The sequence below is a fragment of the Mobula birostris genome, chromosome 4 (assembly GCF_030028105.1).
Source record: "Mobula birostris isolate sMobBir1 chromosome 4, sMobBir1.hap1, whole genome shotgun sequence".
Taxonomy (NCBI): Eukaryota; Metazoa; Chordata; class Chondrichthyes; order Myliobatiformes; family Myliobatidae; genus Mobula; species Mobula birostris.
In genome coordinates this window covers 139,441,875-139,513,963 of record NC_092373.1, presented here as the reverse complement: position 1 = coordinate 139,513,963, position 72,089 = coordinate 139,441,875, and positions in this window count along the sequence as shown.

Below are 72,089 nucleotides of genomic sequence, written 5' to 3'. Positions count from 1 at the left end.
ATGTCACAGCTAATGTTGTAAAGTGTTGTGCTAAATGCTACAATACCATACTTCCAATATATTCTGCTGATTAAAGGGCTTCTATGTCATAATTACAATTCATGCACAAGCAAACTAAATGAAAGTGTTGTTGAGTGAATGATATCACTGGAGAATGAGTTACTGGTAGATACAAAGCAGCTTCTTTATTCGACAAAACAAGGTACAGCAGGCATATGGAGACCCTATCAGTAGTCCAATATGAGCTCAATATTTATTTGCTACCCACACAAAGGACAAATCCATATTTACAAAGTATAGACAATGCTTTCTTTTGAAGCTATATACAAACTTCACACCTCCCGATTACATTCATCCCACTGGCACCAGCAGCATCAGGACTGGTATTCAAGAATCCTTTGTTCCAATCTGAATCCACAATACGTTTATTTGGTATTTTACATGCTTAACATGAAGGACAATCCTTATTTACAAAGTATAGATAATGCTGCCTTTAAAACTGCATGCAAACTTCACACCTTCTCACCAGCAGCATCTGGACTGGTATTCCGGTATTCACAGCTTTTAGGAAATGCATTGTTACGAATGGACTGGGATTCTGATATTTACAGCTTTTAGGTAATACACTGTCAAGAAACAGAAGACTTGTGGCTGAAGCCATTTACTAAGTGTTAATGACCTAAACCCAAAAATTACTCCAACGAGTGTTACACCAAGAGCAGAAAAAGATACACATTGCTGTTGTTTTTTTTCCCCTTTGAGCTCAATAACACACAATCAAATACACAGTTGCAACACACAGAATACTGGAGTTTGATATTTCAGGTTGAGACCCTTCATCTGGACTGCTTGCATAGTTGAGCTGATTTTGGTATTCATCTTGAACTATCTGCTCTCTGAAACAGACCTAATTATTTGCAAACCCTTTGTAATGAAACTAGTAAACTTTGAAACTGAAGAAAGTATTTTTTTCAACTACATAGCAGATTGGTCTATTTAATGTCATGTCCAATGTCTCTTAAAGGAAAAAGATGAAATTAATTAACTAATCTAATAATCCGCTTCCCTTCTGCTTTGTACTATTCCCATATTTCCTTATTGCATAGAAGGAAACCATTTTGGCTCATTTAATCATTGCCAGATCACAGATCAATTCCATTCCTTCACGTATTTTCCCAGTCACCTAAAGTATTGCCATTAACTCCCTCCGAGCTTCAACTACTCACTCTACACCAGGATTCCACAAGAGATAGTGATTAAAAAAACTAAACATTCACTTTTGAATGTCGCACAACGCACGATGCTGGCACTCACAGTGGTGGGCAGTGACCAAGCAGTCCTGTTAACAATCTGGGTCTCTCAGCCCAGCATGGCAGTGTGCAGTAGGACTGTGTTTATTTGGTTGAGTCCATTCTCAGTTTTTGATGTGAGATGAGGGAGGCCATTGATAATTGGTGTGTGCTTCATTGCACAGAGGGGAAGACGGTAGGATGATGAGGAGCTGAAGTCATTCTCCAAGCACTAAATGGACTTGCTGAACTTGGGTTGTGACGTCAGCCTCTCCTTCCTGACTTACCTCACCCAACTTCCCTTTACGTGCTGCCGACTGACTTATGGGAATGAACAAACTCTACCAGTGTAGTAGAAAATTGGAGGGAAATTTTCATTCTAAAGAAGGAATTTTTGAATGTAGCAACTCAGCTGCTGGCCCACTGCCTTGCTGTTGTAAAAAAGGAAAATCCTGACATTGTCACAACACACTGCCTTCTTCACAGACAGGTTCTGACGTCAAAAACGCCAGGAGATTAAATGATAAATTTCTGGATGATGCTACGAAAATGGTTAACTTTATTAAACAAACACCAGTTCGCTTAAAAAAGTGTGAAAACCTGGACAAAGAGCACACCCATCTCCTGCTACATACAGAAATCCGGTGGCTTAGCAGAGGAGAAACTTTCAACAGGGCGTTTGAGCTGAATGGTGAATTGCAGGTGTACTTTCAAGAAAATAGTAGGCCAGATTTTGCTGAATGCTTTGAAGATGAAGAATGGCTGCAGAAACTAGCTTACTGAGCAGACGTTTTTCATCATATGAACCAGTTGAACCAGTCTCTGCAAGACCCTGGAGAAAATGCATTGATTTCAAGTGAAAAGATCCTTGGATTTAAAAGGAAACTGAATCTTTGGAAAAAATCATGTTGCAAGGATGCAAACAATATCATTCTTTATTTTGAAGTGGGACAGGGAGCTTGGATCATGTTGCCCTGGAGACACTTCCCATAGGACAGCAAAGAACGGGGAGAAATGCAGGTAAATAACAATTAATAACATTGACAAAACTGTATCCCTCAAGCTCCCAACTGTTGTTTCACTCTTAGAGCTGACAAAATGCTAACAGTTGAGTTGTATCCATTGAACCAACATCAGCATAAATTTAGTAACTTACTTGAATTTCTCCAAAGAAGTAATGGTTTCCAGCACTGGTAGGGTTTATAGTGTCAGTGGTATCTTTTACCTTGGCGCCTGAATTACTGGCTACCCCTTTGGTATCCCAGTGATCATGGGACAAACATGACTTTGTGTAGACTTCTCTTCTCTTAGGAAGTGATAGTAATGGGCAAAGCCAGCATTTGTTGCCCAAACCTCAATACCTTTGCACTAGATGACTGGCAGGATACTAAAAGGCATTTAAGAGTCAGTCAAATTAATGGGTCCGAAATCACTTATAGGCCAGACCAAGTAAGAATGAGAAGTTTTCTATCCTGAAGATCTTAGCGAATCAGAAAGAATTGGATGCAAGTACAGTGGTCCCACTCAATCAATGGAATAAATTGTCTACTGAGAAAATGCTAGGAGATTTTTATTCAATTGAATTAGTTTAAATAATTTTCATTGCTTTTAGTTTTGTGTATGCTCAAATGCTTTAATTTTTAAAGTTGCAATAATTCAATTTTTATTATGATCATTATTATGTTTTGATAGAACCCAAACTTACTTCAATATTTCAGAATATCAAAGACATTTGGCACCAAGTAACAGCTTTGACAATTGGGAGCCTGGAGTGGGATATCACAGTCCTTTTAAGCCATTCTTTAAGTGCAGCCTGTGCTTTGCCATGTCAATCAGATGACAGTTGGATATCTCCGCACCAGGAGTAACCATGGAAGCAACACGAAGTTAAGCGACAGGCAGCCACTGTTTTTTGGTAAACAGAGCAAATGTGTGATGACTAATCAAAAGCCTGGACTGAGTTCAAATCCTGTAACAGCAGCTGGGAAACTTGAATCTTTAGCTGGCCAGTGAAATAACAACGTCCCTGCATCTCACAAGGTGCCCGTCGTCCTGTCTGAACTTTTGAGAGAGAACAAACATCCCTGTTAAATTATTTTCAACAGAACATGTATGTATTGAAGCTAAACAATAATTGTTACAACTCTACATTGTGATCTTTTAAAAGTCTTTGACTCAAAATACAATTCATGGTCAAATAATCCACATACAGCAAGACGTGACTCATTGATTCATTTGGGTGAGCTATCTTCTGCCCTCAGTAAGTCAAAATTCTGTGATTTTCCAATTTCACCTTTCCCAATTATTTCACCTATGTAAGTGATTTACTGAGTGCTTGGTGGTTGATGACCGGTTTGGTTTAATGGATTGCACCCATATACAATGCCTTTGTCTTTGAGACTCATTTCTATGGACCTTTTGATGGAGCTGGAGATGATTAATTTATCTCAATGGGTTGATGTTGTTATGAGCAGTTTTTGTTCAGACACATCTCAAAGACCCTAATATGTAATCAGAGATGATCAGTCCATCCAAAGGTGTTATCACTTTCACAGTGTGGTTGCTCTTGTGACACATCTCTGTGACCTTTGTGATGTGTTTGGACATTATTGAGTTTGTCTGCCCAAAGATCAATCTACACCTCTGCTTCCTTCAATCATTTAAAGTAACAGTTTTCAGTTAATGAAATTAAATTTGGGATTTAAAATAAAAAACAAGTAATATCAATAATGACTATGAAGATACTGGACAGTTATTAAAAATATATACCCGGTTTCTTTGTATCTTTTATGGAGGATAATCTGCTGCCTTTTCTCTATTAAGCCTTTATGTAACTCTAGATATAGTATAATTGATGCTTAAGTGCCCACTGAAATTACTTAGCAAGGCATCAGTTCAAATAACAGCCAGTGATAAAATCCTTGTTGCGCAGAGATGCCTGCAGCTTTCATATGATTAAAAAATAACTTACTTTTCCGGGGATGCTGCATGGCTATCACATTCTGCTTTATCTTTCAGCTAACTCTGTTGGTAGAATGAAAAACTTTGTACAGGTTTAGACTGCTTCAATGCTGAATGACAAGAGGAAAGGCAATTCTGGACTGGATGTTGTGTAATGAAACAGATTTGATTAAGGAGCTTAAGGAAAAGGAAGCCTTGATAGGCCATGAACATAAAATGATACAATTCATCCGGCAGTCTGAGATGGAAAAGCTAAATTCAAATGTATCAATATTACAGTGGAGTGAAGGGAATTAAAAACACATGAGAGAGGAGCTGGCCAAGGTTGATTAGAAGGGAATCTAGCAGGGATGATGGCAAAACAGCAGTGGCTGGAGTTTATGAGAGTAATCAGAAGGTGCAGGATAGATACATCTCAAAAATGAAGTAGTTTTCTAAAGACAGGATAATGTAACCATGGCTGACAAGAGAAGTCAAAGACAGCATAAAAAAGTAAAATCAAGGGCACGTAATACTGCAACAATTAATGTAAAGTTAGAGGATTGGGAATCTTTTGAAAACCAACAGAAGGCAACTACAAAGCCATGAGAAGAGAAAAGATGAAATATAAAGGTAAGCTAGCCAGTAATATAAAAAAAATTCCAAAAGTTTCTTCAAATACATAAAGAGTAAAAGAGAGGTGAGAGTGGATACTAGACCATTAGAAAGTGATGCCAGTAATGAGGGACAAAGAAATTGCGGACAACTTAATAAGTATTTTGTGTCAGTCTTCACTGTGTCAGCCTCTAGCAGTATGCCAGATATTTGAAGGAGTCAGGGGTAGAAGTGAGTGGAATTGCTATTACTAAGGAGGAAATGATTGGGAAGCTGAAGGGTCTGAATAAGTCACCTGGACCAGATGGATAGGTCAGTTGGACCAGATGGATTACATTCCAGGTTGCTGAACGAGGTAGTTGAAAAGATTGTGGAGGTATTAGTAACGATCTTTCAAATATCACTAGATCCTGAAATTATTCCAGACTACTGGAAATTTTCAAATGTCACTCTATTCTTTAAGAAGGAAGGAAGGCAGAAGAAAGGAAGTTATAGGCCAGTTAGCTTGATTTCAGTAGTTGAGAAGGTGTTGGAGTCCATTATTAAGGATGAGGTTTCAGGGTACTTGGAAGCATATGATAAACTAGGCCAAAGTCAGCATGGTTTCCTTAAGGGGAAACAAATCTGTTGGAATTCACTGAGGAAATAACAAGCAGGATGGACAAAGGACAGTTAGTGGATGTTGTTTACATCGACTTTCTGAAGGCCTTTGACAAGGTGCTGCGTGTGAGGCTGCCTAACAAGATAAGAGCCCATACTATTGCAGGAAAGACACGAGCATGGATAGAAGATTGACCAACTGGCAGGAGGCAAAGAATAAAGGAGGCTTTTTCTCATTGGCTGCCGGTGACCAGTGGCGTTCCTCAGGGGTTAGTGTTGTGCCTGCTTCCTTTCACGCTATATGCCAATGATTTGGATAACAGACTTGATGATTTTGTGGTCAAGTTTGCAGACGACACAAAGATAGATGAAAGAGGTGTTAGTGTTGCTAATGCTGGGAATTTGCAGAAAAACTTAGAGGGATTGGAAGAATGGGCAGTGAAATAGCAGATGGAATATAATGTAATAAAGTGTATGGTCATGCACTTTGGTAGAAAAATAAAAGCGCAGACATTTTAAGCCCCATATCTAATAAAAGATGTGCTGGTATTTGAGATGATCCAGAGGAGGTGAATGAGAATAATTCCAGGAATGAAGGGGCTAATGTGTGCGGAGTGTTTGATGGCTATGGGCCTGTAATTGCTGGAGTTCAGAAAAATGAGCGGGAGGATCTCACTGAAACCTATTAGATTTTGGAAGACCTAAAGATTCCCTGAATATGTGGAGCACATCTGCCAAGTTGAAGGGCTCCTTGGCACGGAGCTGTTTAAAGTGGAGTTGGAGAACTGGGGAAAGTGCTGGGAATGTTAAGTCTATGCATTGGGTGTACACAAAGCTCTATTCAAAAGACAGAAGGAATGCATCACTTCACAGACTGCCCACCTGTTCATCCCATTAGACTCTTACATTTTTATCTGAGGAAGAGTCTGTAGTTCCCAAATCAGCCACTTCAGAACCCACAGAACTGAATGGGAAAGAAGCCATCACTAGTTCTGAAGTTGGGGGAGAGGAGAGGTGAAGGAGCGAGAAGAAGAAGGAGATTGCTGCTATATCTCTGTTACACAAAGTGCTGTATTAGTAAGGTAATTTGTTTTCTTCTACTTTTACTGAAATTGTTTTGCAACAATTATTGTAACAAGAAACTGGGGAGAAAGAATGATGGTATTATTCAACATGTGTCAAAACAAGATTTTCATGACCAATCTTTTTAAGCTTTCATAAACATCCTTTACAAACCTTCTTCACAATCCTTCTCACCTGAATTACAGCAAATTAGTGTTATGAAATTCTTAAAAGTTCCTTGAATAATGGCTGCTTTTAATTTTCAGTAAAGCATCTTTCAAATATCTTCTCAACAGAATATGTGAGCAAAATTATTGGTGACCAGTTTTTATTGGGATCTTTTAAATGTAAGAACAACAGGATGCCCTCAGAGCAACTGCAAAATGGTCTCATGTCCTGATGAAGAGCTCTGGCCCGAAACGTCAACTCATCATTTCTACGGATGCTGTCTGACCTGCTGAGTTTCTCCAGTGCGTTGTGGGTGTTGTTTTGATCCCAGCATCCGCAGGTTATTTTGTATTTAAAATGGTCTCATTTAACTGCGGTGTTCATTGAGAACGCAGATTCAAGTGGAATGATAGATATATGAGGCACCTGTACCATTTCAACCTACTTGGATGGGATGGGAACACTTAACTGCTTTTGAACATCTGTATATTCAGACGTGATATAGAAGTGATTTCTACAAAAAGAATAATTAATCAGTGATCACATTGTTGCACAGTAAGCCTTCAGATCACAAGAGCCGTAATCCCCCACCCCAGTTCTCTTTCCAACTGTTTTCAGAAGTTTCTATCAGTAGTACTTTTGTAGACCTGCTGTTCCTACAGCAGATTGCTTGTTGCCCTGTTGTATCTGTTGTCCATGTTTGCCACCAGCTGCAAACATTGCTTAGTATGCATCTTATAGATGCTGAGAGTGAAAGATCAGCAGCAAGGTTCTGAACTTAAAGAGGGGTAACTTTGAATGTACGAGACGTGAATTAGCTAAGATAGACTGGCAAATGACACTTAAAGGATTGACGGTGGATATGCAATGGCAAGCATTTAAAGGTTGCATGGATGAACTACAACAATTGTTCATCCCAGTTTGGCAAAAGAATAAATCAAGGAAGGTAGTGCACCCGTGGCTGACAAGAGAAATTAGGGATAGTATCAATTCCAAAGAAGAAGCATACAAATTAGCCAGAGAAAGTGGCTCACCTGAGGACTGGGAGAAATTCAGAGTTCAGCAGAGGAGGACAAAGGGCTTAATTAGGAAGGGGAAAAAAGATTATGAGAGAAAACTGGCAGGAAACATAAAATCAGACTGTAAAAGCTTTTATAGATATGTAAAAAGGAAAAGACTGGTAAAGGCAAATATAGGTCCCCTGCAGACAGAAACAATTGAATAATTACTTTGGTTCTGTCTTCACTAAGGAGGACATAAATAATCTTCCAGAAATAGTAGGGGACAGAGGGTCCAGTGAGATGGAGGAACTGAGCGAAATACATGTTAGTAGGGAAGTGGTGTTAGGTAAATTGAAGGGATTGAAGGCAGATAAATCCCCAGGGCCAGATGGTCTGCATCCCAGGGTGCTTAAGGAAGTAGCCCAAGAAATAGTGGATGCATTAGTGATAATTTTTCAAAACTCGTTAGATTCTGGACTAGTTCCTGAGGATTGGAGGGTGGCTAATGTAACTCCACTTTTTAAAAAAGGAGGGAGAGAGAAACCGGGGAATTATAGACCGGTTAGCCTAACGTCGGTGGTGGGGAAACTGCTGGAGTTAGTTATCAAGGATGTGATAACAGCACATTTGGAAAGTGGTGAAATGATCGGACAAAGTCAGCATGGATTTGTGAAAGGAAAATCATGTCTGACGAATCTCATAGAATTTTTTGAGGATGTAACTAGTAGAGTGGATAGGGGAGAACCAGTGGATGTGGTATATTTGGATTTTCAAAAGGCTTTTGACAAGGTCCCACACAGGAGATTAGTGTGCAAACTTAAAGCACACGGTATTGGGGGTAAGGTATTGGTGTGGGTGGAGAGTTGGTTAGCAGACCGGAAGCAAAGAGTGGGAATAAACGGGACCTTTTCAGAATGGCAGGCAGTGACTAGTGGGGTACCGCAAGGCTCAGTGCTGGGACCCCAGTTGTTTACAATATATATTAATGACTTGGATGAGGGAATTAAATGCAGCATCTCCAAGTTTGCAGATGACACGAAGCTGGGTGGCAGTGTTAGCTGTGAGGAGGATGCTAAGAGGATGCAGGGTGACTTGGATAGGTTGGGTGAGTGGGCAAATCCATGGCAGATGCAATTTAATGTGGATAAATGTGAAGTTATCCACTTTGGTGGCAAAAATAGGAAAACAGATTATTATCTGAATGGTGACCGATTAGGAAAAGGGGAGGTGCAATGAGACCTGGGTGTCATTATACACCAGTCATTGAAAGTGGGCATGCAGGTACAGCAGGCGGTGAAAAAGGCGAATGGTATGCTGGCATTTATAGCGAGAGGATTCGAGTACAGGAGCAGGGAGGTACTACTGCAGTTGTACAAGGCCTTGGTGAGACCACACCTGGAGTATTGTGTGCAGTTTTGGTCCCCTAATCTGAGGAAAGACATCCTTGCCATAGAGGGAGTACAAAGAAGGTTCACCAGATTGATTCCTGGGATGGCAGGACTTTCATATGAAGAAAGACTGGATGAACTGGGCTTGTACTCATTGGAATTTAGAAGATTGAGGGGGGATCTGATTGAAACGTATAAGATCCTAAAGGGATTGGACGGGCTAGATGCAGGAAGATTGTTCCCGATGTTGGGGAAGTCCAGAACGAGGGGCCACAGTTTGAGGATAGAGGGGAGGCCTTTTAGGACCGAGATTAGGAAAAACTTCTTCACACAGAGAGTGGTGAATCTGTGGAATTCTCTGCCACAGGAAACAGTTGAGACCAGTTCATTGGCTATATTTAAGAGGGAGTTAGATATGGCCCTTGTGGCTACGGGGGTCAGGGGGTATGGAGGGAATGCTGGGGCGGGGTTCTGAGTTGGATGATCAGCCATGATCATAATAAATGGCAGTGCAGGCTTGAAGGGCCGAATGGCCTACTCCTGCACCTATTTTCTATGTTTCTATGTTTCTATATAAGCTCCTGAGGGTTTTGCGATACCACTCCAGTCATCTCTTTCCAACTTCTGGAATTCTTTAAGAGTTTCCTCATTGCTTAAACATGTAATCCATGTAAGTGCACAAGCTTCCCTAAAATTACCTGTATGCTCGTTTGTGCTAACATATTGTCAAACACCATTCATTTTTGTGGCTTTTACTCTCCCTGTTCATTCATACTAACAATGAATGAATTATTACTGCTCAAAGTTCCCAAAGCCCAAAGTAAATTTTATTATTACAATACCTTACAATATTTAATATTATTGTACTTTAATTTGTTATTTATGTGTGATTCATCTGTAGATTTTATCCGTACCTTCATAAATTATCGCGTGTTATGTGTATTTATATGTACTACTGTGCTTTAACCCTAGTTCGGAGAAACATTGTCTCATTTCTATCCACATTATATTCGTTATATACATGTATGTGTTAAATAACAATGAACTTCACTTGACTTGACGAACAAAATACGTACATGTCACCATATACAACTCGAAGATCCATTTTCTTGCAGGCATATACAAGAAATCTATAGAATAATAACTATAACAGGATCAATGAATATACTATACAAATTCAAATATATATATAATAGCAATAAATGAGAACATGAGATAGAAAGATAAAGAGTCCTTAAAGTAAGATCATTTGTGTGGGAATATCTCAAACGATGGGTAAGTGAATGTAGTTATCCCTTTTTGTTCAAGGGCCTGATGGTTGAGGGGTAGTAACTTTTCTTGAACCTAGTGGTGTGAGTCCTGAGGCTCCTGTACCTTCTAGCAGTGTGAAAAGTGCCCGGATGGTGGAGATCTCTGATGGTGGAAGCTGTCTTCCTATGGCGTTTCATGTAGATGTGCTCAATGGTTGGAATGGCTTGACTCATGATGTACTGGGCTGAATCCATTACCTTTTGTAGGATTTTCCATTCAACAGCATTGGTGTTTCCATACCAGGGTATGATGCAGCCAGTCAATACGTTCTCAACTACACACCTCTAGAAGTTTGTCAAAGTTTTCGATGTCATGCCAAATCTCTGTGGACTCCTAAGGAAGTAGAGTCCTTTTAAAGTGCAGTTTAATATAACACTGGCAAAGAAAAGATGCTCTCATCATATCTATCTGCTCTCAGATTTGAGTTTGTGCCAAGCAAGGGATAATTGTGTTCTGGGTCTTAGGGCTCATCAACCACTCCGAACATAAAGCGTATCATAGAAAATTGCAATACATATTCTGAAGTGAAACTTGGAATGAGGACTAGGTACTTGAGATCAAGTTTGTCATGACTGGACTCCAATTGTTACATTTTATGAGTTCACACTGACTTTCAGTAAAATTATACTATTCAGCTATTCAAAGTTTGTTTGAGAAAAAAAAATATACTTAAATACAAGATTACGAGCGGTGATTGATAAGTTTGTGGCCTAAGCTAGAAGGAGTCAATTTTAGAAAACCTAGGCACATTTATTTTTCCTACATTTACGTAATTAGTCCAGCAGTTGTGGAGCATACGGATCCTTTCTTTGTTAAAGTTGGTGTCTTGGACCTCCAGAAGTGGTCCACAGCAGGGGTGATTGATATGTTCGAGGCCTAAGGTAGAAGGAGATGAGTTATTAACTTCAAACTTTCTGCATTTTCACTCAAAGAGTTGAACTGCACGTGCATGTAACGGGAGCTGTATAACTCATCTCCTTCTACCTTAGGCCACGAACTTATCAATCACCCCTGCTGTGGACCACTTCTACATAGAAGGGATCCGTATGCTCCACGGCCACTGGACTAAGTGTGTACATATAGGAGGAGACTATATTGAAAAATAAATGTGCTAGGTTTCGTAAAACTGACTCCTTCTAACTTAGGCCACGAACTTATCAATCACCCCTTGTACTGTTGAGATAAGTGCTGAAGACAGCAATTAGAAATTCTATCTGGAATCTCTATCTCTAGCAACACTCACAACACGCTGGAGGAACTCAGCAGGTTGGGCATCATCCGTGGAAAAGATCGGTCGACGTTTCCACGGATGCTGCCCGACCTGTTGAGTTCCTCCAGCATGTCGTGAGTTTTGCTTTGACCCCAGCATCTGCAGAATATTTTGTGTTTACGATTTCTACCTCTATTCTCTATCAGGGGTTCTGACCAATGACGGACATTACTCAGCTGCAGCTGCTCATCCTCCAGTCACTTGAAAGAATCAGATCTCCATAGGTGACATTAGACATAATCCAAAGCAAACACTGTGGATGAACCAGGAGATTCATAGTCTGCTAAGGGCTATATCTGTGACATTCAAGACCAATGATCTAGAACTATACAACAAGTCCAGCTACAACCCATGGAAAGCTATTTTAGGAGCATATGAACAATTCCGGTTGAGACTAGAGATGGATTGACCATTACTTCCTACAAAGCGAAACCAGATATCATGAATGTAGTGAAGCTTCACTCCCATTGGAGCTCAATTCCTCTTACACATGCTTTGAAAGGGAGAATAAAACTACAGCTGGGTGAATCCCTGCAGCATCTGGTGACCCTGTGATCTCTTCCTTAGAGGCTGAAGTCAGAACATCTTTCAAGAGGGTGTACCTGGTGAGTTGCAAAAAACCTGTGTCAACCAACTGGTGGAGTGTACAAGGACATCTCCAAACTCCCATTGCTCCAGTTGTAAGCTCCCACCTGCTTCAAAAGGATGAAAATCAGACCAGCGCCCAAGAAGAACATGATGACCTGTCTCAATGACTAATATCCAGTGGCATTCCCATCTCCAGTGATGAAGTGCTATGTGAGGTTGGTCATGGCTAGAATAAAAACTCCTAGATGACGATCAAAAGTGGTGCACCTCAAGGATGTGTGCTTTGCTCACTACTCTACTCTCTCTACACCCATGATTGTGTGGCTCGGCATAGATCAAATGCCATCTATAAATTTGCTGACAACATAACTATTATTGGCAGAATTTCAGATGATGATCAGGAAGCGTACAGGACTGAGCTAGATCAGCTGGTTGAGTGGTGATCCAGCAGCAACCTTACACTTAAAGACAGTAAGATGAAGGAATTGACTGTGAACTTCAGGAAGAGGAAGTCAAGGGAACACACACCAGTCCTCATCAAGGGATCCGAAGTGTTAAGGGTGGGCAGTTTTCAAATTCCCGGGTGTCAATACTTTATACTTTATTGTCGCCAAACAATTGGTACTAGAACATACAATCATCACAGCGATATTTGATTCTGCACTTCACACTCCCTGGATTACAAATATTAAATATCAAAAATAATTAAAATTAGTAAATATTAAAAATTTATATTATAAATCATAAATAGAAATAGAAAAATGGGAAGTAAGGTAGTGCAAAAAAAACCAAGAGGCAGGTCCGGATATTTGGAGGGTACGGCCCAGATCCAGGTCAGGATCCGTTCAGCAGTCTTATCACAGTTGGAAAGAAGCTGTTCCCAAATCTGGCCGTACAAGTCTTCAAGCTCCTGAACCTTCTCCCGGATGGAAGAGGGATGAAAAGTGTGTTGGCTGGATGGGTCGTGTCCTTGATTATCCTGGCAGCACTGCTCCGACAGCGTGCAGTGTAAAGTGAGTCCAAGGACGGAAGATTGGTTTGTGTGATGTGCTGGGCCGTGTTCACGATCTTCTGCAGCTTCTTCCGGTCTTGGACAGGACAACTTCCATACCAGTTTGTGATGCACCCTAGAAGAATGCTTTCTATGGTGCATCTATAAAAATTAATGAGTGTTTTAGGGGACAGGCCAAATTTCTTTAGTTTTCTCAGGAAGTAAAGGCGCTGGTGGGCCTTCTTGGCAATGAACTCTGTTTGGTTGGATCAAGTCAGGTCATTTGTGATATTGACCCCGAGAAACTTAAAGCTTTTGACCTGTTCCACTTGCGCACCACCGATGGAAATTGGGTTGCGCGGTCCGCTACTTCTTCTGAAGTCAACAACCAATTCCTTCGTCTTGCTGACGTTGAGGGGTAGGTTATTGTCTTCGCACCATGCCACCAGGTTCTTAACTTCCTCTCTGTACTCAAAGTCATCATTACCCGAGATACGGCCTATAATTATTGTGTCGTCAGCAAAAATATATTGAGCTTGATGGAAACTTGGCTACACAATCATGGGTGTACAGTGAGTACAGCAGGGGGCTGAGTACACAGCCTTGTGGGGCACCACTGCTCAGAGTGATTGTAGAGGAGAGTTTGTCCCCTACTTTTACAGCCTGGGTCCTGTCTGTGAGGAAGTTGAAGATCCAGCTGCAGATCTGAGTGCTAAGGCCCAGGTTCCAGAGCTTAGGAATCAGTTTATTTGGAATGATGGTATTAAAGGCAGAGCTGTAGTCAATGAAAAGGAGCCTTACACGTGTCTTCATTCTCCGGGTGTTCTAAGGAGGAACGTAGGGCCAGAGAGAGGGCATCTGCCGTTGACACGTTGCTCAGGTAGGCGAATTGCAAAACATCGAGGTTGACCGGTAGGCTGTGGCTGATGTGTGCCATAACCAATCTCTCGAAGCACTTCATAGCAATTGATGTCAGAGCCACAGATCGATAGTCATATCACTGAAGATCTATCCTTAGGCCCAACATGTTGATGCAATTACAAAGAAGGCATGACAGCAGCTATATTTCATTAGGAGTTTGAGGAGAATTGGTATTCACCAAAGACTTTCACAAATTTGCACAGATATACCAAGGAGAGCATTCTAACTGGTTATATATCTGTCTGGTACGGAGGAACAACTGCTCAGGATTATAAAAATCTGCAAAAATAAGTAAACTCAGCCAGCTCCATCAGGGGCAATAATCTCCCCAGCATCCAGGACACCTTCAAAAGGCAATGCCTCAAAAAGGCAATAACCATCATTAAAGACCCCTTTCATGCAGGACATGCCCTCTTCTTGATGCTACCAACAAGGAGGAGGTACAGGAGCCTGAAGGTACTTCTCTACTCAAGCTGTTAAAACCTGAGGTACAGGCCTAACCAAGCAGACTCATTTGTCAATTGCTAGGAACTTTCAACTATTCTAGTAGTTTTTAGTATTGTGGCTTTCTGAAGATTTACATAGATATTGCTGCATAGCCCTAATTGTTTAATGCTATTGTGTAGTGCCTTTGGGACAATTTATACCCATTCTTTCAATTTCCTCTTTTAAGTCAGAATATTTCTGGTGTTTTTCACTTATTGATTTTTGTAAGTTTTGTGTGTTTGTATTGGCTATATCTATTTAGTAAGCTGTTCTTGCTTGCTTATCCTGTATCATTATATCTGGACAGTTATTATGGATTGCCTTATCCATAATAACTGTTTAGTCATAATATAATTTGTGGTATTCTGACTCTAATACTGGATCAGGCTTGTATGTATAGCAAGGCATGATTTCATTTATGAGTTTGTATTTTAAAGCAAGATTTTGAAGAATAATATTTGTACATGATTTTGCCTGTATAAGTAATCTGATTGTGTTAAACTGCTATAGGATCTGTAATATGTTGGATTGCTATTATTATTGTTGTTGTTATTTATATTATATTCCATTGTACTGCTGACTCAAAACAACAAATTTCACAACATATGTCAATGATATTAAACCTAATTCTGAATCTGATTCTGAACACATTGAAGGCTATTCATCCTGGCCTCATTTAATGACATTAGCTCTTCTGTGGTTGGAAGTTTTTGGACAGTCAAATTAAATGAATTGATTGGCTAGCATTTTACATTACAGGCTATTGAAGTTACTGTGGAATCTTCCTTCTTTGATCAGTGAACTAAATGAAGAATGCATAAATGACTTAAATTTTGTGCTTTATGCTGTTTATTTCATTTGTTACTCCTTGTGCTGATTTAGTCCCTTTCTTTCCTCCAGAATATCCAATTGGCATATAGTTCAGATTCCAGACTTCTTTTGCAAAATTTTTGAGACCACTTTCTAGAAAATACTGATACAAAGTAATGTGCTGATTAACTCAGAGAAGGGCTAGAGGAAAACTGAGCCTCTGATAGACACTGCGTGTTCTCTGTGAGCCAATAATGGTGTAAGAGATCATTTCTGCTTTCAGTAAATGGAAACCAATTGGCAGTAATGAATAGGATGCCAAATTAAGATGCTTCAGTGTTGCCAGTTTTCCAATTTCTGCAGCTTCAAGAGCTCTCCAATGCAATAATTTCAGATGAAAGAGCTCTGAAAATACAAATATTAATTACTAATTCTTCACTAGATGCAAGTTAATTTACTGCAACTTTACACAGTTAACACCATAATTGTAAATTTATATTCTCAAAACTATAATGATGACATTTGACTGCTTAAACAACAAAGTACCGACATACTGTATGTAAAGTATACACAGTATCCACATTCTATGTAGCTGATACATTAGCTGTGCTCCATTTAAGGAAGTGCTATAGTCGTGTTCAGACCTTGTGCCTCATATTTCATTTCAGACCATCAAATACAAAACTACTTCAATGTGCCATTACTGTGTTTTTAACTTGCCAATTTATTGGAAGTATTGCTGTCGTAAATATTGAACCAATAAACCATTTTAATCATAATCTGGATTTAAATATTTAAAATAATAACATAATAATTGCACAAAGAATCCATACATGGAAAATTTAGATATATGCTGGCTGTGAGTTAACCATGTTACTGTACTGTTCTTATGGTCTCTTGATATTTTGGATGTAGATTGAATTTCCTCATTTCAGACATCTTGATATTATATCTCAACAATTGCAGGCAGCTAATATAATTTTATTTATGCAATTGGCATTGGCTGTAAATGCTGACTGTTCCTTTAAGGCTGCTGCCTCATTAAATACAGTATCATATGATTGACTGTTCCTTGGGCTGTAATAATTATCTGTGGAGCTTTGTTGAAACAGTCTGGAGAGGTATGTGGAATACAACTGTCATGCTGTGTTTGCAGCTCTCACATCTGTTCAGTTCTCCACCCCTGAGCTTAGTCACAAAGGAGCCAGTCATTGCAATTCATTTAGAGATAGATATAAATAATGAATGAGGTAAAAGAAAGAGCCAGTGTGATTAGAGAATCTTAACTATGGATAAAGATATAATTAAAAAAATAGAATCATAGAAATATATAACAGAAACGGGCCCTTACAGACTATCTCATCCAAGCCAACCGTAATGCCTATCTACACTAATCCCATTGGCCTGCATTATGCCCATATCTCCTGTTCTTGCTTTTGTATCTAAGTACCTGTCCAAATGTACACCTTGTTTGCATTATTGTCCATCAACAGTCTTCTCCATTTGTGCATTAGGTTCAAGGAGTCATGTCTGATAGAACAGCCCTTGTGTGTTTGCAGGCATAAAAGCTGCCACTTCCTCTGCCAGTTTCAGCCTCAGCAGGGGAAGTCAGGTAAATGACGCAGACAAAGTTAGGCCGCTAATCAGACAGCTGTGGGGTGGTTGAGAAATAGGGAGCTTCAAATTTAGCACATTAGAAGCAATGACCTTGAAGCATAGAGCAACAAAGATGGATAGGATAGAGAATGAAGTAGGCGATTGACACAAGTTTAGGTCATTGTAAAGGTGGAGGGGATCTGGTGAAACATTTACCATAGGTTTTAATTACTCAAGTGGGGAATGATAGAAGTGAACACCAAGACAGCAAGAGGTTAGTTTCTGCTGTACCACCACAAAAGGCTAGGGCAACAATAACTAAAGCAAGCCTCAAATCTCCTCTTGAAGCTGCTTTGATTGAGTGGCCACACCATTTGCTAGTCTTATAAACAAAAAAAAAGCAGAAATATGATCAAAACTCTTGTTGCATGAACACAAGAGATTCTGCAGTTGCTTGAAAACCAGATAAATAAATAGCTGGAGAAACTCTGCATGTCAGGCAGCATCTATAGAGGTGAATCAAGAGTCAATGTTTCAGGCTTAATCAATAAGCCTTGGCCTTAATACCTACTTGTGCAATTGGATCCTCGACCTCCTCATTTGCAGACCCCAGTCAGTTCAAATTGGCAACAATATCTTCTCCACAATCTCCATCAACGGAGACTGTGTGCTTCGTCCCTTGTTCTAATCAAATTACACTCATGACTGTGTGGCTAAGCTCAGCTCTGATGCCATATTGTAATTTGCTGATGGCACCATATTGTTGGCCAAATCAAACATGGTGATGAATGACAATACAGGAGGGAGGTGGTTGAGTGCTGCCATAACAACAACCTCTTACTCAATGCCAGCGAGACCAAGGAGCTGATTATTGACGTCATGAGGAGGAAACCTGAGTCCTCATCAGAAGATCAGAAGTTGAGAGAGTCAACAACTTTAAGTTCTGCAGTGTTAACATTTCAGAGGACCTGTCCTGGTCCCAGCACGTAAATGCAATTACTAAGAAAGCATGGAAGCCCCTCTACTTCCTTAGAAGTTTGCGAAGATTCAACATGACATCTAAAACTTTGACAAATTTCCATAGATGAGCGGTATATAGACAGGTTGCATCACAGCCTGGTAGAGAAACATCAATGCCCTCGAAGGGAAAAAAATTAGTGAATACAGTCCAGTCCATCATGGATAAAGCCCTCGCCACCACTGAGCACCTCTACACGGACTGCTGTTGCAGGAAAGCAGCATCCATCACCAGGGATCCCCACTTTGTATTTGTAGTGGTTTTGTCTGTGGCACACTGGTTGCCCTGTTGGTGCAGCCTTCCATTGATTCTATTATGGTTGTTTGATTTATTGAGTCTGCCTGCAAGAAAATGAATCTCAAAGTTGTATATGTTGAGATGTATGTACTTTGATAATAAATTTACTTTGAATTTTGAAATGAGACCCTTCATCAGGACTGGAAAGTAAAAGACAGAAGCCAGAATAAGAAGGTTGGTGGGGGTGTGGAGGGGAAAAAGTACAAGCTGGAAGGTGACAGATGAGACCAGTTGAGGGGGAAAGTGGGTGGGTGTGGGAGGAGTGGATGAAGTGAGAAGCTGGTTTGTGAAAGGTGGGAAATGTAAAGGGCTGACAAAGAAGGAATCTTATAGGAGAGGAGAGTGGACCATGGAAGAAAGGGAAGGAGGAGGGGCACCAGAGGAAGCTGATGGCAAATGAGGTGAAGAGAAGGGGTAAGAGAGGTCTCAGAATGAGGGATTGAAAAAGGGAGAAGGGCGAGGGGAAAGAAATCACTGTAAGTGTCATGTTGCATAGCATTTGATGTCACCACACAAACCCATGGACCATTGTGCACATCCAAGCTATTTGAAGAGAAAACTTTATGTTGAATTCAAAATTTGTATTTAAAGGAATCAGTCTCTAGATTATATTTATTAACATAATGTGTAAAAGTATTGTGCAATATGAGGGACTTGCTATCTTTGTGTGTGATTTGTACATCTTGGCTTGTCTACAAGTATTTTTTGCATTTTGGCATTTAAGTACTGAAGGTGTTTTTGAAAATCTTTGGTACTATAGATTTTTTTATGTAAACAAATAACTAGGTTTGCATACTTAAATGCACATGTCTGGTTTGATGCCATTAATTAGTTCTTTTATAACTGTTGGTTCCCTGTAATCCTTAAAATAATTAGTTCATGATTTTGTTTATTCAAACCTCCATGAATATGAAGAGTCTTCATTCCACCTGTTGATTTGTATTTAAGTCAAATAGCCTTTTTTTTTTCCCTTTGAACTCTAAAATAAATATAGATCTGCTTCCTTGATCGCACTGGAGCCATACTACGTGACAGTCAACAGACAACAATGAACACAAGTGCTGTACTAGGTTAACAAGACATCAGTTAACAGATAACAAAAAAAAATCAAAACAACTTCAGAAGTGTACTAACAAACATTTGGCAGATCAATTGTTGATGTTATGAATTGCCATTTTGCCAGTTAGAACATGAAAAACCATTGTGAGATGTGAAAAAAGGTGCTCAATAAATATTTTCAATTTCTTTTAGGGACCGTTCAATCAATTTTACCACAAAATCCATTTTCTTTATTCTCCTTTGAAATAAAAGCTTCAATGTTGTTTCTCCCAAACTTTGTTCAGAAAATCAAACTGGAAAACACCATAATTTCAAAGATGAAAGTAAATTTATTATATAAGTCCACTGATGTCACTATATACTATCCTGAGATTCATTTTCTTGCCAGTATCCACAGTAGCTACAAAGAAATACAATAGAATCTATGTAAAATGGCACACTTCATAGACAGACGAAACAACTAATGTGCAAAAGACAACAAACTGTGCAAATACAAAATATATAACAATAATAATAAGTGAATAATATTGAGAACATGAGTTGTAGTGTCCATGCATTGTGGGATCAGTTCAGTGTTGGGGTGAGTGAAGTTATGTCCTGGAGTTCAAAAGCCTTATGATTGAAGAGTTATAACTGTTCCTGAGCCTAGTGGAGTGGGACTTGAGGCTCCTACACCTCCTTCCTGATGGCAGCAGTGAGATGAAAGAAGGCCCGGATGCCGGCGATGCTTGATGATGGATTTTGCTTTCCTGCGACAGAGCTCCTTACGAACATGCTCAATGGTGGAAGGGCTTTTCTTGTGATGGACTGGGATGTTTGCACTGTTTTCTGTAGTTTTTTGCATTCAAGGGATTTGATGTTCCCATATCAGGCCATGATACAACCAGTCAGTATACTCTCCACCATGCATCTATAGAAGCCTATGAACGTTTTCGATGACGTGTCAGATCTGTGCAAACTTCTAAGAAAGACACTGCCCTGCCTTCTTGGTAATGCCAGTTAAACACCATATTTAATGGAAAGACATACATTGAATATTGTATGTACTGAAATAAAAACAGACCAGGCAGCTTAAATGTAAACACCAACTAAATATGATGTTCCAAGCTGTCAGCTGTTCACCAGAACAGTTTTGGTAACAGCTCATTAACCTGAAACATGGACAAGAGAATATCTCCAGTTGCTGGAAATCTGAGCAACACACACAAAATGCTGGAGGAACTCAGCAGGCCAAGCAGCATTTACGGAGAAAAGTATAGTTGATGTTTTGGGCTGAAACCAATCCTGCCAAAGGGTTTCGGCCGGAAACGTCGACTGTACTTTTTTCCATAGATGCTGCCTGGCCTTCTGAGTCCCTCCAGCATTTTGTGTGTGTTAACTTGAAATATAGGGTTTGTTTCTCTCTGCACAGATCTGCCAGACATGTTAAATATTTCCAGCATTTTTTAATGAAAATAATGACAATGGGTGCTGACACTAGATTTAAGGAAGTCTGATTTTCGATAGTTGGAACCAAATTATTTTGATAACCTTAATAGATGGAAGCATTATCATGATGGAGTTAAAAGGCAAAGCTTTCCAAATTGGTGGCCTGCAAGAGGACGCTTGCACATCTCTTAATATAAAAAGCAGGTCAAATAAAATAAAAATCAATTAACCTCACCTTAAAAATTGTTGATTTCAAAAAAGATGCTAATTTAGTCCTAGATAGGAAAGGGTTTAAATATATATCAAGCTGCCATCCTTGATGTCAGTCAGTATATTGAAGACTGAATTCTGCAAGCTCCTTGCTCATGTATGTCACAGTTTCTCATTGTTCCTAGAACTGGAAAGCTGCTCAGATGATGCTCATACTTCACTTGAAGGCTGAAGAGAAGGAATGTACATCTATTCTCTTGACAATACCTGAAGATAAATTACTAGGAAGTATTAGGAGAGATGCACGGTATAACAACTTGACGGAGAAGGGATTGTCAGAATGTCGTGATACGGGTTTCAAATAGAAAAAGAATTAACATTCCAATGGTCTGCCTGTTGACAGCAGAGATATGTGGCATGCTTGCTTGTCAATGAATATAATAGTTCCACAAACTTTCAGTTTATTGCAATAGTTCAGAAATTCAACATGTCAATTGTGTATTACACCATAAAAATCTTTATCCCTTTGGATATATATTTGCTATGATTCAATTAATTCATCAACATAATTTTAATTTTAAAGCTGTTGACAAGGAACCACATAGTAGTCTCCTTTACAAGATAGTCCTTGGGGATTTATGGCCAGATTTTAAGTTATTCAACACTCCGTAGGAACTCTGGGTTATATACCTTAAATAATAGTAAAGCTGTTATATGGGGTATGATCATTAGAGTCATGTGGGCATTGTTGCTAGGGCAATTTCATTTTGCAGACTTATTGATGATTGAACAACTATATTGGAAAAATTACCTGGGAATTTCTACTTTGCAGTCCTAATACCTGAATATAAGAATTTGGATTTTACTCGCTGGGACTTAGAAGGATGAGGGGGGGCTCTCATAGAAACATTTCGAATGTTGAAAGGCCTTGGCAGAGGACATGTGGTAAGGATGTTTCCCAAGGTGGAGGAGTCTAGGACAAGAGAGCACAGCCTCAGGATAGAGGGGTGTCCAGTTAAAACAGAGATGTGGATTTTTTTTTTAACCAGATGCTGGTGAGTTTTTGGAATTTGTTACCACAGGCAGCTGTGGAGGCCAGGTAGTTGGGTGTACTTAAGGTGGAGACTGATATGTTCTTGATTGGCCATGGCTTCAAAGCTTACAGGGAGAAGGCCGGGCAGTGGGGCTGAAGAGTGGAACAAAGGATCAACCATGAATGAATGGCAAAACAGACTTGATGGGCCTAATTCTGCTCCTATGTCTTATGGTCTAATTGATTAATTAAGACCTGAAACAAGTAAAGTAAAGATTCAAAGTACTTTATACTTTATACTTTATTGTCGCCAAACAATTGATACTAGAACGTACAATCATCACAGCGATACTTGATTCTGCGTTTCCCAATCCTTGGATTACAAATTGATAGTAAATATTAAAAATTTAAATTATAAATCATAAATAGAAAACAGAAGAATGGAAAGTAAGGTAGTGCAAAAACAAAGAGAACCAGGTCCGGATTTTTGGAGGGTACAGCCCAGGTCCGGGTCAGGATCCGTTCAGCGGTCTTATCGCAGTTGGAAGGAAGCTGTTCCCAAATCTGGCCATATGAGTCTTCAAGCTCCTGAGCCTTCTCCTAGAGGGAAGAGGGACGAAAAGTGTGTTGGCTGGGTGGGTCGTGCCCTTGATTATCCTGGCAGCACTGCTCCAACAGCGTGTGGTGTAAAGTGAGCCCAAGGACGGAAGAGTGGTTTGTGTAATGTGCTGCACCGTGTTCACGATCTTCTGCAGCTTCTTCCGGTCTTGGACAGGACAATTTCCATACCAGGTTGTGATGCACCCTAGAAGAATGCTTTCTGCAGTGCATCTATAAAAATTAGTGAGGGTTTCAGGGGACAGGCCAAATTTCTTTAGGTTTCTCAGGAAGTAAGGGCACTGATGGGCCTTCTTGGCAGTGAACTCTGCTTGGTTGGACCAAGTCAGGTCATTTGTGATATTGACCCCGAGGAACTTAAAGCTTTTGACCTGTTCCACTTGCGCACCACCGATGTAAATTGGGTCGTGCGGTCCGCTACTCCTTCTGAAGTCAACAACCAATTCCTTTGACTTGCTGACATTGAGGGATAGATTATTGTCTTCGCAGCATGCCACCAGGTTCTTAACTTCCTCTCTGTACAACAAACTCATCATAACCTGAGATATGGCCTACAATTGTTGTGTCATCAGCAAACTTATATATTGAGTTTGATGGAAACTTGGCTACACAATCATGGGTGTACAGTGAGTACAGCAGGGGGCTGAGTACACAGCCTTGTGGGGCACCGGTCCTCTATTTTTACATTTATTAACAAAGAATGTATAAACTATACAACCTTAAGATTTGTTTACATATAGGCAGCCAGCTACAAAGCAAGAAAGCAGAAGAAACCAATTAAAAAAAATTAAAGCCAACACCCAATGTGTAGAGAACGAGAAAAAGAAACACAAATCATGCAAGCAATAGAAGCGAGCAAGAACATTCTAAACCAAAGTGAAGTCTTTAGATCCGACCCCCGGAGCAGTCCGGAGTAGGCCCAAGCCTCGGTATCAGTCCATCATATTAGAGCACAGCAGGAGGGGGCAGTCCTCATAGCCTCAGTGCCATGGAGAGAAGAGTGAACATTGTAGGAGGGCGAGTGAAATCAACTCTCACCTCCAATCCTGACGCCCTGCCTTTCCAGTATATTGTTTAAATTGTCCAACCAGTGTATCGTACCTTGCAATAAGACATGGGCACCACTGCAGGCCCTGATTTCGCTGCCTAGCCTGAAGCTGCTCTTAATTTCTCCAAATTGGCTCGTTGTCCAAAGCAATCCAACCTCACACCCAAGCCAACCGTACGGGCATCGAAACTCCTCTGCCTCGGCTTCTTCTCTCCAAATGCCTCAGCTTCTCCTCTTCAAGCTCACTCTATCTGCATCGATTCTACAATTTACCAGCACAATTAGACTGTAAGACAAAGGAGCAGAAGTCGGCCATTCAGCCCATCGAGTCTGCTCTGCCATTTTATCATGAGCTGATCCATTCTCCCATTTAGTCCCACTCCCCCGCCTTCTCACCATAGCCTTTGGTGCCCTGGCTACTCAGATACCTATCAATCTCTGCCATAAATACACCTAATGACTTGGACTCCACTGCTGCCCGTGGCAACAAATTCCATAGATTCACCGTCCTCTGGCTAAAAAAATGTCTTCGCATTTCTGTTCTGAATGGGCGCCTTTCAATCCTTAAGTCATGTCCTCTCGTACTAGACTCCTCCATCATGGGAAACAACTTTGCCACATCCACTCTGTCCATGCCTTTCAACATTCGAAATGTTTCTATGAGGTGTCCCCTCATTCTTCTAAACTCCAAGAAATACAGTCCAAGAGCGGACAAAGGTTCCTCATATGTTAACCCTCTCATTCCTGGAATCATTCTAGTGAATCTCCTCTGTACCCTCTCCAACATCAGCACATCCTTTCTTAAATAAGGAGACTAAAACTGCCCACAGTACTCCAAGTGAGGTCTCACCATCACATCCCTGCTCCTATACTCTATTCCTCTAGAAATGAATGCCAACATTGCATTTGCCTTCTTCACTACTGACTCAACCTGGAGGATAACTTTGAGGGTATCCTGTACGAGGACTCCCAAGTCCCGTTGCATCTCCGAACTTTGAATTCTTTCCCCATTTAAATAATAGTCTGCCTGTTTATTTTTTCTGCCAAAGTGCATAACCATACAGTTTCCAACATTGTACTTCATTTGCCACTTCTCTGCCCATTCTTCCAATCCATCCAAGTCTCTCTGCAGACTCTCCGTTTCCTCAGCACTATCAGCCCCTCCACCTATCTTCATATCATCAGCAAACTTAGCCACAAAGCCATCTATTCCATAATCCAAATCGTTGATGCACAATGTAAAAAGAAGCGGCCCCAACACGGACCCCTGTGGAACACCACTGGTAACCGGCAGCCAACCAGAATAGGATCCCTTTATTCCCACTCTCAGTTTCCTGCCAATCAGCCAACGCTCTATCCACGTATGTAACTTTCCCGTAATTCCATGGGCTCTTATCTTGTTAAGTAGCCTCATGTGTGGCACCTTGTCAAAGGCCTTCTGAAAATCCAAATATACAACATCCACTACATCTCCCTTGTCTAGCCTGCAATTCCCTCCAAATTGCTTCACATTCACTTACCTCTTCATTGTTTGCGGTGATACTTTACCACAATTTACTTCACCAATTATTAGTGTTATTAGTAATGTTTTTAGTTTACTTTCTTGACTTTTGAACTACCAGTGAACCCCCTTTGGTGCTCCTCCCTCACTTTTTCTTTTTTTCTTTCTTCCATGGCTTTCTGTCTCTTTCAGCAATCAAGTTCCTAGCTCTTTGCTTCATCCCTCCCCCTTCAAGTTCCACCTGTTGTCTGGTGTCTTTCTCTCCCCTCCCACCCCACCTTTTAAATCGACTCCTCAGGTTTTTTTCTTCAGTCCTGCTGAAGGGTTTCAGCCCGAAACATTGATTGTGCTTTTTTTCCATAGATGCTGCCTGGACTGTGGAGTTCCTACAGCATTTTGTGTGTGCTGCTGAAATCAAATATGCAACCCATATCATAATTATACTGGCTGTTAAAACAGTCAAAAGACATATCCAGAAATGTTATGAATATTGAAGAATATTCAATAAAAGTTCAAAATAATCACACTAAAATGTAATTAAAATATTAAAGTGATTAAATATTTTAAATGATTAATCCTAACTCAAATAATTAAATACATTTAAATATATTTCAGTTAAATACATTTAAGTTAATTAAATAATTCAAACAAGTATATACATTAGCAAATACTAGTCTTTCTCCCTCCAGGTTATTCAATCTCATTGATGGCAATGAACCAAAAATCGGTCTGGACTCATTGAGTCATAGAGCTTGGATACAGACTTTTTGGCCCAACAAGTCTATGCCAACTGAGATTCCCTTCTAAGTTTGTTGCATTTTGCTCACATTTAACTGACGTTCCACTAAATCTGTCCTATCCATACACCTGTCCAAGTGCCTTTTAAATATTTTCAATGGAGCTGCCTCCACCTCTTCCTATGGCATCTCATTCCAAATGAAGGCCACCATCTGCGCAAAAATAGTGCCTCACAGGTTCCCATTAAATCTCTGCCCACTCACACTAAATCTATGTCTTCTAGTACTTGGTTATCTAATCCTCAGAAACAGTTACCTGGACGATGCCCCTCGTGATCTTATGCACCTCTATAAGTCCATCGTTCATTTCTTATGCTCCAGTGAATAAAGTCCTAACCTGTTCAATCACTCTCCATGACTCCAGTTCTATTTCAGACTGCAGAACCTCCATAGGATCTTCTCAAGAACTCATACAGTCAGGCAGAGCACCCATAACCCCACAAGAGTGTAAGCATCGGTGGAGAAACAACTTGTAAGTAGCCGATCATTCATGTATCAAATGCCTACTGCATCCGAGAAACGGTACCACCAGTTAGAGACAAGGGGCCATCTATCTCGTAAGCTCTCTGCCCCCTCCAGCCCCTCATTATAGCATCATAGCCCGACTCACCCGCTCTGCCCTCCTCCACAGCCCAATAGCTCTACATGCACAGGAGGCTCTGTGGACTCCAGAGCCACAGGCAACTTTCTGAGCTGAGTACAATGTGCGCAGCTTGAATTCTCTACTGAACCTATCTCTCAGCCTTTCTGCATCACGGCCATTGATGGACATCTCTTGGGTCTGGGATGGTCATAGTCAGGACACAGCCAGTGCACATGAGCAACAGAGAGCACTGTAAGTCCGTCCAATCTCTCCTTATCGACTCACCCAACAAGCCTCTCACCTTAGGTTACCTTGGATCTCCACTCACAACTCTCATTTCACCTGGTCATCTGATTCACTGTTGAGTTGGGGACCAACCTGCTGGATCACCTAACTGAATACTCAGTTGACTTCACCCCGTAATTCCGTGGAGATGGAGGAAATCCTTGACCTCACCAATCTCCCACAGGAGTACCAGAACTTAGCCATTACCTTTAGTAAAAGGGAAGCCAGCCATCTCACAGACCACTCGACCTGCTCCTGACACCACCCCTCCCTGAGGTTACCTATTCTCCTGATCTCCTACTGAGACCTCAGCCATTAATGACTAAACCACCAAAGTGCTACAGTAAGGCTTCATTCGAACATCCCAGTCCCCAGCCAGTGCTGGAATCTTCTTTGTCAAAAAGAAAGATGGGTTTCTCCATCAACAAAATCACCATTAAGAACTACTACCATCTTCTGATGATAGATTGGACATTAGAAACACTCAAAAGTGCCCAGATCTTCACCAGACTGGATCTATGGAGCGTGTACATCTTGATTCCACATCTGCCGGGGGATGAGTGGAAGATGGCATTCGTAACACCCACTGGCCACTGTGAATACTTGAAGATGCTGTTCAAACTTTCCAACAGTCCAGCTGTTTATGCAAGCCTCTCATCAGGACATCCGCTGAGACATGCTATACAGGCATCTATTTATCTACCTTGATGACATTCTCATGTTCTCCAAGGTTACCCAAGACCACTTCAAGCCCCTTCAGTCCTTCTGTGTCTCCTTGAAAGCCAAGTGTACCTCAAGTTAGAGAAATGCCAGTTCCACACTCCAGTCAATTCCTTCCTGGGTTATGTCCTTCCACCCTGAGGAGTAATGATGGACCCAGGGAAAGTGCACACCATCGTTGAATGGCCCCGAATGAACTTCCTCAAACAGCTACAGTACTTCTTGGGCTTCTCCAACTTCTACTGCCATTTCATCAGAAACTGTAGTCAAATTGCTGCTCCTCTCACAACCTTCACAAAATCACCTATCTCAAGGGTAAACTGATCTACTGCCATGAACCACTCTTCATCACTGCTCCCATTCCCCATAACCTGAACCTCTCCGGACCTCTTGTGGTAGGGTTGGACGCATCTGACGAGGGCACCAGGACCATCCTCTCCCAGTGAGGACCAGATGGGAAGACACACCCTTGTGGTGCCTTCTCACGCAAGTTCAACTCTACACAGTGCCGTTATGGAGTAGGAGACAGGGAGATACTCAACATTAAATGGGCCTTGGATGAATGGAGACGTTGTCTGATGGGAAATACCAATCACTTCCTGATCTGGACTGACCACCACAACATCATATCCATACAACAGACCCACCAATTCAACCCACATCAGGTGCACTGGGCCCTCTTCTTCAAGTATTTTAACTTCACCGTAACCTACTGACTCGGCTCCAAGAACACTATGGCAGACACCCTGTCGTGAATGTTCGATCCAGCTGAAACAGAGATCGACCCTCAGCCCTCCATTCCATCCTCCCAGATCCTAGCCCTGATTGTCTGGGATCTTGACAACCTGAATCGCCAGGACCTACAGCATGAGCCTGCTCCAGCTAACACACCTGACAACTGCACATATGTGCCAGCACTCACGCGCTCTAAGGCACTTCAGGGGGCCAACTCCTCATGCCACTCCAGCCCTCCAGGCACACAATGGAATCTGCATTTTCTGCAAAACCGGTTCTGACGGCCCAACATGATCACAGATCTATGTCAGTTAGTCACTAACTCCCCTTAATGTGCCCAGTCCAATTCCTCCAGCCAATGGCCCTTTGGGCTTCTGTGGCCTCTAGTGTGTCCTTGATACCCATAATCCCACATTGCCTGGATTTCATCGTGGCTTTGCCACCTTATGATAGGATGATGGTGATCATGACACTGGTGGACCGATTCTTCAAAGTGGCCCACTTCATTGCCCTCTTCAAACTTCTGTCAGCTACTGAGATAGCTGACCTTATTCTCCAACATGTAGTTCGCCGCCATGGTTTCTCTTAGGACATTGTGTCAGACTGGGGCCTACATTTAGCCTGATATTTCTGGTGAGCCTTCTACTCCACACTTCAGTGAGCTTGTCCTCTGGCTATCATCTGCAGACCAATGGTCAGTCAGAAAGATCCAACCAGCAGGCGGAAAAGTTTCAGTGATATTTCGCCACCTCTAATCCATCCACAAGGAAGTATCTGCGCTGGTCCGAATTGTTCCACAATCTACACACCTGCTCTCCTTCAGATATGTCACCCTTTGAAGTACTTCATGGCTACAGAGCAGCCAACTGTCAGTGGTTTCCAGGCAGACTACTCCAGCCTGGCAACTATGTCAGGCTGTTCAGCAGAAATCTACTCCTGCACATTGACTCTTGTAAGCTCTCATCCCAGTTGATCGGTCTCTTCAAGATCACCTATCAGATAAATGTAGTCACGTACTGAGTCCAGCTGTCAACTTTCCTCAGGATCACACCTCCCTTCCACATGTCCTGTCAAGCCCATTGTCCATGGACCACCCAACTCCCCTGAGCCTGCTTCTCTGGAACCTAGTATGATGGAAGGTGGTCCAGAATACACTGCTGGTTGCTTGATGGATTAATGTCATTGTGGATGAAGTGTGCAATAACTGGCCAACTGGGAAGAGAATGGCCTGGAGAGGAGGTCTTAGACCTATTGCTCATGAAGGAGTTCAACCAGTCCCATCCGGATCATCAGGTGCTACCTGTAGGGGGAGTCCTGTCAGGCTGCACAGTCGGGCACCTCCCAGTCTCCACCCAGCTAACAGAAGTCACTTGCCTCTCATTTCCAACTCATCACCTGCAACCTATTTAAACCCAGCTCTCATCTACAGTCCTTGTTCACCTATTGAACAAGCCAGCCTTAATTGATTGCTGGTAGCCTTCAGTTACTTCATTGTCTGTGATGTTTCGTATCTATTTGCTCTTGTTTTACAGCCCCTCATAGCTTGTAATTTTTCAGTCTATTATTAAAGTTACCATTCATCATGAAATCATCTCTACTACTATGGTTTTTGGTCAAGCCTCCTCTATATTTCCTGATGAATGGTGCAGGCAGTTGGAAACGTTCTTGATATTTACAGGAACCACAAAGAATTCATTCTTAGAATAATGGAAAGAACACCCTACGGATATTTTTCAGAAATGGAACCTTTAAATAATTTGGGCACTAAATTATTTTGCAGTTGAAGTAGAAAATAGATATTGTTTTCTATAACGTGAAAAGTGGCGAATCTTTGAATGCTTTCATGGGATGGGAGCCTAAACATGTTCATATCAGATATGGGTTTTTAGAAATATTCTTCAGTGTATGAATAAGATTGGAGGAATAAGGTGAGGATCCCTAATAATTCTGAGCTGGAAAAAGAGCAGAACAAGTTTACTTAGCAGAAAGCTCTTTCACTAAGAGTGTTCAAAGAGCAGTGCTCTTGCATTCACTTCTGTGAGGAGTAACAGGTTAAGAGATGTTCCTTGCCCAGACAGATGCTCATCAAAAATGTCACAAACTACTATTACAAAACAAGCCGAGTGTCATCAGCATCTTGCTTTTGTTTCAGATTTTCAGTGTCTGCTTCTGTCACATCTGAGAAGTGCATTTCCAACTGTATGACACTGAAGTGATAACTGCAGTATTGTCATGAGGGGGATGTCAGGACAATATCTCGAAATCAGGCCCAATGGTTATGAACTAAGGCAATTATCTGTGGAGATAATTCTTGCTGCTCCTTAAATCATTTTAACGTGGTAGCAGTATAAGATTTCTGTCTGTCTTTTACCATGTAAAGCAGGTGTAGGTTAATTGCTGTTTACAATATCATTTTTCTACTTCTCGGCAAGTTAGCCCAAGGGACTTTTAATGTAAAAACAGTAAAAACAATCTTAATTGAATGTCTTATCTGAAAGCAATTTCTGACAATCCAAGACTCTCAGTACTTAATGTGTTCAGATAATGTGCAGAGGTGTTGGAACATTACTGCACTCTGCAACGTTCTTCTCAAATGCAAGAATGCTGGAGACAAAGTAACGCAAGTTTAATTCTATGGTGGGATAAATTTCATCATTGATTTTATTGAACAGCAAATTTAAGAATGATATTGTGTTCTGATACTGCCTAAATATATTACTATGTTATTATTGAAAAGGGTCATAATAAAATGGACCGGGCATGAAGGGAAAGGAGGTTGCGAATGCACCAGGATCTTAAGCCCCTTCGGAAAATCTTAACTTCTGATTTAAGATGACATTGGTGAAAAACAGCAATGATTTACTTAGCAGCAAACAAAACTACTTTCCACTTTATTAATCACACTTTTTTTCTGGCAATGGATCACTTCAAACATTAGCCTGTAACTTCTCTTTCAATGTTTAGCTTCTGAACTGCCTGTATGATCTCACATTTTTGAGGTGTGAACTGATGTCTTGAAGGTGCAGGATGATTGCGGCATGGTGTGTATGGGCCAAATCAAGGTGGTAGGGCCCAGGCCTGAGACTGGAGAATGAGGTAATGTTTGGCCATTGCTGGACCTGGAGCCAATTCAAAGCAGCTGAATCGAGGTGAGACGGAGTTGAGGTGCCGGGCCCAGCCCTAAGAGTGAGGAACAAGCTGAGTTTTCATCCATTTAAGCACTAGGCCAGATTGGAAAAGTTATGTAAGGGCCAAATTAAGGCAGCATGTCTTGGGCCCAAGAGTGTATCGAAGTGGCAAGTTCTGGATCTAAGAGTGAGGAACGATCCATGTTTGGCTGATTTAACAACCAAGCCAAATCAAAAAGGCCAGAGTGTCAAGGACAGAGCAAAGGGCATTCATCTCACTGCTCATGAAGTTTACCCATTGCTGCATTGAACTGAGGCTGTGGGCCTGCACCTCATGGGCTCCTGGATCGGCTGTGACTGGCTTCGTGGCTTTGGGCTCACATTCATGAGTTCCAGTTCTGGATGTTATTTGCTTACTTTTATTGTTTTCACAATTTGTTTTTTTTTTCTGCACATTGGGTGTTTGATGGCCTTTTTCAATGGGTTCTTTTGGGTGTCTTTGTTTTGTGGCTGCCTGAAAGGAGACAAATCTCAAAGTTTTATGTAGTATACAGACCTTAATAATAAATGCACTTTGAACTTTGAAAATGAGGAATGGAAACATGCTTTTTAAATTTATAAGTTAGATAGACTCTAAAGGACAGAAGTAGGAACTTTGGTCAAACTGGTCCATACTGACTAAGATGCCCATCTAAGTTGGTCCCATTTGCCATTTTTGGCAAAATTTGGGAAATGAGACCTAAGCCTTTGCAATCCATGTACCTATCAAAAGTTTTTAAAAAGTTGTTATCATACCTGCCTCAGTCACATTTTCTGGCAGGTCATTCCACATTATGCCACCTCTGTGTAGAAAGGTTCGTATTAAATTTTTTCCCTCTCACCTTAAAATTAGTTCTTAATGAGTGTAATAATTGTGTGAATAACACCTGCTGAATGGAAAATAAATGGTAGTAAAGGATAGGGGTAGAAAGTGAAACTAATAGCCAAATAGTTTAAAGTGAAACAAAACGACTTGTGCAATTTGGAGTAAATAAGTTTAAGTTGCACAAGATAAGTAACATCTTCATGTCTGAATGTTTATCAAAGCATTTGAGCTTAGACAAATTTTGTTGTCTGAGTGCATTAAATTAAAGGTGCATGCAGGCCAAACACCAATTTTCAAGGACTCAGCTTTACAAGATCTGTTGTACATAGGATCAGGATATGAGCAAAGGATTGAGTCAGATCAGAAAGCAACTTCAAAGCTCAGAACTCAATAAGAGTTGGAGGAGATATTACAGCAGGCTACAAAGGAATAATCACAGAAGTAATTGTGTCACTGGAGAGGAAGAAGAAGAGGAAGAAGAAGAAGAAGAAGAAGAAGAAGAAGAAGAAGAAGAAGAAGAAGAAGAAGAAGAAGAAAGCCCTTAACTCTGAGTGGAGTCATCGGGACGCCGTCATGACGGTGTTTTTTTAGCAGGCTTTCTTATTTTTATGGGGCTGAGTGCTAGCTCGACGCTCAACCCAGCACAGATGGAAAGTGTACAAGGGAGCCAGCTGGATTCAAACCCGGGAGCCTTTGCTCCGAAGTCCGGCGCTGATGTCACTACGCCACCAGCTGGCCGACCATTGGGGAAGAGTTGCTAATTATATCTGAAATCCTGTCTGCCCACTACCCTGGACCCCCATCAATTTGCGTATCACACCAACAGGTCAACAGAGGACGCCATCTCCACGGCACTTCACTCTGTCCTGACCCACATGGACAGACCCAACTCTTACGTCAGAATGCTGTTCATTGACTTTGTTCGGCATTCAATACTGTGATCCCCTCCAAACTGATTGCCAAACTTCGCCAGCTTGGTATCAGCTCATCCCTCTGCACTTTTTGATCAAACAGACCCCAGTCAGTTAAGTTAGACAACTTCTCCTCCTCCACTCTCACCCTGAACACTGGCGTGCCTCAAGGCTGTGTGCTGAGCCCTCTTCTGTACTCCCTTTTCACCTATGACTGCATTCCTGTACATGGTTCTAACTCCATAATCAAGTTCACAGACAACACCACGGTGGTTGGTCTGATCAGAGGGGATGACAAGATGGCCTACAGGAACAAGGTCCAGCACCTGGCCGCATGGTGTGCCGACAACAACCTGGCCCTTAACACCCAGAAGACCAAGGAGATCATTGTGGACTTCAGGCATGCTAGGAGCCACACTCAGGTCCCCACCTACATCAATGGAGCTGTAGTGGAGCGTGCATCAAGCCTCAAATTCCTTGGTGTCCACGTTTCTGAAGATCTCACCTGGTCCCTGAACTCCTCCATCCTGATCAAAAAGGCGCAACAGCGCCTTTATTTCCTGCAGAGCATGAAGAAAGCTCACTTCTGTCCCAGGATACTGATGGATTTTTATCACTGTACCATTGAGAGCATACTCACCAACTGCATCTCAGTCTGGTATAGCAATTGTCCCGTATCGGACCACAAAACACTCCAGCGTGCGGTGAAAACTGCCCAGCGGATTATCGGCACCCAATTGCCCACCATTGAGAATATCTACCATAAACGCTGCCTGGGCATGGTGAAAAGCATTATCAAGGATGCATCTCACCCTAACCATGGGCTTTTTACTCTCCTCCCATCCGGTAGGCGCCACAGGAGCCTCTGCTCCTGCACCAGCAAGCACAGGAAGAGCTTCTTCCCTGAGTCTGTGACCCTACTGAACCTCACATCACAGTGCTAAGCACCATCGTACTGTCTCAGTACTTTTATATTTGTGTGCTGTAGCACTTACCTTTTATTTGCAGTTATTTTGTAAATAACACTATTCTTAGCATTTCTAGTTAGATGCTAACTGCATTTCATTGGCTTTGTATCTGTACTTGGCACAATGACAATAAAGTTGAATCTAATCTAATCTAATTATAGAAAAGCACGAGAAGACTAGCATGCATTGATGAAGGTCAGAAGTGAAGTGGAGGTTAAGTTAGATGGGACCTGTCCAAAGCTGGTTCCAAGCACAAGACACCATGAGATTAAACCTGCTCAGCCAAGACCTATATAAAGCAGGCTTTTCATGAAATGAAATGGCTTTCTTCTGCATACTCCATTTGTGACATCCACAGATGAAGTGTGTACAGATATAAGTTAAAGAAGTGGGACCTTGCCCTGCATAAAAAAGCACTGCCCATGTCCTGCTGGCTCCATGGGTTACTGCTTCAGATGCACAGGGAACTTGGAAGGAAAATTCAATCATATTGCCAATGTAAACATTGTATTATGATAGAAGTTCTCTGACTGGAAGCTCCTGAGAGTCCTCTGGCCTTGAAAATTAATGGCTGAAAGCAATTTGTTAGCCACTACATAGGTGCTTCTGACTTTAAAACAACAGACAAAAAGCAAAAGCTTATTTTCGTGGAAGTGTTTCTCCTTCTACGTGTCATGATTGGTTTCAAGATTAACTGGAAAATAGTGAACAGAGTATCTAGTGCTGGGCCCTTCTTAAAGCCACTTTCTACCTTTCTTCTCGGCCTACAATTTGCAACATTAACATTGTACAACGCGCGATATCTGTACTCAGTGAGGCTTCTGAATTTCATTAGATTCAAAGCAGAGCTGCCCTACGATGATAACTATCCCACCACCAGAAAGGCAAATGGCAAAACGGAGTACCTGGCCAAGTACTGAAGACTTGTGCTGATCAACTGGCTGGTGTGTTCATAGATATCTTCAACCCTTTTCTCCGCCAGTGTGTGGTACCCACCTGTTTCAAGCAGGCTTCAATCTTACAGGTGCCCAAGAAGGCTGTGGTAACCTGTCTAAATTACTACAGCCCAGTGACACTTACATCCACAGCAATGAAGTGTTTTGAGTGGCTGGTGTTGAAACAGATCAGCTCTTGTCTGAATGGTGACTTCGATCTGCTCCAGTTCCCCTACCGAAGGAACAGGTCTATAGCAGATGCTATCTTGTTGGCTCTTCACACAGCCCTGGAACACCTGGACAGCAAAGATGCATACATCAGGATGCTCTTCATTGATTATACTTCGATATTAAACATCATCATACCCTCAAAACTAATCAGTAAACTCCAAGAGCTGGGCCTCAATAATCCCTTGTGCATTTGGATCATGAACTTCCTCACTTGTAGACCCCAGTCAATTCGAAGTAGCAAAAACATCTCCTTCACAATCTCCACCAGCACAAGAGCACCACAGGGATATGTACAGCCTCATACTCGACTTGCTTTACACCTATGACAGTGTAGCTAAGTACAACTCCAACACCATATACAAGTTTGCTGATGACACCACTCTTGTGGGCCGTATCAGATGGGGAAGATGGAATGAGCATACAGGAGGGAGATTGAAAACTTGGCTGAGTGGCATAATAGCAACCCTCTCACTCAATCACAGTAAGACTAAGCAACTGATTGTAGACTTCAGGAGAGGGAATCCAGAGGTCCATGAGCCAGTAATCATCGGAGGATCAGAGGTGCAGAGTGTCAGTAACTTTAAATTCCTGGGTGCCACCATCTCAGAGGACCTGTCCTGGACCCATTATATAAATATTACTATGAAGAAAGCACAGGAGTGTGTAGAGGTTGGGTATGTCATCAAAAACCTTGGCTAACTTCTATAGATAAGTGGTGGAAAGTGTGCTGACTGGCTGCATCACAGCCTGGTATGGAAACACCAATGCCTTTGAGTGGAAAATCCTACAAAAGGTAGTGGATTCAGGCCCAGTACATCACGGGTAAAGCCCTCCCAACCACTGAGCACGTCTACGTGAAATGTTGCCGTGGAAAAGCAGCATCCATCATGAAAGATCCTCACCACCCAGGCCATCCTCTTTTCTTGCTGCTGCTATCAGGTAGAAAGTACAATGCCTCAGGACTTGCACCACCAGGTACAAGAACGGCTAATACCCCTCAACCATCAGGCTGTTGAACAAAAGAGGATAGTAGCTACACTCATTTAAGGACTCTGTTATATTGTTATATTGATGGATGTTATATTGTTAATTCGTGCTTATTATTTATTGCTGTTTATTTATATCTGCATTTGAACAGTTTATTTACAGATTACAGTTCCTGATGTTTACAGCTTACAGTCACTATTCTGTGGAATTGTTAAGTATGCCCACAGAAAAAGAATCCCAGGTTTGTATGTGGTGACATGTATGTATTCTGATAATATAAGTTTACTTTGAAATTCGTACTTGAGCAACACATATTGATTAAATTAATAAGCAAAACTTACAATAATTACATTGTGGGGAAGTAATTCACATCTGGCATTCAAATTTTTAATAATCTGCTGTTCACACAATGTTTTACAGTGCAGGTGACCCAGGTTCATTTCCTGCCACTGCCTGTAAGGAGTTTGTACCTTCTCCTTGGTTTCCTCTGGGTGCTCTGGTTTCCTCCCACAGTCCAAAGATCTATCGGTTGCTAGGTTAATTGGTCATTATAAATTAGCCCATAATTAGGCTAGGATTAAATCGGGAGATTGCTAGGTGGCGTGGCTCAAAGGTTTGGAAGGATCTATCCATACTGTATCTCATTAAATTTAAAAACATTATAATGTTACAAAGAACTAGTCTTTACCACCTTTAGGGCATTGTGAATTGTAGTAGTGACAAGAAAGCAAGGAGGATCAACATGATGAGGCTGAACTGCAGAAAGGAGATTGGTCTGCAAAACCATTTTCCGCTAAACCTCAAATTAAACATTCCTTCTACCTATATACACCAATAACCAATTTCATCACAATTCTAAACACCATCTTTGAAGCTATTTTTCCACTGAACCTTATAAACTTTCCCTCAATTCATTAAAACTTTGATTGCCAATTAAACCAGATATATTGAATAGCTTGATTCCATTTGCATCCAACAGTGAGAAAAATAAATGCAAAAATTACTGCCTACATTCTATTTCCTTCCTAACACTTCAACATGATGCATTGCCAGTGAGCGGGAGTTAGCAAAGTGGTAGGCTGCAGACTTTTCACATGCTGAGCTTTTGGGTCCAAAGGGTGTGGCTGCTGTCTGAAACATCCCTGTTACCCGACCCAGCTAACTGCATAGCTGTACAGAGTGGCTGGGTGTTTGGGTGGAAATGTATGCCTTGCGTGAGGGCAGCAGATGGCTCTATCATGGAGCCAAGGCCACTATCTTGCAACTGTGCGTCAGCAGTCTTACAGCAATGAGTGGGACTGGAAAAAAATATGTTTTTGACTAGCTGAGTTGGCAGTTTAAATTAACTAGAGAATATTTTGCTTCGTTCCAGATTCTTCAATTGGTCATTGGAGGAGGTTGTAAGATTTCTGCCTGAAATTCACAGATGTCTTGTTTAAATGTGTTGTACTACGGATGATACCCATTGGATCAGATTCTATATTTTTAACCAGAGGCTTGAGAATGAAATCTATTGTGGCCTTCCCATTAGTGGAATAAAGGAGATGACAACTAAAGCCCAAAGAGGTTCAATAGGAGAATAAATGCAGAGACAGTTAATGCCAGAGTACTTAACAGTGTTGACGTACAGAAGGATCTGGGAGTCCAAGTCCATAGCTGTCTGAAAGTGTTTTCTCAGGGTGCTAGGGTGGTAAAGAAAGCATTTGACAGGTTTAGTCAAGGCACTGAGTTCAAGAGTCAGGAAATTATGTAGCAGCTTTATAAACCTGCATCTGGTGTATTGCATTCAGTCTGGTTTCCTCATTATAGGAAGAAGAGGCTTATCAGGATGTTTCTGGGTAAGAGACCATGGGCTAGAAGAATTGGTTGGGTAAAATGGAAATCGTTTTCTCTGGAATGGCAGAAGCTGAGGTGAGATTTGATAGAAGTTTATAAGATAATGAGAAGCACAGAGTACACAGCTAATACAGTATTCACAGTGTCAAATACTAGAGGACATGCAGTTCAGGTGAGAGGCCGTATGTTCAAAAGGGATGTGAAGAGTAAGTATTTCACAAAGAGCGTGGTAAATGGCTGGAATGCACTGCTAGAGACAGTGGTGGAGGCAAATACAATAGAGGTATTGAAGAAGTTCTTATACAAGCACATGAATATGTATTGAATAGAGGGATATGGATATTGTACAAGCAGAAGAAGTAGTTTATTTAGGCATTAAATTATTAGTTTAATCAGTTCTGTGCAACGTTGTGGCCTGAACTTCCAGTTCCTGAACTGTACAATGTTCTAGGTTTGTTAAATGGTAGTTTTATAGCTTTTTTTTCTCATGTAAAATTTCCATGCATACAATATGGCAAAGGTTAGTGGGAAGCCAGAGGATTAGGAAGCCTTTAAGCCCAACAGAGGGCAACTACAACAATTCTATAAGAGAGGAAATGATAAAATATGAGGGTAAACTGGTCAATAATATGAAAGAAGTTTACAATTTAATTTTAGATACATAAAGGGTAAGAGAGAGGCAAGAGTGATCACTGTACCGCTTGCAGATGATACTGGAGAAATAGTAACAGGGAACTGGGAAATGGCAGAGGAACTACTGTAAATTAATACTTTGTATCACTCTACACAGTGGACAACACCAGTAACATGCCACCAAAAATATAAGAGTCAGAGTGTAGAGTGAGTGTAGTGGTCATTAAATATACGTATTCTAAGTAACCTACAATTTAAGAAATGAGACTCCATGTTATAATGTTTAATTTCCAATGCTGGATAGTTTATCGGAAGTTATTAACATTTGCTATGTTGATTATAAGCTGTTTGCATTGCAACTGATTGCTCCACATATCTATGGTGAGTTTAACTGTAACATAATACGCAGCATCCGACACTTACCTACTGTGAAACCAGTTTCTCAAAGCTAACTCTTGTGCTCTAACTTCAGCCAACAATTTTTGGATAATTGCTTGTTATTTGCTCTTCATCAGATACTGTGGTGGCATTTTATACAGAAGTAACAACTTGCGTAAATTTTGAATAACTTAATAGCTTGGTATAACCAACGTTTATTAGAAACTGTTAATTTTGTTTCCAAGGAAAAGAAACTTTGGACTGTTTGGTCTGTAAGCCTTACTGACCTAAATTTGTACATTTTAAATTTTATTTGTTTATAACTGCCTTGGGAAATTACTGTGCGTTAACTGCATTGCATAATTGCCAATTGTTGCTATGATACCAATTTATGTTCCTCTAGGCACAACTGCAGTCTTAATGGGTCATGAATGGACCAGTTTGAATATCCATAATAATTTATTTAATGAGTTTGATACAAAAAAAGGTTTTTCATTTAAATTGCCGAATCCCCTTCTTCTTCCTATGTAAACTAAGAGAGCTATATGAAGGAGATCACCAGCTCCTTTTCAAAGACGCAACAACCTTTATTGAGAGATTGAGGTACAAACTCTGTCACAGACAATGCACGGCTAAAGAAGATATTTAGAAAAGAACATTCCTTATATCGATTGCACTTAGAATTTCAAACTATATTATCTCCTTATTGATATTTGTTGCTATCATAAGAGAAAATTTTCATAAAAACGGAAGCAACCAAAATAAGCTTGCCAGAAAATTGTAAGTAGTTATTAGAATGTGGACAGAGGTGTCAGTGATGGTTAATGCATGCTCTTGAATGCTCGTTTCCAAAATTGTGTCTGTAATATTACCTGTGTTGCTCTGGAGCTGGTGGAGAGGTTATAGGTGATATGATCATTGAGCCAGGGAAAGGAGACTGGAAATGTGACAACTTATGATTGAAAGGTATGCACCCGGGTTTCAAAGACAGGACTGGATAGGTGGATTTCGTTGGACTGGTTTGACAGTGACAGAGTGGCTCAGTTGAAGGACCTTTACTGTCACAACATTTCCACAGCAATATGTCCACCAACGGCAATCTGAGGAAAAGCTAAATTTGCACAGACCAGCCCAGCTTTGGATGGCATCCAGTCACCATGGTTGGCGGCATTCCGGACTATCTGGATGATAAAGAACAGTAAGGACACTGGAGGGATGCCAGAATGTGTGGTGACACTGGCAGGCTGCCCCCATCACACGTTTGGGTGTTTTGACGCAAATGATGTATTTCACTGTATGTTTCAAAGTGGATGTGAAAAATTAATAAATCTGAATCTGAACAATCTCAAAAACAACTACTGCAACATTTACCTCTTCCCCATTGTCCCCCTTCGAATCTTATCCCCACCTTCACTGGCGATCCCGATAACCTGTTGGAGGGCAGATTGCTATACCCTTTCAGTACTGGTGCCTAAGGTTACAGTGGCTTCAGACTTAGTCATCCACTGTCGAACTTTGATACCAGGTGGCTTCTGCTTATGCTGAAAAAAAGCGGAGCTGTCAGTATTCAGATGCTGCACCATGGTTGGGGCTGCATGTATTAAAGTAGAGCTGTGTTGGAGTACTTGGGATTCTGGCCCTTTGGAAAGAAACATGGAAGATCAGAGCTGGATTCCCTCATTGTCTTCCAGTTTGACCTTAGGATTTTCAGTGGTATTGCCAATGGCTCGAACGCCTCAGTGATGTATGCATAGTTGTCCTCTGACAGCATTCTCAATGCTGAGCAACACACCAGAAATGCTGTTGGAACTCAGCTGGTCAGACAGCATCTAGGAGGGGAAATGAACTGCCAATATTTTGGGCTAAGACCCTTCACTTGGACTTTGTTGCTCAAGATTTTCAGCATTTGCAGAATCTCTTGTGTATCTCCAATGTTGTCCTCTTTTGAGCCATCTATGTCAAAAGTACTGAGCTTAGCAAAGCTTCTTTTATCTCTGAGAAGCTCTTACCAGGCTTGTTTGGATACAGCAACAGATCAAATTCATATTCTCTGTCTAAGCTAACAGTGATATCCATTGTCAGTGTGACAGAGGTGACTGTGAGTTTTAGGTCCAGGGAGAATGTGGATTCTTCACCCTGTGTATATGTTATTCCCCTTAGCTTCCCTTGGAAAGGTGGAGTATCTTGGAAGCAGAAAAGCTCAAAAGTGGTGTAAGGGTGAAAAAGTATAGATAATGATTGGAGAATTGCCTACAACCATTTCCCCTCTGCAATTAAAAAAGACAGTGAGATGAGAGGGAAATGGAACATGGAAAGTAGGCTTCGTCATGAGAAAGTTTTGGTTTCTTTGGTCATAGTTTTTGCGAAGCAATTCCAATGACTGAAAAGACTCTCCTCTCCAGGATACTGAGCCAGTGCAGATGCACTTGTCCATTGCAAGGGGAAGGGATATACTGTAGGTTGGTGGAAAGTGCAACTTGCTTAGATGATGAAGCTCCCATTATTAAATTGGTGGCAGTCTGTGGGAGCTTGAGGTGTATTGAGTATACTTAAGTGAATGTACTGCAAGTGTGGTAGGCACAGAATCAAAGTTGACAGTGAGTTTGCCGGGGGATTATTTTGTGGTTCATTTCAATTCCTGGCAGATGAAGATATGCTCACTGACACAGTGTGCAAGGCCATTAAATAATCTTCTGCACTGGATGTCACATCCTCTATCCTGACTCATAGTCTCCTACTTGATCATCTTGATCACCCAATAATTGGCCTTCTATCCTTAATTCTGGATAGCCAGCTTCTGTTCCTGTTCATAGATGCCTGATTTCCAAATTCCCACCTTTTATCTTAAGAAGTCCATTCCTTATCTCTCACTATGTAGAGATGCCCAAATTTCCAACCCATACTCCAGAAGAACCAACTCCTAATCTTCTTCCACTGCTTTGTAATATTGCAGTCCTTATGTCTCACCATCAATTGCTGAGATAACAGGCATGCAAACTATCATCTCTTCCTAGATAATTTGACTTGTGATCTGCCATTCCCTCCCCCTCTACTCACCTTTAAATAGCTAACTCACAATTTATAGGAATCATCCTCCGGCATATAATGAGGAAATGTCAATGGTAGGAACCTTTGGAAAATGTAGATCCATATCTCCTGTTACTCTAAATTTCACTATACTGGCTATGAATAGCACGATAAAATTACTCTGAAGAAATATTGCAATTTTCATGCAGCTGGCTCTCTGCTCAGATATTTAAGAATCAGAGTGTACCTCAAGCAATTGATTTTGTCATATGCTAATTCTGCTTGATAACCGTTTGATGAATAGACTATTTTCAATCACTCAGGGGTTGATTCCAAAAGCAAACAGAGGAATAAGCGCCTCTCTACCTGTTAGAAAAGTATATGAAATACTAAGTGACACACACAAAATGCTGGAGAAACTCAGCAGGCCAGGCAGTATCTATGGAAAAGAGTAAACAGTTGACGTTATGGGCTGAGACTTCTTCAGTCCTGATTAAGGGTCTTGGCCTGTAATGGCAACCGTTTACTCTTTTCCATAGATGCTGCCTGGCCTACTGAGGTCATCCAGCTTTTTGTGTGTGTTGCTTTGGATTTCCAGCATTCGCAGGTTTTTTTGTGTATATGAAATTTTTTGGTCTAGGATGCGGCAGATTAGTTTCAGATAATTATTATGCAACCTATGGGTAAGGTTAATGACAGCACATGGCCTTTGACTACTTTGAGTTATGAAAATCACTATTAATTTAGATTATGGAGTCATTTTCTGATCTCACATTGCTGCTGAGTAACTCACTGAGCAGAAGCAAAAATTTGTGCATGTGTTCTGCATGGTTTTCCAACTATGTATTTAGGGGGACTTAATATTATGTTTTAGATCTGTCATATTTCTAATATGTGTTTGCAGTTGTCAAGGCTCACTGCCAGCAGCGTATTAAGAAATGACTACCATAACTATATGCATTACACTTCTGCAATTACAGCTGTGAGGCCAAACTGGAAAAGGGAAATGTTTGGGCTTATATTTACTCTTTGGAGAGAAGGAGGATGACAGGAGACATGATAAAGGTGTACAAGATATTAAGAGGAATAGATAGAGTGGATAGCCAGCGCCTCTTCCCCAGGGCAACACTGCTCAATACAAGAGGACATGGCTTTAAGGTAAGGGGTGGGAAGTTCAAGGGGGATATTAGAGGAAGGTTTTTCACTCAGAGAGTGGTTGGTGCGTGGAATACACTGCCTGAGTCAGTGGTGGAGGCAGGTACACTCGTGAAGTTTAAGAGACTACTAGACAGGGATATGGAGGAATTTAAGGTGGGGGGTTATATGGGAGGCAGGGTTTGAGGGTCGGCACAACCTTGTGGGCCGAAGGGCCTGTAATGTGCTGTACTATTCTATGTTCTATATCACCATATCTTTAAAGGAAACCCATCTGAGGCTTTAAAATGGTTCTTCTACTAAATTGTTACAAATTATGAAAGCAGGGAAAAACCCCTAATGAACACCACCTCATCGAATCCTCAACTCCAGATGCATTAAATTAAATTAGATTTATTACTCTGGTTGAGCTTGGCAGAACTCTGCTGAGGTAAATTTATGATATTCTTACAGAAAGTCACCATAATGTCTTTAGCCCAAAGATTTTTCATTCCGTACAATGTCTTGCACTTTTCCGGTCCGTGGTTTAACATTTTGATAAAACAGAATTTTTAAAGTTCGAAGTTCTGAAGTTCAAAGTAAATTTATTATTCCTGAGATTTGTTTTCTTGCGAATATACGCAATAAATCCAAGAACCCCATAAGAGAATCAATGGAAGACCATACTCAACAGGGTGGACAAACAACCAATGTGCAAAAGACAACCAACTATGCAAATAAAAAAGAAATAAAATAATAATAAATAAGAAATAAATATTGAAAACATGAGATAAAGAGTCCTTAAAAGTGAGTCCTTCTTCCAGATGGCAGGAACAAGAAGGGAGCATTTCCTGGGTGGTGAACGTCCCTGATGATGGTTGCTGCCTTCCTGTGATGGCACTCCATGTAAATGTGCTCAGTGCTGGGGAGGGTTTTACTCAAGATAGACTGAAGAGCCTATTCAACGAGATTTGCGATTTCCTTTTCAATAGGTACACGTAGTGTCAGAAAATTGTATACAATATACATCCTGAAATTCTTTTTCTTCGCAAACATCCACGAAAACAGAGGAGAATGACTGACAGTTAAACGTTAGAGCCACAAAGCTCCCCCAACTCCCCCTCCCACGCACAAGCAGCAGTAAGGCACTGACCCCCCACCCCAACTCCACCAGCAAAAAAGTTCCGGTGCCCAGCGCCCCCCCCCCCAATCGAGCACTCAAGCATGCACCAATAAAGACACAGACTTACAGTACCCCAAAGGCTACAGTTCACCCGATAATTTGACATACCACAGGCTCTTATTTTCTTTCACAACTCCTAAATGTTATGAACATGTTTCTTTATTTCCTTTCAATTAATTGAAATCAATACATCAAAGTTTCATGAACTAAAATGCATATAGGCACTGTGACCAACCCAATTTGCACAACAATAACAAGCATTATAAACCGAGTGATGCCCATGAAAGAATTGCATCACAAAGCTCAGAGAAGAGCAGATCATGACCTTGGTAAATTCTAGAATCCATCCATTTACATTCTAATGTAATGGCTTCTCTGTAATGTTAGCTGATGAGGTAATGGTTTCTCTGTAGCAGCAATGTTTGGGTTATAACTACAGATAATGAGTGGCTAGCCAATGGGAGAGATGTTATTCTTGCTTGTGTGTCTAAAAGCTGTTGGTTTCGCGGGCTTTTGCCAGAAGGCGCGAGGGGAATGAAGAGAGTAGATGCGGCTTGAAAGATTCGGCGGGCTGCCCGACTGGGTGGACTCTGGGTGGGAGTCCGGGGTCGGTGATGCACGGAGTACATTGGATGGTAGACAGAAGATCTTGCTGAGTGAGCTCCAACGATTTGTGCACGGACTGTTTAATAAGATTATTGGCGCCTTTTTCTTTTATAGTTTGTTTCTCTACTAACCACATAGTCAAAGTAAGAGTTGTAAATCTTAATTGTTTAACTGCATATTGTGTACTGTTTGTTATTTCTGGGTACTGATTTTAAACAGGGGACACATCACGCAGCATCCACCCAAACGAGATTTATTAAGTTTGGCCGGGCACTGAGGTTATCACCCCTGAGATCATGCTGCTAGGCAAAGCGAGTGTTACACTGATGATTATTCAAAAGTAATTTACAGGCAAAATAATCTTCATGCTTATAGTTTGAGATTTGGAGTGAACAAGTAATTAAAATCTGGTTTGGAGCCAAGACCATAATAGATATCGATCTAACCATGACCATGTTGGAAGATAGAAGAAGAGGAAAATTCTCTTAAGATGCACATTGGGCATTTGAAAATCTTTTTTAATGTGTTCTTTTTGGTTTCTTTGTTTTGTGGCTGCCTGTAAGGAGAGAAATAGAAACGTAGAAACAAAGAAAACCTACAGCACAATACAGGTCCTTTTGCCCACAAGGCTGTGTTGAACATGTACTTACTTAGAAATTACCTAGGGTTACCCATAGCCCTCTATTTTTCTAAGTTCCATGTACCTGTGCAGGAGTCTCTTAAAAGACCCTATCGTATTCGCCTCCACCACCATCGCCGGTACCCCATTCCACGCACTTATCACTCTCTGTGTAAAAAACGTAACCCTGACATCTCCTGTGTACTTACCTCCAAGCACCTTAAAAATGTGTCCTCCCATGCTAGCCATTCAGCCTTGAGAAAAAGCCTTTGACGATCCATACGATCAATGCCTCTCATCTTATACACCTATATCAGGTCACCTCTCATCCTCCATCGCTCCAAGAAGAAAAGGCCGAGTTCACTCAACCTATTCTCATAAGGCATGCTCCCCAATCTAGGCAACATCCTTGTAAATCTCCTCTGCACTCTTTCTATGGTTTCCACGTCCATCCTGTAGTGAGGTGACCAGAAATGAGCACAATACTGTAAGTGGGGTATGACCAGGGTCCTATATAGCTCCAACATTAACTCTCGGCTCTTAACTCAATCTCATGATTGATAGAAGCCAATGCACCATATGTCTTTTTAACCACAGAGTCATCCTTCATAGCAGCTTTGGGTGTCCTATGGACTCAGACCCCAAGATCCCTCTGATCCTTCACACTGTCAAGAGTCTTGCCATTAGTTCTATATTCTGCCATCATATCAGACCTACCAAAATGAACCACCTCACACTTACCTGGTTGAACTCCATCTGCCACTTCTCAGACCAGTTTTGCATCTTATCAATGTCCTGTTGTAAACTCTGACAGCCCTCCACACTATCCACGACACCCTCAGCTTTGTGTCATCAGCAAATTTACTAACCCATCCCTGCACTTCCTCATTCAGGTCATTTATAAAAATCACAAAGAGTCCCAGAACAGATCCCTGAGGCACACCACTGGTCACTGACCTCCACGCAGAATATGGCCTGTCTACAACTACTCTTTGCCTTCTGTGGGCAAGCCAATTCTGGATCCATGAAGCAATGTCCTCTTGGATCCCATGCCTCCTTACTTTCTCAAAAAGCCTTGCATGGGGTACCTTATCAAATGCCTTGTTAAAATCCATATACACTGCACTACTGCTCTACCTTCATCAATGTGTTTAGTCATATCCTCAAAAAAATTCAGTCAGGCTCGTAAGGCACTACCTGCCTTTGACAAAGCCATGCTGACTATTCCTAATCATATTATACCTTTCCAAATGTTCATAAATCCTGCCTCTCAGGATCTTCTCCATCAACGTAACAACCACTGAAGTAAGACGACCTGGTTTATAATTTCCTGGGATATCTCTACTCACTTTCTTAAATTAGGGAACAACATCTGCAACCCTCCAATCCACCGGAACCCCTCCCATTCCCATTGATGATGCAAAGATGATTGCCAGAGATTCAGCAATCTCCTCCCTCACCTACAATAGCCTGGGGTATATTTCATCCGGTTCTGGAGACTTATCCAACTTGATGCTTTCCAAAAGCTCCAGCATATCCCCTTTCTTAATATCTACATGCTCAAGCTTTTCAGTCTGCTGTAAGTCATCCCTACAATTGCCAAGATCCTTTCCGTAGTGAATACTGAAGCAGAATATTCATTAAGTACCTCTGCTATCTCCTCTGGTTCCATACACACTTTTCCACCGTCACACTTGCTTGGTCCTATTCTCTGATGCCTTATCCTCTTGCTGTTCACATACTTGTAGAATGCCTTGGCGTTTTCCTTAATCCTGCTTGCCAAGGCCTTCTCATGGCTCCTTCTGGCTCTCCTAATTTCATCCTTAAGCTCCTTCCTTATAACCTTCTAGATCTCTATCATTACCTAGTTTTTTGAGCCTTTCATAAGCTTTTCTTTTCTTCTTGACTAGATTTTCAACAGCCTTTGTACACCACGGTTCCTGTACCCTACCATCCTTTCCCTGTGTCATTGTACCTATGCAGCACGCCATTCAAATATCCCCTGAACATTTGCCGCGTTTCTGCCGTACATTTCCCTGAGAACATTTGTTCCCAATTTATGCTTCCAAGTTCCTGCCTGATAGCTTCATATTTCCCCTTACTCTAATTAAACATTTTCCTAACTTGTCTGTTCCTATCTCTCTCCAATGCTATGGTAAAGGAGATAGAATTGTGATCACTATCTCCAAAATGCTCTCTCACTGATAGACCTGACACCTTAACCAGGTTCATTACCCAATACCAAATCAAGGACAGCCTCTCCTCTTGTAGGCTTATATACATATTGTGTCAGGAAACCTTCCTGAACACACCTTACAAGCTCCAACCCACCTAAACCCCTTGTTCTAGGGAGATGCCAATCAATATTGGGGAAATTAAAATCTCCCACCACGACAACCCTGTTATTATTACACCTTACTAATATCTGTCTCCCTATTCTCTCCTCGATGTCCCTGTTACTATTGGGTGGTCCATAAAAACACCCAGTAGAGTTATTGACCCCTTCCTGTTTCTAACTTCCACCCACAGAGACTGAGTAGACAATCCCTCCATGACTTCCTCCTTTTCTGCAGCCATGACATTATCTCTGATCAACAGTGTCATGGCCCCACCTCCTTTGCCTCCCTCCCTGTCCTTTGTGAAACATCTCAACCCTGGCACTCTGAGTAACCATTTCTGCCCCTGAGCCATCCAAATCTCTGTAATGGCCACAACATCATATCCTTAAGTACTGACCCATGCTCTAAGCTCATCCGCTTTGTTCATGATGCTTCTTGCATTAACATAGACGCATCTCAAACCATCGGTCTGAGCGTATCCCTTCTCTATCACTTGCCTATCCTCCCTCCTGCACTGTCTCCAAGCTTTCTCTATTTGTGAGCCAAACTCCCTTTCCTCCGTCACTTCAGTTTGGTTCCAAGCCCCCGCCCCCAGCAATTCTCATTTAAACTCTCCCCAGACGCCTTAGCAAACCTCCCTGCCAAGGTATTGGTCCCCCGCGGATTCAAGTGCAACTCGTCCTTTTTGTACCGGTCACACCAACTCCAGAAGAGGTCCCAATGATCCAGAAATCTGAATTCCTGGCCCCTGCTCCGATCCCTCAGCCACGCATTTATCCTCCACCTCATTCTATTCCTATACTCACTGTTACGTGGCACAGGCAATAATCCCGAGATTACTACTTTTGAGGTCCTGCTTTTCAACTTCCTTCCTAACTCCCTGTAGTCTGTTTTCAGGACCTCCTCACTTTTCCTGTCTTTGTCATTGATACCAATATGTACCTCTGGTTGTTCACCTTCCCACTTCAGGATATCATGGATGCAATCAGAAACATCTCATGTTTCTTTCCTGCATCCACAGAGTCGTCTGTCTGACCCCCTAGCTACAGAGTCCCCTGTCACTGCTGTCATCCTCTCCCTTTCCCTACTCCTCTGAGCCACAGGACCAGACTCTGTGCCAGAGGCGCAGCCACTGCTGCTTCCCCCAGGTAGGCCGACTCCCCCAACAGTACTCAAACAGGAGTACATATTGTTAAGGGGAACAGCCACAGGGGTGCTCTCTAGTATCTGACTCTTGCCCTTCCCTCTCCTGACTGCTATCCACTTAGCTGTCTCGTGTGACTACCTGCCTGTAGTTCCTCCATATCACCTCCTCACTTTCCCTGACCGGACAATGGTCATCGAGCTACAGCTCCAGTTCCCTAACGCGGTCCCTAGGGAGCTGCAGCTCGACGCACCTGGCGCAGATGAGGCCATCCGGGAGGCTGGGAGTCTCCTGAACTTCCCTCATCTGACACCCAGCACAGAACACCAGCCTCACAGACATACTTCTTGTTTCTATTCCTCACTGTAACTTACCTTGCCTCGATCCGTTATCGCCAATGCCTGAATGAGCCAAAGGCCTACCACTCTGCCTCAGATCACTCCGTTGATGACCGCTCTGCTAGGCAGTGCCTGAACCTTCCCTGCTATCTAACCCACAATTAGTGCTCCGGTTATAGCTGCTGGTAGGCCACATACAGTGGACAAACACACTTGAAGCTCCCTTTATAAATAACTGCCGCTGACCTGTGAGAAATCCCTCTTGATAAAGCTCTGTTGACACTGCTGATAGACTACGTACAATGGACAAACACTCTCAAAGCTCTCTTTTACATACTTTATACATACTTTGATAATAAATGTACTTTAAACTTTGAAGTATAAGTAATAAGAACTGCTAGATCATCAGAGACAGACTCAGAAGCTATCAAAATAATGTCATGTGAGTGATGATTTGTCAGACTCTAATCCAGGAAAAACAAGGGAAGGAGACAGGAAATAAATAACAGGATCCACCTGCCCTGGAATATCTTCATAGGAACAGGAAACAGCAGAAGGAAAAAGTTCAGTACAGCTTAACTTTACCCAGCAGTCAATATCCAGTACAAGGCAGACCACTTGATTGGTACCCCTTCCACAACCATCCAATCCTTTCACCATCAACTAGCAGTTGCAACTGTGTGTACTACCTACAAGATGCACTGCAACAACACACCAAATTTCCTAAAGCAGCACCTTTCAGACCCACGACCACTACCATCGAGAAGGAGGAGAACAGCAGGTACCTGGAAACGCCATCACTTGGAATTCCCCCTTCAAATCACTCACTATCCTGACGTGGAAACATATCACCGTTCCTTCATTGTCGCTGGGTCAAAATCATGGAATTCCCTCCCTAACAGCACTGTGGGTGTATCTACACCTCAGGGACTGCAGCGGTTCAAGAAGGCAGCTCATCACCACCTTCTCAAGGGCAACTAGGGATGGGCAATAAATACTGGCTTAGCTGACGACGCCCACGTCCCATAAATGAATAAATTTTAAAAGATTCGAGAATGTTTTGTGTCGCTCTGGAGATTTGACATGCTGTTACCTAGAGTGAAGCAGACTGAGTACCAGATACCTACGTAAGGATACCTCTTTCATGGCATCTTACTTGAAGACTAAGTTTTGATTTCTTTCTATTGGTTCTCCTCCCTCTAGAATCTCAGTCCTGATCAGGTCTCCCTCTTTGTGGTATAGTATGAGTGCATTGTTCATTGTCAAATTAGGAGTGTTTTATGAAACATTAAAAGTATGACAAGGTAGAAACTGAGAGTGAAGTGGGGAATGAGACCTACTGGATGTCGCATTCAAAGAGACAAGATGGCATTGATATAATGTTTCCTGCACTATTTTGCTTTATGATTATAAGTTGTAGGGCAATTCTGTCCCACCAGTCTGCAGATGAATGGACCTTTGTAATCATACAATGGTAAGTTACAAACTTAATCCCTGAATACTGGTGTTATTCTATTAATAATTTATTTCATGAATATAGATAATTCATTGTTTTGCCTAATACTTAGTATCTTCATAAAATCCCTGTTACTATACAAAACACACTGATAAATCCATAGCTATAGCTATGGACATTTCCTACTTTGTTTTTACTCATTATCCAACTTGTAGCACAGACAGCTACAATGAATCTTCCATCTGTGTACCCTTACTTTGTCATTCTTCTCACCATCTGAAACCTGTAACTCACTTTATCTATTGTTTTTAATTTATTGTGACATGTATAAAGAATAAAGAAGATTGTGGTTATTATTTAAAATATCTCCAAAAGGGTGCCAGAAATGTGATTAGGAAAACCTCACCAAGCACGTTTGTAGAGCCTCATATCAGAAACAATATATAATTTAATCTTAATTTATTTAGACATAATAGGCATCCGTTAGTCTCATGAGACCATGGATTTGCGCCTTGGAAAGTATCCAGGGTGCAGGCCTGGGCAAGGTTGTATGGAAGACCAGCAGTTGCCCATGTTGCAAGTCTCCCCTCTCCACGCCACCGATGTTGTCCAAGGGAAGGGCACTAGGGCCGATACAGCTTGGCACCAGTGTCGTCGCAGAGCAATGTGTGGTTAAGTGCTTTGCTCAAGGACACAACACGCTGCCTCAGCTGAGGCGCGAAATAGCGACCTTCAGATCACTAGACCGACACCTTAACCACTTGGCCATGCGCCAACACATTTAAACATAAATGTCATCACTATAGCATAACATTGCTATGAGTGATTACAATGAAAATAATCTTGCTTCATTGCTTAGACATAACAGTCTGTTTGGATTCACATTCAGTGATTTACTACATTATTGTAAATATCTATCCATATCCTTCCATAAAAAGTAATCTCTATTTAACTAAATTTCAACTTTATCCATCCTAATGGGTAAATGGGTGATCTTAAAATCATTGAGATATTGCCTGGAGGTACACTTTGTCTGTGTTGAGAGCATTATCTCTTGACTTTTTGTTACAGCATGCAACACTTTTATTGAAATGAATAGGCGGGCAAAAAAAAAGCTTGTGGAACCAGGATGTCACAACACCATTAAATTAAAAGCAGAACCCTCAACTTGCTGAGTTAAATTAGTTTACTATAATTCCATATTCATGAGACATCTGCTGAGTCATCTTTTCTGTTTGCTGTGTAGTGTTGTGCCACCACATACAAACTCATCAACACAGAGACTGTCACGCTCTTTGTTCAAATGAATGCTAACAGATTGAACCAAAGTTCAAAGTAAATTTTATTATCAAAGTACAGATATGTCGCCGTATACAACCCTGAGATTCTTACTCTGAATAGTAAGAATAACAGAATCAATGAAAGGCTGCCCATCTCGGGTGTTCAACCAAAGTACAAAAGACAATAAACTGTGCAAACGCAGATAAAAATAAATAGCAATAAATAACAAGAACCTGAGGTGAAGAATCCTTGAAAGTGAGTCCATTGACTGTGGGAATATTTCAATGATGGGGGAAGTGAAATTGAGTAAAGATATCGCCTTTGATTCAAGAACCTGATGGTTGAGGAGTAGTATCTGTTCCTGTACTTGGTTGTGTGAGTCCTGAGGCTCTTGTACCTTCTTCCTGATGGCAGCAGCAAGAAGAGAGCATGGCCTAGGAGATGGGGATCCCTAACGATGGATGCTTCTTGCCTCCGAAAGTGTTTCATATAATGCTCAATAGTTGGGATGTGGGGGGGGGGGGTGAATCTACCCATGATAGACTGGGATGAATTCACTACGTTTTGTGGGACTTTATGTTCAAAGGTAATGGCGTTTCCATACCAGGCTGTGATTCAACAAGTCAATATACTCTCCACTACACATCTATAGAAGTTTTTTCAATGTTTTAGATGTCATACTGAATCTCCACAAACTCCTAAGGGAGCAGAGGTGCTGCCACACTTTCGTCGTAATTGTACCTCTGATCCTCCGATGGTGACTGGTTCATGGACCTCTGGTTTCCTTCCCCTGAAGTCTGTAATCAGTTCCTTGGCTTTGCATCTCTACGAACAGGTACAGTCGACGTTATGGGCCGAGAACCTTTGTCAGGACTAACTGAAAGAAGAGACAGCAAGAGATTTGAAAGTGGGAGGGGGAGGGGGAGATCCGAAATGATAGGAGAAGGGGTACGATTCTGATATGTCTATCCACGGCCTCCTCTACTGTAAAGATGAAGCCACACTCAGGTTGGAGGAACAACACCTTATATTCCGCCTGGGTAGCCTCCAATCTGATGGCATGAACATTGACTTCTCAAACTTCTGCTAATGCCCCACCTCCACCTCGTACCCCATCTGTTATTTATTTATATACACACATCCTTTTTCTCTCTCTCCTTTTTCTCCATCTGTCCCTCTCACTATATCCCTTGCTCATCCTCTGAGTTTTTCCCCCTCTCTCCCCATTTTCTTTCTCCCTGGGTCTCCTGTCCCATGATCCTCTCATGTCTTTTTGAATAGGATGGAGGAGATCAGGGACCAGGTGAGATCATCGGAAATGTGGACACCAAAGAATTTGAAGGTTGACGCATGCTCCACTAACAGCGAGTTAGAAGCTTTCCTTAAACTACCACTATGTGCATTCAGACTTCTGTATCTTGTACCTGATGGGAGAGGGAGAAGAGAGATGTCTGGAGTGTGAGTGGTCTTTGGTTATGTTGACTGCTTTGCCAAGGCAGTAAGAAGTCCATGGTGAAGGGACTGGTTTTTGTGATATGAAGGTGCATCCTAGTTTTTCATGGCAAAAACTTCCGAGGCAAAGTCTAAAGGAATGTCAGTGTTTTCTTGCTAATATCAGTTCATTGAACAAGGGTAAAGTCTATTTTTTGATTGATTGGTTGATCGAAATACTGTGTGTAATAAGCCCTTTGAGCCGTACCACTCACCAACCCCAATTTAACTCCAGCTTAATCACAGGTCAGTTTATAATTACCAATTATCCTACCAACCGGTACATCAATGGACTGTGGGAGGAAACCGGAGCACCCAGAGGAAACCCACGCAGACTCGAGGAGAGTGTACAAACTCCTTATATACTGCGGCAGGAATATCAACATATCTTTAGTTCTGAGCACTGTAATGGAGGAAACATAACCAAAGGGAAAATAGCTTTACAGGTGACAAAATAAATAATTCTTGGAGTAACTATATATAAAGTTAGTGAAATTAGTTACTATGTTATCAAAAATAATCCTTTGTAGTGTTTGGAATAAGAAAGAAGCTTCCACAAAGTTCCAGGAAACGTTTTGAGGATAAGGTGTCACTCATCTGCTAATACAATAAGCGGCCCCAAAGAGCTCAAGGCAGGGTCAAATCTTCATCAATTCCTGATAGATTCATCTTACAGTGAACTGCATAATTTAAAAGGGTTAGATTCCTAATTTAGTACGGAGCAGATGTTGATAAGCTTTTACTTGTGCACATCAACAAGAGCAATTGCATGTTAATAACCTAGGGACAAACTGAACATGTCCTTTCCTTGGTTCTTTATGCATAGTCATTAAACTTTGCTGCAGGAAGTTCTGTAGCTTTCTTTATCCACCTGTAATCTCGGCAAAAGCTCAAAAGAGCCTTCCAAATTAATCATCACAATCAGTCTCTGAGACTGCATGTTCTTATTGATATTCTGGCAGTTGATTAGGGAATCCTGCTGCAATTTTTGTCCCTGAATGTTCCTGCAGTAATTGTGAAACTTGTAAAATACAATGCAATAACTATTAGCATTGCTTATGACAACGAGAAATACCCAAGTTTAGAAATCTGCAAAATTAAGTTCATAGGTCCAATTCAATGTCAGAGGAATGTTTACAGTATACATCCTGAAATGCTTTTTCTTCGCAAACGTCCACAAAAACAGAGAAGTGCCCCAAAGAATGAACGACAGAGAAACATAAGAATCCCAGAGTCCGCTCAGCTCCCCACCCTCCTGCGCGTAAGTGGTAGTGAGCAACAATACCCGCTTCCCCCACCGGCAAAAAAAAAAGGCAAGCATTGGTACCACCAACAAACGCTCAGCATGAACAAAGCAACAGCAAAGACACAGACTTGCAGTTACCCCAAAGACTTGGTGTTTTTTCCAGCATTTGACATTCATTGTCATAGTCATAGTCATAATTTATACTTTATTGATCCCAAGGGAAACTGGTTTTCTTACAGTTGCACCATAAATAATTAAATAGTAATAAAACCATAAATAGTTAAATAATAATATGTAAATTATGCCAAGAAATAAGTCCAGGACCAGCCTATTGGCTCAAGGTGTCTGACCCTCCAAGGGAGGAGTTGTAAAGTTTGATGGCCACAGGCAGGAATGACTTCCTATGACGCTCTGTGTTGCATATCGGTGGAATGAGTCTCTGGCTGAATGTACTCCTGTGCCCAACCAGTACATTATGTAGTGGATGGGAGACATTGTCCAAGATGGCATGCAACTTGGACAGCATCCTCTTTTCAGTCACCACAGTGAGAGAGTCCAGTTCCATCCCCACAACATCACTGGCCTTACGAATGAGTTTGTTGATTCTGTTGGTGTCTGCTACCCTCAGCCTGCTGCCCCAGCACACAACAGCAAACATGATCGCACTGCACATGCTCTCTCTCCCTAATAAGGGAGAAGGAAGTGTCACCATTTTTCCCCCAGCGAGCAGGGAGACGTAACGAACAACTCGCTGGTTAACTCGCTGGTGATGTTAAAATTCCGTTGCGTTGCATTTTTCGAGCTCTGTGCCTGAAAGTCACAAAGATCCCGGGTCTTCAGGCCCATAGCTGATATCCCAACTCCCCCATTGACGCATGAGTTTCCTGCCGTGACACTGACCCTTGATTTGTCTATCTCAGGAGCCCCGATATCATAGGCTTCCAAATTGGAGCTGGGCTCTGAAGCCGAACCCTTCGTGTGCCGAACAAACACCAGTCCTGAAACCTCGAGAGCGGGTCCCATTCCCACAAAGAACCGAAGTCAGCGTGTAACTGTACGTCAGGGTCTTCAAAAGAACCCTGAAAGGGAATAATAAAGATATTAACGATGGAAATAGAGCTACTTCCGAAGATGCAAGCAAAGGAGTTGCCGTTTAGCGCCATCTTAACTTCACTCCGCCTCCCGAGTTAATTTCACAGACTGCAATTGTGAAGTTAGTATTGATTTGCACGGTGTACTGAAGCTTCAAGTTTGTTATTTTGTATTTTCCACATGCATTTTACATTTGGGTTTGCACCGGAAGCTAATTCCTTATTTCTAAGATGCATTGCAAAAGATATGCAGATTGCCAGGCAGGCTTGTTAATGTCAATTTTAAAGATGTACATCATGAAGCAACTGATTGTTCTGAAAAGCTCAAGGGACCTTCCCCATCAGCAAGCTTTCATGATAAGAAAACCAAACTGACTGACAGTTGCTTCTGTACCTAACTTCATAAATTGCAAATGTAGGTTAAACTCTTTCATTAAAGTCCTAGCAAACCCCTCTCACCTTTTGTGGCAACCTTTTATGCAAATTGTTAGAAATTTTAAAACTGAAGATACACTTCAGATCTGAAAAGTATTTTCTTTTTTTTTTGTAGCCTCATATGTAATGAAACCATGTAGTATAAATGCATACAGTTGGAATAGAACATTAATATGTACAGTGGACATGTCCTTTTTTTTTACCCCACAAGAACTCAATTTGAATAATTGTCTGACTTGAGAGTTCTGAAGCCACAAAGAAAGTTTCAACTGTTGTTCAAATCTGTTTGCCTTTCCCACTTTCTATCCAGTACATGGATGTGTTTGTGAATACTTTTTAGCTACGGAATGGAGCCTGTGAACAAGGCATGATAGCAAAATGAATTTCCCATTTCATTCCTCTCCATCTTATCTGTCTGTGGCTTCTTGCACTGTTTTAACAAAGACCAACACAAGCTAAGGAACATCACTACACCCTCCATGTGGGCACATGGTAGCCTGCCAGACTCAATATCAAATTTTTATACCTCAGGTAACTTGTTTTCTCCTTCTGCATTAGAGTTGGTAATTTCTGAAGTCATCCATTTGTGTCATTGGCTAAGTTTCATTTTCCTAACTTGCTGGGTATGTCCCACAGCCCTGCTATTATAAATAGACAAGGAAGTACAATCACTATCTAACTGCCCAATGGACTCATCCTAATGCTGCATCAACCTCATGTTAAAGTAGGTAATCCCTATGTCCTATCCATTCCCCTGTCACCTGCTATGCAACATAAACCATTCCTTTCATCTCTTTCCTAGTTCTGATGAAGGATCTTTGACCTGAAGCATTAATCCTGTGTTTCTGTGTGTCCAGCAAATTTCTGTTACCAACATTTTTCGGTATTATCTCAGATTTCCAATATCTACAGTTGTCATTAGATTTTCACTTGTGGCAGCATGGTGTCTGGTGATGCAGTTTCATTGCATTTTATTTTTGTGATTTACAAGTAGCATCTTTAGCGGAAGAATGCTCAATAATTTAGTCCTTTATAGTTTTTCTTTTCCATCTAGGTATATTGATACTTGGAATGCTGCCATGACCTCGAGGTAAAGAAGAAACAAAAGCAGGAAAAAGATCTTCATTTGTTCCTCTGTAGAAAACAGCAGAGCAAAGAACAAGCAGGATCTTGTGTAACAGAACTCTGCCCTATTCCTGCAGCAGTCCTCTTCAATTTCACTAAGACTTCAATCAGAACTTTGAAACAAACTGATCTATAGTTAATGGAAATCTTATAATTCCTCTCCAGAATATCAAAAACAACTTTAAGAGTTGCTGCATAAATTTTCAATGCCGTTTAAGCTGAAAGCAGCTGCTGACTAAAATTATTGAGCAGGAGACAGGCTTTGCCTTTCCTCTTTCTTTGATGGGCTGCAAATAACCTGGCAGTAATTACTCAGATGTATCCTTGATCTTTTGAAGGTTGAAAGAGAATTTAAAAAATAATTGGCTATTGAATTTACCCAAGTATTTCTCCTTTATTTATGAGGGCTTCCCATCAAGCATATCTAATCAATGGACTATATTACACATGCATGTGATTCCTGTGCAAAAACTTTAACTTTCAGTTGTCAAAAGTTTTGGGCAATGATTTTAATGCAACATTTCAACCTGATGTTTATGATGAAAAGTTCGTATCCAGCTGTCAACAACGGTCTGTCATATTTCTGGACCACATCCAGCCAGTAGTTTTGAAGGATCTATTCACTGCATTTCCTACTATCTTTGTATAATAAGGTTCCCACTTTATTAGTGCTACGGGTGTCAAAATCAATTGCAAATAATGAGTGCATATTTTTAGTAGTATGTGTTAAATTTCCATGATATGTTAAATCACCCAAATTAATGTTTAAGTTCAAGTTCAGTTTATTGTCATTCAACCATCCACGTGTACACCGCCAAATGAAATGATGTTCCTCTAGACCAAGGTACACAACACAGTACATTTAATTCACATAAAGTAATATTACCACTAGTAAATTAACAAATAATAAGGCGTATTTATGACACAAGTCAAAAAGTAATCAGTATAATGCTACTGGTGCTTCTTGCGTGATGAGACCTCGGTGGTGGCAGAGGGTTCAGTATGGCCTTGGGGAAAGAAGCTGTTTCCCATCCTAACAGTTCTTGGCCGAATGATACGTTATCTCCTGTCTGACGTTGGGAGGTCAAAGAGATTGTTGGACAGATGGGAGGGATTGTTGACAATGCTATAGGCAGCACTCCTGATATACACCGAATGGATCACGTAGGCCGTATGAGGTTGTGGGAAAGTTGTTCCAAAATTATTCCTGACAAGTGGCAAATAGAGGAATACCCGGGTTATAAGCTGTAGCTCTGGGAAGGGACACTACCACATACAATGGGATGTGAATGGTTCTACCTTAGATAAGTTTAAATCAAAGATTTGAGAGCAAATCTGCAGTTAAACAATGGGAATTTTTAACAGGGAGATGTCTAGGAATATTTCCTTGAGGGATAACAAAGTTAAAGCCAGAATTCCATAGATGTCCAAGAAGATGGAGCAGGCTGATGTCTGAAAGTGGGAGAAATAAGGGAGATGTAAAAGGAATTCTGTAAGGCAAAGGGAGACCATGAGAAAAGATTAGCAGCTAACATAAAAGGGAAATAAAATTATTTGTAAAGCACTTGAATATGAATCAAGTTGTAAGAGGAGAGGTGGGGTGATTAGGGTAGCAGTGGGCATGGGTGAGGTGTAAGTGATCACTTTATATCAATCTTCACCAAAAAGATAGTGATTTCATCATGAGGCTTTCCTTGCCAGAACATCAGAGATGTTTTCCTTCAAAGAAATGGGATTTCCCTTCCTCCACTATTGATGCTGCCTTCACCCGCATCTCCTCCATTTTCCGGACATCAGCACTCACTCCATCTTCCCATCAACTTAACAGGGATAGAGTTAAACTTGTCCTCACCTGCTGCCCCATGAGCCTTTGCATTCAACACATCATCCCCTGCAAAGTTCATCAGCTGCAATGGGATTCTACCACCAAACACATCTTTACCACCCTCCCCCCATTCTCTGCCATCCGCAGGTATCGGTTCAATGATTCCCTTGTCCTTTCGTGCCTCCCCACTAATCTCCCTCCTGGAACATATCCCTGCAAGCTGTCAAAGTGCTACACCTGGCCATTCACCTCCAATCAGAGCCCCAAACAGTCTTGTCAGTTGAGGCAACACTTCACCTGCAAATCTGTTGGGGTTGTCCATTGTATCTGGTGCTCCCAATGCGGCATCTTCTGTGTTGGTGAGCTACGACATAAGTTGGGGAAGCACTTTGTCACACACTTCAGCTCCATCCACCAAAAGCAGACTTTCCCGTTGGCCAACTGTTTTAATTCCTATCCCCAGTTTTGTTGCGACATGTCAGTCCATGGTCTCTTTCTTTCCCATGATGAGGCAACTCTCAGGGTGGAGGAACAACACCTCATATTCCAGCTAGGTAGCCTCCAACATGATGGCATGAACATTGATTTCTCCTTCCGTTAATCTTTTTTCCTCACTCATCCATTTTCTATTCCCCACTCTGGCATCTTACCTCTTCTCCTCATCTGCTTATCACCTCCCCCTGCTGCCCCTCCTTCTTCCCTTTCTCCCATGGTCCACTCTTCTTTCCTATCAGGTTCTTCCTTCTCCAACCCTTAACCTTTCCAACCACCTAGCTTCACCTATCACCTTCTAACTAGTCTTCGCTCCCCACTTCCTTTCCAGTCCTGAGGAAGGGGCTTAACCTGAAATATTGACTATTTATTTCTATAGATGCTGCCTGACCTGCTGAGTTCCTTCTTTGTTTTGTGTGCCTTTCCGTAAAAACCCTGAACAACATAACTTGAACTCTGCTCATGACTGCAGACTGAAAAACATGGTCAGAACTTATAGTCATGGGTGGATAGCAAATCAGCAATACTTATACCACGCAAATGGCAGGCATTTTATCTCCAACAGGAGGATATCTTATCACATCCCTATGGCATTCATTTGCCATCAGTGAATTCTTATCCACACCAGGTTACAACTTTGATCATAAATTTACCTAATAAGATTAGCTTTATTTGTCATGTGTACATTGCAACATCAAAACATTCAGTGAAATGTGTTGCTTGGGTCAACAGTTAACACAGTCCGAGGATGTGCTGGGGGCAGCCTGCAAGTGTCACCATGCTTCCAGTGCCAACATAGCATGCCCACAACTTACTAACCCTAACCTATACATCTTTGGAATGTGGGAGGAAACCAGAGCACCCGGAGGAAACCCATGTTTTCACGAGAAGAAGATATAAATTCCTTAAAGACAGCAGGTGAATTGAGCTCAGGTGGCTGATGAGGTAATGTTATGGTAACTGCTAATTGCTATGTTACCATTCCACTCTTGTCTTCCCATTATAGGTGTTGGTATAAAAATGCAATAGAGTTTGCGAATTCCATAATATCGTGAGCAAAGATATTCCATCATTGACAAAGTGTAAGATGATTATTCATCACTTGTTAAACTCTACTGACACTAGTGAAGTTTGGGACTATAGAGAAGAAAGTAACAAGCTTCTTTGCTAACTGCACAGACACCCTAAAAATTGGCACTCTCCACCATTAGCACACCATAGATAGAAAATGCATTATGCACAAAATATATTGCAGAAACTCAGTACTTCTTCGGCAGCACCCAGGAGATTCACTGCCTCCACCATTTAGAAGGACAAAGAAGGCTGTCATGTGATTATAACAGCATAAGTTCACCTTTTTGGGAAAGATGTTTCTACGATGAAAATGAATCTGTTCATCACACTTGGTGTCGTGCCAAATTCTTGCAGGTTTACTTAACAGCACTGCGGGAGTACTTTCAACACAAGCACTGGAGTCCATCAAGAAGTTGGCTTCAGTACAACACCCACATGTTGGGTGGCTTCTATTTGTGCTGACTTAGAACTGAGCCCTCAGACAATGCTACTAGCACCATTTTTATGGTGATCTCCATGAAAAATATGGCAAACTAGGAAATGGACATCCTGAAGTACCTTGATATTTTGGGCACGTTTTCAGGCCAATGTATCCGAAAAACCTGACTGTACATGCATATCAATCTTCACCTTGCAGTTTTCACCTGAATCCTTTGAAGGAGTATTTCATGATACTCTGTCTTTTGGCATGCCAGCAACTGGAGATCCTGGACTTCTGCTCTGGCTGTAGGCCACTATTAAAACAAAACATAATCCTGCATGAAAACTACCTTCTGTAGGGTCCAGTTTTCAAGGTCAATAACTATTCTTTGTTCCATCTGAATATAATGCCTTATTTTAGTGGAATTCCCTATCTTCACTACAGTTAGACCTCCTGTAATTGATTACTGGAAGAAAAGATCTTGGCAATGTCATTTCCATCCTTCTTTTTGGGTGCAGTGCAATCTCTAGAGCTTAGGTAAAAAAGGTAGGTTTAGGGCTGAGAACTGAATTTTGCCGCTTCATGGTACTAAGAATTAATTTTCTAGAATTTAGTGCTCATACATATGTCAGAAGTTAATCAGTTCGAATGTTGACATTGTGAGAGGTAATTGATACTCTAGGTAGGCTGATTCAGTCTATTCATATGGGTTCAAAGGTCTCTTCCTGTGCTGAATTAAGGCACAGGATATTTAAGGAGCCTTGGTAGAATGGATTCAAAATTGTCATTACCATGGAAGACAGTGGGTGGTGGGGGTCACCATTCTAATTGGAGATCTGTGATCAATTGTGTTCCACAACTTGGTTGTTCCTGATATAAACTCAGTGGCCACTTTGTTAGGTACACCTGTACACCTGGTTATTAATGCAAATATCTAATCAGCCAATCATGTAGCAGCAACTCACTGCATAAAAGTATGCAGACATGGCCAAGGGGTTCAGCTGTTGTTCAGATCAAGTGACAGAATGGGGAAAAAATGTGATCTAAATTACTTTGATTAAGGAATGGTTGTTGGTGCCAGACAAGGTAGTTTGTGTACTATCTCATAAACTGCTGATCTCTTGGCATTTTCAAGCACAACAGTCTCTGGGGTTTACAGAGAATGGCGCCAAAAACAAACACGTTCAGTGAACAGCAGTTCTGTGGGTTAAAATACCTTGTTAATGAAAGAAGTCAGAGGAGAACAGCCAGACTGGTTCAAGCTGACATGAATGAGAGAGTAACTAAGTGCTTCAACAGTGGTGTGCAGAAGAGAAGCTCTGAACACATAACATGTTAAACATTGAAGTTGATGACTACAGCAGTTGAAGACTATAAACACGTACTTGGTGGCCACTTTATTAGGTACAGGAGGTTTGCTGAATCATAGGTTTGCAGACAATACATAAATTGACTTTGTTGTGGAGATTGAGGAAGGTTATTAAAGTATTCAGCAGAATGTACACCACCTGGAAATGTGGGCAGAGAAATGGCAGATGGAGCTTCATCCATGCAGATGTGAGCTGTTGCACTTTGGGAGATCAAATGTAAGAGGAACATGTAAAGTAAATGGCAGGATCCTGAGGAGCAGTGATGTACAGAGGGAGCTTGATGCACAAGACTATTAGACATGGAAGTGGCAACAGAAGTATATAAGAAGGTAAAGAAAGCAACCTGCAGTAGTTGAGACATTGAGTATTGTTACGTACCCCGTAACAGGGTTGCCAAACCAGCAGAAATGGAACGCTCGTTGGAGTCTGGATTACTAGGAACTAATAAAGTTTTATTAAGGACATAAGTAATACAGTACTCTAATCGTAAGGATATCAATATAACAGGTTAGCAATGATAATACACACATATACACAGAAATAGGGTAATAGGAATCAACCAAGCTCTATCGCAGTTTGGGGGTAAAATGATCAGTCTTAAGTGAAGCAGAGTTCAGTTCAGTTTAGTGCAGTTCGCAGTAATCGCTGTTGTTGTACCACTGGGGAGAGAGAGAGAGAGAGAGAGAGAGAGAGAGAGAGAGAGAGACAGACAGACAGAGAGAGAGAGAGAGGGAGAGATGCAATTTGGTTCAGGAAGATCTTTGATGTCTTCACAGTTGGTTTCGGGCAGACCCTTTTATGTTTTCTAATCCCCGCTGTGGTCACCGACTGTGACCCCTCCGTATGGGATACGATTGTTCTTCTGCGGAGAACCCAGCACCCAGGCAAGGGCAGACACACACCCCAGGTTCCCACCGACCGTACCTTTACACAACCCCCACTTATGTTATGTACCCTGTAACTGGGTTGCCAAACCAGCAGAAATGGAACGCTCGTTGGATTCTGGATTACTAGGAACTAATAAAGTTTTATTGAGGACATAAGTAATACAGTACTCTAATCCTAAGGATATCAATATAACAGGTTAGCAATGATAATACACACATATACACAGAAATAGGGTAATAGGAATCAACAAAGCTCTATCGCAGTCTAGGAGTAAAATGATCAGTCTTAAGTGAAGCAGAGTTCAATTCAGTTTAGTGCAGTTCGCAGTAATCGCTGTTGTCGTACCGTTGGAGAGAGAGAGAGAGAGAGAGACAGAGATGCAATTTGGTTCAGACAGACCTTTGATGTCTTCCAATCCCTCTGTGGTCACCGACTGTGACCCCTCCATTCCGGATATGATCGTTCTTCCACGATGAACCCGGCACCCAGGCAAGGGCGGACCCACACCCCAGGTTCCCACCGATCGTACCTTTACACCCTGTGAGCCTCTGGTCGGTTCCCGTGAACCGGACCTCCAAACTCCAACCACTTGTGGGGGTACACTGCTCTTTCCAGGGTCTCATGGTCTCGTGATGTGTTGCGTGCCTTAGCAAACCTGCTCTTTTTATCCCCTTGCTGGGGTATCACCTGCCCATCAAACTTCAAACAGTTCAGGTTCAAAGCAACCGGTCTGTCAATATTCTGAATTGTATTTCTTTTCCGTTAATCCCTCTCTTCTCTCTTATTAGCATTTTGAATGTTTCTCCATTGTCTTTCTTATCTATCTCATTAGCATCGATCGTCCGATAGCTTTGCTTGGCGTCACAGTATAAAGCTGGGAAGTCATGTACAGCATGAGTGTGGAGCATTATGTGCAGTTGTGGTTGATGTATTACAGGAAAGACATGGAAAAGGTGAGAACAGATTAACCAGGAATTATAAGAAGCATACTGCAGATAGGGCAGACTATCAGAATCATTTTCCAGGGTGGACATGTCAAATATTAGAGGGCATTACTTTAAGCTGGGAGGATAAAAGTTGAAAGAAGAATTCAAAGCAAGTTTTTACATGGAGATTGGTAGGTGCCTATAATGCATTACCAGTGATGAAAGCAGATATGAAAGCAACATTTAAGAAGCATTTAGACAGTAATACAGTATGAACTGACAGGAATAGAAGGATATGGATTAGGTGCAGGCAGATGGGATATTTAAACCCGCTTCACAGTTGGTCCAGACAACATGGGCCAAGGGGCCTGTTCCTGTACTATCCCATTCTATGTTCCATGTTGTATGTTTCAGTGATCATTTGGCAGATAAATGTATAGCTGAGGAACTAGTGCTGGGGGGCAGGGATTCATATTTCTGGACCATCGGGATCTCTTCTGGGGAAGGTACAACTTGTACAGAAGGGAGGGGTTGCACCTGAACCCAAGGAGGACCAATATCCTTGCGAGCAGGATGGGGTAGTTGGTTGACAAATAGAGGCAGTGAATACTGAGACTGCTAGGGGTCATATTTGAATCCATGAATTACAGGGAATAAGGTAGATGAGCATAACACAGTTAGAGACTGGCAGGTATGATGTTGTGAGCATCACTGAATTGTGACTTTAAGAAGATTATAGCTGTGAGCTTAGCATCCAAGAATATACATTGTATCAAAAAGGACAGGCAGATAGGCAGAGAGGGTGGGGTGACTATTGGTATAAATGAATTTAAATCCTTAGAAAGAAATTACATTGGATAGGCAGGTGTAGAATCTTTGTGAGTAGAGCTAAGGAACTGTAAGGGTAAAAAGACCCTGATGGGTGTTAAAAACAGTTCTTTAAACAGTAGTAAAGATATGGTCTACAAATTACAACAGGAGATAGAAAATACATTTCAAAAGAGCAATGTTACGATTATCATGGGGGAATTCAATGTGCAGATAGATTGGGAAAATCAGGTTGGTGCTGGATCCTAGGACGGGGAGTTAATAGAATGCCGACAAGATGGCTTCTCAGAGCAGGTGGTGGTTGAGCCCACAAGGGCATCAGCTATTCTAGATTGGGTGTTGTGCAATGAACTGGAATTGATTAGAGAGCTTAAGGTAAAGGAACTCTTAGGAGCAGGTGCTCATAATATGATCAAATTCACCCTGAAATTTGAGAGAGAGAACTTAAAGTCAGAAGTATCAGTATTACTGTGGAGTAAAGGAAATTACAGAGGTATGAGAGAGGAGCTGGCTAAAATTGATTGGAAGGTTACACAGTAGGGATGTTGGCAAAGCAGCAATGGGTGGAATATCTGGGAGCAACTCGGAAAGCACAGGACTGATACATTCCGAAGAAAAAGAAATAGCATTCTCGAGGCAAGGTGATGCAACTGTGGCTGACAAGAGAAGTCAAAACCAACATAAAAGCCAAAGAGAGGGCAAATTGATCAAAAAAATGGGAAGTTAGAGGATTGAGGAGCCTTTAACAACCAATAGAAGGAAACTAAAGAAGTCATAAAGGGGGAAAAGATGTGTAACACGCTGTAAGGCTTCACTGCTAACATAATAGTCTCTCTGTAATGTTTCACTATTAAGGCAATGGTTTCTCTGTAGCAGCAATGTTTGGGTTATGACTAGAGATAACGGGGGCTTTGGAATGTATGCTAGCCAATGGGAGGCATGTTCATCTTTCTTGTGGGTCTGGGAGCAGGGATTTCATGGTCTTTTGTCAGCAAGAGATGAAGAGAGAAGATGCGAATGGAGAGAGTTGGTAGGCCACCGGACTGAGTGGACTTGGAGCGAGGGTCCAAAGGTCAGCGACGCTCGAAGGAGTCGATGAGGGACGACGGGACATATCCATGAGCTCCAATGTGCTCATTAGACTGTTTCATCAAAATGGCCCTTTTTCTTTTTATTTTCTTTACTAACCCTATAGTCAGAGTAAGATTTATAATGTTCGATCGTTCAATTGCATATGGTGTACTGTCAGTTATTTTACGGTTCCGATTTGTAACTGGGTAACACATCACGCAACATCCACACAAATGAGATTTCTCAGTTTGGCTGGGCCAGAAGATGTCTTCCCCTAGACAAACACGTGCTCGTCGAACCTCAGGGTTACAATTGTCGGGGTATCGTTCCGAAATTGATTTTGTTCGATGCTGTGTGATTGCCCTGAGCATTGAACCAATGGTTGTGTGTTTATATCTGTGCTGGTATGGATGCTGGTCGGGTAGGGTGCTGGTGTGCCTCCACGGGGTTATTAGTAACTAATGCGTGCATGTTGAGTGGGGTGGATATTTGTACCCCAGCTGAATTGTTAACTTGATTTTTGAGTATGGTTAAGGATGTTGGCAAAGTAGGGATCGTAGCGCGGTGTTTTGATAAAATGGTGGGCTCAGACCAGCTGATGTAACGGTTGTGGAACTGCCAGCATCTATCGGTGCCCCAGGTGAGGTGGGGTCATGGCCTGATATACTGTCATGGAGGAGGGGAATGTAGTGGAGCGGGGCGAGGCCTAATCGACCTTCCCATAGCTGGGGGCGGGGACTTCAAAGATAGGGTTCTATCGTTTCTGAGGAGTGAGGAGAAGGAGTGGTTGGATTTGGAATGTCTAATTAGTCCCCATCTTCCCAGTGAAAAGTGGGAATTCTGAGGTAGTAACCGCCCTTACTTTTCTGGCGAATAAATGGAAAAATGCCCAGGTTCAAAGTCCCTGCTACGGTAGGCTCTGCCTATTCTCTGGAACAACGCCCACCCCTAAAGGGGAGGAGGAGTATGAGAATTGGGCGGAGCAGCCCTCTCAGTTGTTAGATGAGTGGCAGTGCTCTGATGATGTAAAACAACAGAGATTGGTTGAGAGTTTGAGTGTGCGGACCGCTGACATGGTGAGAGCTGTGAAAACTTGCCAACCTTTAATTACCCTTGCCAATTATCTGGGCGAATTGGAGGTGAGGACGGACAATAACCCCCTAACTTATATCCTGAACTCGGCAAAATTGGATGCCACAGGCCATCAGTGGTTAGCTGCGGTGTCTGCCTATGATTTCAGCCTGAAATACCGTCCGAGAAGCCGGAACATTGATGCTGATGCTTTGTCCCGATGCGTGCATTAAGGATTACACAGGGATGAGGAGTAGGAGAGTGTTCCTGCCCTGAGGGTGAAAGCCATGTATCAGTTTTCCATCACTGTGAAGGCAGAGGAAAAGGAGAGGCAGGATTGAGCGGTGGATCAATTTGGAGCTTCTGATGGCGCCATCCTCCAAGTTTACTGTGACCTGACTGCTCTGAAGGCAAATCAGCTGCCAGAATTGAGTTCTGGGGAAGTGGCAGCTGCTCAGCGAGATGATCTAGGCATTGGTACCATTTGGTCAGCGGTTGAAAAGGGAGACATGGCTCAGGCGGAGAAGACAAAACACACGTCCGTCATTACCGAGAGAATGATCTCGGTTGGAGTTGCCAAACCAGATCATGTACCAGGTCACGTCACCCCCGGACCAACCTCGGCGTTGCCAGCTGGTTCTGCTGGAGAAGAGTCGGAAGATTGCGTTGAAGTCACTTCATGATGATTCTGGACATTTGGGGGTCGAAAGGACCTATGGATTGCTTAGAGACCGGTTTTACTGGCCTCGAATAAAATCGGAGGTTGAAGAATTCTGCAAGTTGTGCATTTGCTGCATATGGCGGAAGACACTGCCTACACAGGCAGCTCCCTTGTCCCACTTTCAGAGTGCAGGGCCTCTGGACCTGGTGTGTGTGGTTTTCCTGTAAATAGAACCCAATGCCAGCAACACGGTGAATGTCTTAGTCATCACGGACCACTACACCAGGACCAGAGGGCGTCTACAGTGGCCAAAGTGTTATGGGAGAAGTATTTCATTTATTATGGCCTTCCCAGGTGGATACATAATGATCAGGGACGGAATTTCGAGAGCAGATTCATCCATGAGTTATTAGGCATTCTTGGAGTTGAGAAGTCAAGGACCACTCCCTATCACCCGCAGGGTGATCCGCAGCCAGAAAGGTTTAATCAGACCTTGCCAGACACGCTCGGGACCCTGGAGATCAGCAAGAGGAGCAGGTGGAGTCAACATATTGGGCATCTGGTTCACAGTTACAACTGTACACAAAATGAAGCTACTGGGTACTCACCATATTATCTGATGTTTGGGAGCAAGGCGAGGTTGCCCATTGACCTTGGTTTTGGGACGGATGAGGGTGACTTACTGCTGAGGACTTATCTGACATATGTGTCTGACATGAGAAAAGGAGTGAAAAGGGCTTACGAATTAGCTGGGGTCGCGGCTGCCAAGCAAAACCAAGGAAGTAAGAGGAGATACAATCAAAAGGAGAGCTTCTCCCAACTCTTCCTGGGAGATGGGTCCTCATGAGGAATATCGGGCTGCCTGGGAAACATAAGTTGGCAAACCGACGGCAGCTACGCCTTATGTGGTGGAGAGTCAGAAGCCAAGCCTACCAGTTTTCTGGGTGAAATCAGAGGATGGTAATAGACCTGTCAAAATTCTCCATCGGAACCACCTGCTGCCCCTGGGACAAGAGGCGCAGGTAGACCCAAAGCCCAACTTGGACCCTACGCTTCGTCAGAGGTCTCTGTGGAAATGTAGGGCGACTGCAGAGCCAACAGCAGGAGAGGCTAGGCTGGCCCCCACCGCTGAGGGGGATACTGATTCACAGGATGACGACCTGGATGTGTAGTAGATGTTGCCTTTTGCTAACTCCCCATTGATTGAGGAAGAGACTTCCATCTCTTCTCCCACTGAGTCAGGTGAAGTGGGGAGGTGGTGGGGGCTATCTGTGGACAGCTGGGTTATAGCGGGACCCTGCAAACACTGACAAAAAGAGTTAGTTGTTTATGGTGACACATGAGCCATTTATATTGTCTATAAATTGCGTGCACAGTATGAATAAATGAATTATTTAATGTTGTATAAAATAATAGGATCACAGTAATCAATTCAGTAAGAAATGTATTCCTATCATTTTACTGCCCTTAATATCTCAACAAAATCTGACAGATCGAAGTTGATTATATTGATACTTAAAGTCTCCTAATTTTTCAAAACATCCAATAATTTGACATCTATAGTATTAACTAAATTTAATAATTCACTAATCATCACATCAAACAATTAATCCTTCTGAAATGTTCAGGTAACAATAGCATCATTTTAATCATGGGTTTCCCTGTTTAGTTACTAGAACAGGACTTTCTTCCCAATAAATTTAGTTTATCTCAGAATGAGCATCATGATGCTTTTTTTTTGCTCTAGCCAGCTCTTGGCATAAATCTGTAAAAAAAAAGTCAATAGTGCAAAATATCAGCAATTCAATATGACAAACAATTGATGTTCTTTTTCCCTGTGAATCTTTCAGCTGCTTCTCAAGAGTGCTATCAGTGTGTAAAAGGTCACAAGGCAATAATTTGATGCAATTTATATGAAAATAACTACCCTGTACATTCATTTGCAGATGGATTTCCCAAAATAGGCTTCATGGTTTTAGGTTTTTTAATGAAGATCTTTCCAAGTTGTTTGAATATTTAAGTTGTTTCGGTGTTCATGTCCTTGGATTTAAATGAATTTGCAAGGTCACAGCCTTCTAAACAGCTCATTGTTGCTTGTACAAATCACTGAACAAGACTGTAATATCAAGCCATACTTAGATATTCAGGAATCAATTAGTCGTCAAACATTTTCCCTTGTTAGGAAAAAGGTTTGATGAAATTTAATAGATCCGTCCATTAGAAAGTTAATGGTTTCACCCATGAAAACAAACAAGCCCTCACATGTACTACAAGAGCAAAGAGAATGTGATTTAGCTGAAATCTGACATTCTGAGCATTTGCAGCAAAATATTCAATATTTGTACTTTCTTGTGTTCTTCTATGAATGTTATATATTTTCCAAATATAGAGATAATTCTTTTAATTTCAATTTCTCTCAGGGCAGTGGGACATGAATCTCTGGATCCTCTAGCACAGAGAAATGAGGCGGCTGATTCATCAATAATATTCAAGACCAACAGAATTTTGAGTGAGCGAGCTTTCATGCTTATGGAGAACAGAGCTAAGCATAAACACAAGAGATTCTGATAATGCCGGAAATCTCATTTGGGTGGATGCTGCGCGATGTGTCCCCTGTTACAAATCAGTACCCTGAAATAACAAACAATGCACAATATGCGATTAAACAATTAAGCTTTATAATTCTTACTTTGACTATATGGTTAGTAAAGAAACAAAAAAAAAAGAAAAAAGGCCCAACCTTATGAAACAGTCTATTGCGCAATGTTGGAGCTCAATGATAAGTCGATCGTCCACCATCGACCTCCTCTGATTGTCGCTGCCCTTCGAACCCTCGTTCCAAGTCCATCCCATCCGGCGGCCTACCAACCTTCTCCATTCACATTTCCTCTCCTCATCTCTCCCCAGCAAAAGACTGCGAAAATCTCTCTTCCAGACTCACAAAAAGAACAACAGCATTCTGAACCCCGTTATCTCTAATCATAACCCAAACATTGTCCTGTACCTCATTGCCAAATCCTTGAATCTCCTCCTGTTTATCAAGCTCTCTTGTGTTGAACTTTTTTACGTGTGTTGTGTTCCTTGCATACCACACCCCAGTTGGAAATTCAACTACCACTTGATTTCCTGTTTTCCTCACCACCCTGTGTGGTGTTGTGTTGAAAGGTGTGGTGAATTTGTCCACCTTTTCCTGTTGAATAAGTTGAATAAGCACAGTCCCAATTTTACTATGGACTCTTGTGCTCCTTTGTGATCATTTGCATACAACTTGTACTTTCCTTTTTGTTCTGTGTCCCGATCTCGTATTTCCAGTTCTGCTGCATGTACCTCCTTGATGTCTGGTAACTTCCCCCTCATTTTGCAGTTGTAGAGAAGTTCAGCAAGACCTTTCCCTGTAGTGGCATGTTCCACATATCTGTACACAGTCACATACTTTCTCAGTTCACATTTCCATTCAAGTCCTTCTGCTTGAGCAATCCTAATCAGTGATGCATTGTGGCACTCCAGTTCACTATTTGCCTGAGCCCATTTTGACATTGTTCTCAGGTGCTTGATTCCATTACTCTCATAATATTCCTTTGAAACAATGTACAGACTGATCTGCTTAGTGTTCAGCTTTTCTACCCCTTCAAACACTTTTGGGTGCTGCAGCTTAAGTGACTCTTTGACATTTGTCACTACTAACACATTTTCTCCTATCTTTAACA